The 72,089-nt window shown below is 42.5% G+C and overlaps 1 protein-coding gene across 1 annotated transcript; it reads left to right on the top strand.

Moving 5' to 3' along the window:
• The first annotated feature begins 21,713 nt into the window (after positions 1–21,713).
• LOC126432837 (uncharacterized) lies at positions 21,714–68,656 on the top strand. Its single transcript, XM_050090444.1, has 4 exons — positions 21,714–21,762; positions 28,766–28,904; positions 42,257–42,411; positions 68,486–68,656. The coding sequence occupies exons 2-4, from the start codon at positions 28,772–28,774 to the stop codon at positions 68,654–68,656; spliced, it is 459 nt and encodes a 152-aa protein (XP_049946401.1). The 5' UTR covers positions 21,714–21,762; positions 28,766–28,771.
• Positions 68,657–72,089: the final 3,433 nt, after the last annotated feature.

The raw sequence follows: 72,089 nt of genomic DNA, 5'->3' as shown, positions 1-72,089 counted from the left end.
ACGTGATTTGAGGACAGGTTCCTTAAACAAAAACAAGAAAAGTTGCTGGTAAAAATGGGCTCTAAAATACATAACCTAAGGAATGTGAAACTTGTTCATCTCCGATACTGTGAAATGAGTCTCGTCTACAGCAAGTTCTTTAATTTCCATGTTTTGGGAGGAGGTAGTACCGACCAAAGCTAGAACAAAATATCCAGTAAACATTGGCTCTAAAATGTATCCTTAAGAGAAATTAGGACTTGTTAAATAGAAGAGACGTGTGACACAGGAGCAGAGAAGAGCAAGTGCTGAAAGCTCTTAAAGTATGCGTTTTAGAACTCGTGTTTACTAGACTTTTTTCCTTTTTTGATGTAAGGAACGTTTCCTCAAAGTCTGTAAAGCGAATTTAGTTACACTACGTTTAGACAGGGTGTTAGGGATATAAGCGCAGGTATTTTTATTGGTGACTGAGACAGTGTGCTGAACAACATTATATCAGTACTCACTTCATTTGCAGACTAATAATTATATCTATTTGGAGTAGTATGATTTTATGTTGGTTAATACTTCCAAGTCCATGGCAAGAGCTCCTGGGTAACAGGCCACGTGTTGAACTGTGGACGCAAAACGGCTAGTCTCTACTGACAGGCGTAGTCAATGGTGCATAAATTTACGGGTAGTAAATTATGTGACTTGTTTTTGGGAAGACTGCTGGAGGCAGAGGAAAACACACGAGTATTAAGTAACCAATGATTGCGATACTTGCACTTGTAGCCTTAACACACAATGTACATAAAAACCCAGAAGTGATACTAATCTAAATCACCCAGCTTTTGAGAATGAGTATTAACGCCACGTGCTTACCACAAAAAAGTAACTGATCCAAGTAATTTGTTACTTTTTTATTTATATATGTTTATGTATTAGACGGCAGGATCAGAACAACCTATGTGCATAAGCCATATTCAGGTAGGACTTGACATACGGAAAAAAGTCCAGAAATGCAACGTACTTTACAAAAAAACGCGTTGGAGTGGGTTTGTTATCTTAGATATAAACACAGTCACCTTTTCCTTGTAACTGATCATTTCATTGCTTACGTCTTGCGCCATCCGACACCCCTTCCTAGCATAAATAATTACCTTTGCTTTAGTAATTAAATATCATTCTTGCTCTTGGCGAGTTTATGCATAATGTTTGTCCGACGCATGATTGTAGGCACTGATATGAGTTTTGACGCATGTCTCGTCTTTTACTGGCCCCAGTATCGGTGGGTTTTTGACATGCCTGAAGATCGATTTAATTATGTCTCTCCAAAATGCGGCGTACCCTACCCGATGTGTAGCCACAGAACGGCGGAAACGTCAGCTTATTTTCCTGTTCCTCGTCGATATGCGTACTACGTTTCTTACTTGAGATCACTCCGTTTGTTTGGTGGTCGTTGCAGTCATTGTCTCGGAAGAACTTGCGTGAGTGGATCAGTGCATGGGGCAGGTCTTTGGCGTCTGCGTTGGTTTGCTGTAACGGTGTGGCTAAGGCCTCTGTTTGTCTTTGGTGCAGACAAGGGCGTTGGATGTGGTTTCTAATGCTACTGATGTGTTCCAGGAACTCGTCATATTTTTCACGCCTGCAGTGCCACATAACGAACTTGTCATCACGTTGTCAACGACAGTCAATTTCGAATCCGACGGAAATTCTCTCTGTCCGCGATTGCGGACCTGTTTGAAGCAGGTTCCGAGTGAACATGAATCTAGAAAACATGAGCTCTAAAACGCGTGCTGTGGACGTTTGAAGTCGGCTATCTCTCAAAAGGCCATTGTCTTACAATTGTATTTAAATCTGCACGTCTTCAGTGGGTCAAACAAACCAGAAACGGAGCCGATTACAGGCGTGTTATGTGGTCCGCTGAGTCGTGGATATGCTTCTTTTCAAATGTTGCAAGGCATCGAGTGTAGCAGCGGTCAGCTTCAGCGGTAATCCGCGGAATTTGAGGGGCGTAGTTTAGACAGGAGGTTCTTTGATATTCTGGAGGTGTTTTTCGCACACTAATTTGGATCCGCTCATTCAAGTTATCGTAAACATCATTCCGGATGTATATTTCAACATTTTCAGTGACCAGAGACCAAGTGTTGCCCTTTCTTTTACGTCATCGCAATGCTGTACGCAGTGGCGGAATCCACCTCTTCAATAATACAACCGCCCTGCCTCCCCCTCCCCCTCCCCTCCCCCCCCCCCCCCCCGCTACAAAAATCTTGATATTCTGCACATACACACACACACACACAGTACCTCGCCTCTTGCGCTGCCAATTGCATCACGTTGGTCGCCAGTAGTCATGTGCAGTGGTGCTGGCACAGTGGCAAATTATGCGTTCGTTGCTGTTTAATGCACGTATACCTTGTAACATTTCCGATGCCGACTTGTTACAGTGAGCTCAAAAAAATGCCAGGGAGATGTTAGAACGTCGTTCCGGCGTGTACCAGCCGGAATTAAGCCCTCGCTGTAGTTACTCCCATTTTCCAAGATGACAACAGACGCTTTCACAGGGTTCCACGAATACTTTCCTGCTTTGGTCGCTAAATTACTCAGTCTTAAGTTCTTAGAAGATATTTGGGACTATCTGGAAGAGCGCATGAAACGTAGCTATTTGCATCCCCGCCGTCTTTTTACGTCTAAAGGATGTAATCACCAATTAGTTGCTTCAAGTGGTTGCAGCGTATCTGAAGAAAACATATGGACTCTCTTCCTCGCCGCACTGAGGCCATTATCAAGACTATAGCTGAGTCGGAGTAATTTCATCCCTGACGGATGCAGTGGGCTGAGAATGGCAGCTTCGGGGGGCCTACACCAATCGGTAACGCAACGCGATTTTGTAAATGTCTCTATGGCAACGGCCCAGTGTTTTCACTGCTCTGTAGACGGCTCTTATTTTTCGCCTCCAGCCGTTGGTGCTTCGCAATTGAAAGCTGTCAACAGCGCTGCCATCTCTGTAAGGGTTCGTCTTTCCTCCTACGATGTCGACTGTAAATGCGGTGTTTACACAACGATAGCATGATGTCTGCTGGCAGGGTTGGGGGGGTGCGGGAACTAATATTTGTCCTGCATGCTTAGTGTTGTTGCTAGAAATACCGTAAAAGAGGGAGCAACATGAAAAGATATTACGCTCTACAAGAAATTAACGATGTTGCCGTTAACAGGTAACGAAGAATCAAACAGAAAATATTATCACAAATCATAGCGATAGTGCTACGCATACGATATGTATTGCTGTGGATGAGGAGAAATCTAAAGACAAGATAATGAAATGACAAGAGACTTACGAAATAAATAAACAGCAGTTCTACAATATCTTTAACTGCAATCGTTCTGCTTGTATGTGAACTTAATCTAGACTTTCTACTTACCGTCTGAGTAACAGTTGCACAGAGTCTGAGAAGACAAGAAACCTTCGGGCAATTGATGTCAACCGTATTATGAGCCCAGACAATGGGGCATCGGTCTCTGAAGAGGTGTACTACGAGCATCTTAACATGTACAGTGATGGGTAGTCTATACTAATGCAGTACTATAAATGCTAAAGTAACTCCGTCTGTTACGCTTTCATGACTAAACCGCTGTACCTATTTTCATGAAATTTGGTATGGAGACTGCTTGAACACTGAGAGACAACATAGGCTACTTTAGGAAGCGTTTAGTAAACATATTTACTGATTTGAAGAGGATAACGCGAATTATTGAACAATAATTACTCTTTGAAAAAGGTATTTACGCTTTGACTTTTGATCTTTACCATATCCGTGAAAATGCTTTTATAGTTGGATATGTTCTACATAATACGATTCAGCATGGTGAATATAATGCTCATACAATCCTCTACGTGTTTAATCCATACCTTCATACTGTAGGCGCCCCGGTGCTCCCGGTCGCCTACGGTGGACTGGATGACCGAGCGGTGACCTCTCCAGTTCTCAGGATGCTAGGAAATGACTGTGGACGCATCAGAAACGCCAAAGAAACGTTATTAATTCATGACACCATTATTCCTGTCGAGTACAAGTGGCTTGATGATATCAACGACCTTCCCCGAGTCCTCACTGACTCGTAGCGATGACACCAGCTCCGGGCCGCACAGTCTTGCTAGCGCAGCGCCGCGTGTTGTGACGTAGCGAAGGAATGTCCTTACTTCGTACTTCGGCCGCGCGTGGCTGCGGGCGCCCGACTGGCCGGTCGGCTCAGCGGCGGACAGCAGGAGGCTCCGGGTTGGAGTCCCGGTGCTGTCGGCACGAGAGGTGTTCTCGTAGTGCGGAGTGTACTCTGTCCCACCCCGTCTTCTTCCCTGCTCCTCCTGGTGGCTCGTCTGCAGTGGACGGCCGGAACGGCCTGCAGTCCCCCAGTGACGCGGCTCACCCGGCTTACTGATGTGGTCAGCATTGGCGGCTAGTGAGTCTACCGCGATGTCTGCTAATCCTGGGTTGACGATTGACAGCGGCAGCAGAGATGACCAGAGCTGGTACTGTCCTCTCACGTCTGCTGCTGGATGGGCCGCCCTTACTGCAACATCTCCTTAATAAAGATTAACATGTCGATCACAGAACTGAGCGCTACGCACCAACCCAGTACACTTCTAACTGCAAGTCTAACTGCGAGTGCCTTGTTGCTATCAAAGCTGGCGTATTTGAAGGAAGCACGAGCGACGTCCTGACGTCATGCTCGTTTGTAATGAACGCATTCGTTCCACTTATCTATCTACATCTACATCTACATCTACATCCATACTCCGCAAGCCACCTGACGGTGTGTGGCGGAGGGTACATCGAGTACCTCTATCGGTTCTCCCTTCTATTCCAGTCTCGTATTGTTCGTGGAATGAAGGATTGTCGGTATGCCTCTGTGTGGGCTCTAATCTCTCTGATTTTATCCTCATGGTCTCTTCGCGAGATATATGTAGAAGGGAGCAATATACTGCTTGACTCCTCGGTGAAGGTATGTTCTCGAAACTTCAACAAAAGCCCGTACCGAGCTACTGAGTGTCTCTCTGGAAGTGTCTTCCACTGGAGTTAATCTTTCATCTCCGTAACGCTTTCGCGATTACTAAATGATCCTGTAACGAAGCGCGCTGCTCTCCGTTGGATCTTCTCTATCTCTTCTATCAATCCTATCTGGTACGGATCTCACACTGCTGAGCAGTATTCAAGCAGTGGGCGAACAAGTGTACTGTAACCTACGTCCTTTGTTTTCGGATTGCATTTCCTTAGGATTCTACCAATGAATCTCAGTCTGGCATCTGCCTTACCGACGATCAACTTTATATGATCATTCCATTTTAAATCACTCCTAATGCCTACACCCGGATAATTTTGTGGAATTAACTGCTTCCAGTTGCTGACCTGCTATATTGTAGCTAAATGATAAGGAATCTTTCTTTCTATGTATTCGCAGCACATTACACTTGTCTACATTGAGATTCAATTGCCATTCCCTGCACCATGCGTCAATTCGAAGCAGATCCTCCTGCATTTCAGTACAATTTTCCGTTGTTACAACCTCTCGATATACCACAGCATCATCCGCAAAAAGCCTCAGTGAACTTCCGATGTCATCCACAAGGTCATTTATGTATATTGTGAATAGCAACGGTCCTATGACACTCCCCTGTGGCACACCCGAAATCACTCTTGCTTCGGAAGACTTCTCTCCATTGAGAACGACATGCTGCGTTCTGTTATCTAGGAACTCTTCAATGCAATCACACAATTGGTCTGATAGTCCATATGCTCTTACTTTGCTCATTAAACGACTGTGGGGAACTGTATCGAACGCCTTGCGGAAGTCAAGAAACACAGTATCTACCTGGGAACCCGCGTCTATGGCCCTCTGAGTCTCGTGGACGAATAGCTCGAGCTGTGTTTCACACGACCGTCTTTTTCCAAACCCGTGCTGATTCCTACAGAGTAGATTTCTAGTCTCCAGAAAAGTCATTATACTCGAACATAATACGTGTTCCAAAATTCTACAACTGATAGACGTTAGAGATATAGGCCTATAGTTCTGCACATCTGTTCGATGTCCCTTCTTGAAAACGGGGATGACCTGTGCTCTTTTCCAATCCTTTGGAACGCTACGCTCTTCTAGAGGCCTATGGTACACCGCTGCAAGAAGGGGGGCAAGTTCCTTCGCGTACTCTGTGTAAAATCGAACTGGTATCCCATCAGGTCCAGCGGCCTTTCCTCTTTTGAGCGATTTTAATTGTTTCTCTATCCCTCTGTCGTCTGTTTCGATATCTACCATTTTGTTATCTGTGGGACAATCTAGAGAAGGAACTACAGTGCAGTCTTCCTCTAGGAAACAGCTTTGGAAAAAGACATTTAGTATTTCGGCCTTTAGTCTGTCATCCTCTGTTTCAGTACCACTTTGGTCACAGAGTGTCCGGACATTTTGTTTTGATCCACCTACTGCTTTGACGTAAGACCAAAAATTTCTTAGGGTCTTCTGCCAAGTCAGTACACAGAACTTTACTTTCGAATTCATTGAATGCCTCTCGCATAGCCCTCCTCACACTACATTTCGCTTCCCGTAATTTTTGTTTGTCTGCAAGGCTTTGGCTATGTTTATGTTTGCTGTGAAGTTCCCTTTGCTTCCGCAGCAGTTTTCTAACTCGGTTGTTGTACCACGGTGGCTCTTTTCCATCTCTTACGATCTTGCTTGGCACATACTCATCTAACACATATTGTACAATGGTTTTGAACTTTGTCCACTGATCCTCAACACTATCTTTACTGGAGACAAAACTTTTGTGTTGAGCCATCAGGTACTCTGAAATCTGCTTTTTGTCACTTTTGCTAAACAGAAAAATCTTCCTACTTTTTTTAATATTTCTATTTACGGCTGAAATCATCGATGCAGTAACCGGTTTATGATCGCTGATTCCCTGTTCTGCATTAACTGTTTCAAATTGTTCTGGTCTGTTTGTCAGCAGAAGGTCTAACATGTTATCGCCAAGAGTCGGTTCTCCGTTTAACTGCTCAAGGTAGTTTTCAGATAAAGCACTTAAAAAAATTTCACTGGATTCATTGTCCCTGCCACCCGTTGAGTCTCCCAGTTAATATCCGGCAAATTAAAATCTCCACCCAGAACGATAACATGGTGGGGAAATCTACTCGAAATATTTTCCAAATTATCCTTCAGGTGCTCAGCCACAACAGCTGCTGAGCCAGGGGGCCTATAGAGACATCCAATTACCATGTCTGAGCCTGCTTTAACCGTGACCTTCACCCAAATTATTTCATATTTCGGATCTCCGTCAATTTCCTTCGATACTATTGCTCTTCTTATCGTTATAAACACGCCTCCCCCTTCACTGTCCAGCCTGTCTCTGCGGTATACATTCCAATCTGAGTTTAGAATTTCATTACTGTTTACATCTGGTTTCAGCCAACTTTCTGTCCCTAGTACTATGTGGGCATTGTGACCGTTTATTAATGAGAACAGTTCTGGGAGCTTTCTATAGACGCTCCTGCAGTTTGCTATTAGCAGATTAATATTGTTATTCCCTGTTGCATGTTGCCTACTCCTATCTTGCCGCGTCTCAGGAGGCGTCTTGTCGGGCCTAGGGAGGGAATTCTCTAACCTAAAAAACCTACATGTGCACTCCACACGTACTCCGCTACCCTTGTAGCCGCTTCCTGCGTGTAGTGCACGCCTGACCTATTCAGGGGGACCCTACATTTCTCCATCTGATAGCGGAGATCGAGAAATTTGCACCCCAGATCTCCGCAGAATCGTCTGAGCCTCTGGTTTAAGCCTTCTACTCGGCTCCAAACCAGAGGACCGCGATCGGTTCTGGGAACGATACTACAAATAGTGAGCTCAGATTCCACCCTGCGAGCGAGGCTTTCCGCCTTCAGCAACTCTGCCAACCACCTGTACGAACTGAGGATGACCTCTGAACCCTGATGGCAGGAGTCATTGGTGTCGACATGAGCAACAATTTGCAGTCGGGTGCACCCAGTGCTCTCTATCGCCGCCGGCAGGGCCTCCTCCACATCTCGGATGAGACCCCCCGGCAAGCAGACAGAATGAACACTAGCCTTCTTCCCCGACATTTCCGCTATCTCCCTAAGGGGCTCCATCACCCGCCTAACGTTGGAGCTCCCAATCACTAATAAACCCCTCACCCCGTGTGCCTGCCCGGACCTTGCTGAAGGAGCAGCCACATATCCACTCACAGGCAGAGCGGGCGATGCCACTCGGCCAGCCTCCACACTGACCCCCGCCTCGTGCGCCGCGAACGCCGCTGAACCCGCCATTTCCCTTGGGGAGAGTGTGGCCCAACCGCGCCCGGTACCCGCGAAGATGTCTCGACAGCAGGGACAGTGGGTGAAGCATGTAACACTTGGGGTGTATCATGCGACGCACCAGACTCCCCACTGCCGCTACACTCCGAGGCAGCAGCCTGAAGACGGCTGTTCGCGGACAGTGGCCAGCTCCTCCTGCGTCCGTACACAGCAGTCACACATCCTATCCATTCTAAGAAATCAATTTACTGCAGAGAGTTAATCAACTTTTACCTAGACTGCTAATTCACTAAAGGCGTCTGCGGTTACTAGACACTTCTTGTAGAAAACAATGAAAATAGCACTACCTGTCTCCGGACTGTATTCAAAACAAACACTAGAACTACTGGCGCTGTGGCTGACTAAAGGGACTCTGTCTGCCTGTGTTCAAAACAAACACGAAATCTATGGAACACTATTACTAGCACTCGACAATTAAAGCTTCCTAAAAGCAAAAGCACACGGAAGAAGAAGTGACAAGTAAGAAAAATACAGTTAACACTTAAATTAACGTAGCTCGCTGCACAGCAGACGTGACACAGATTCAGTGTTGTTTCATCTGTCGCATTAGCCCCTTAGGTGTTCTTGCGACAGAGTTACGTGTTGTTACGGCAGACTTACGCGAAGTTGTGAAATGCAGTACAGCTGACGCTATACCTCTGTCTTGCACTCTACGGAAGTCTCCGTCCAACACAAACCCGCGTGCTAAGCAATTCTCTCTCGCCTGTTGTGTGTAACCAGGCCATTGCCCCTGCGTGACGACACATTCCGCTACATGATGTGCAATCCTCTTACCTCTTGGCTAACCTACTGCCTCTGGCTCTCGGTTTAGGCAACGAAACTTTGACAATATTCCACGTTTCCAACTCTTTACTATTCGGCGACACCACAATATTAATAGCAGACAGAGGCCCGCCGCATTTTAACACTTTCAGAAATAAATTTTTTCTGGAGGGAGGAAAATTATTCTATGTGCTGTAATGCTCTTACGTGGTTTTCAACTGGTATTATCTATAAAAGTATTCATACCCGTTTGCAATACATACCTCGAAAATTTAGAGTCTATTTATGGACAAAAACAAATAATTTTTAAAGATTTACAGTTGTAATAAATAGTCTGATAATCGAATAATTACCATGCAAAATAACAATAATAATATTCTGATATACAGTGGAATATAGCTAACCAACATCTTCCGCGAAATCTGTCGGTCACAAGCTGCCACACACTGCTACATTCACTTGTTGATATATTTACAGTGAGGCTCAACAGGTGGAAGTACCTGTGCATGATAAAAACATTGAATATTCGCAGATGTGTGCATGAGTTTCAATTGGGGAAAAATATTCCGTTGCAGCTAATACACATCTAATATTAATGTACACAATTGTAACCAGAGGATCTGAAAGGCTTAACCACTCAGCGTCACGCGTCACTTAACTCTAGCTTATCAGGTGCGTACTGATTTGCATTAACGGTTCGTATTGGTCATCAGGTTAACGTTGCTGACTCTGATCGATGCCATCGCGTATCCCAAACCTGCTCAAGTTGGAATTTTCTCTCTTTGTGGCTGCGCGTGTGTGTTTTACACATCATCATTTTATCATCTACTCGCAGCTCACCGAAGTGGTATCAATTAAAAAAAAACCTTGTACCAAGCGCCCCAACATTCTACGTCTACGTCTACACAGAAACTCCGCAAGCCACAGTGCGGCGCGTGGCGGAGGGTACCCTGTACCACTACTTGTCATTTCCTTTCCTGTTCCACTCGCAAATAGAGCGAGGGAGAAACGACTGTCCATGTGCCTCCGTATGAGCTCTAATTTCTCGTATCTTATCTTTGTGGGCCTTACGTGCAATATACCTTGACGACAGCAGAATAGTTTGGCAGTCAGCATGAAATGCCGATTCTCTAAATTTTCTCGAAAACAGCGTCGCCTTCCCTCCAGGGATTCCCATTTGAGTTCACGTAGCACCTGCATAACACTTGACGTGTTGTTCGAATCTACAGGTAACGAATCTAGCTACCCGCCTTTGAATTGCTTCCATGTCTTCCTTCAACCCCACCTTCTATGGATCCAAAATACTCGAGCAGTACTCAAGAAAAAGTCGCATCAGCGTCCTGTATGCGATTTCCTTTACAGATGAAGAACTCTTTCCTAAAATTTTCCTAATAAACCGCGGTCGACTATTCGTTTACCACAATCCTCACACGATCGTTCCATTTCATACCGCTGTGGAACATTACGTCCAAATATTTAAACAACTTGACTGTGTCAAGCAGGAGATTGGTAATACTGGAGCCGAACATTACAGGTTTGATCTTCCTACTCATCCTCATTAACTTAAAAATGGTTCAGATGGCTCTGAGCACTATTGGACTTAACATCTGAGGTCATCAGTCCCCTAGACTTGGAACTACTTAAACATAACTAACCTAAGGACATCACACACATCCATGCCGGAGGCAGGATTTGAACGTGCGACCGTAACAGCAGCGCGGTTGCGGACTGAAGAGCCTAGAACCGCTCGGCAACAGCGGCCGGCAGCGTTGACTTAAATTTTTCCAAATTTAGGGCTAGCTCCCAGTTATCACACCGTCGGGAAATTTTGTCAAAGTAGTCTTGTATCTTCCTTCAGTTACTCAACTTCGGTATGTTACTGTAAATCATGGCATCTTCCGCAAACAAACGCAGTTTGCTGCCCACCCTGTGCTCCAAATCATTTATGTATATAGAGAACGGTCCTCTCATACTTCCTTGGGGCTCTCTTGACGATTCCCCTGTCTGTGAGAACAATAGTTGTCGAGAACAACATACTGAGTTCTATTATTAAAGAAGTTTTTGAGCCAATCACATTCTGAGCGGAGTGTGGAGGCCGATAAAGCCGTACGCGTATTTCATTTCATTTTACTGATAAGCAAGAGCAGCCGCGGGTAACAGGTAGTAAGTCCATATAGAGCAGTCGACAACTCACCAATTCTAGATGGGGTTTCACTAGGCATGGCTTGCACCTACGCAGAACTGGGAGGGGAAGATTGGCACAGCTGATTTATGAAATTATAGGTGGTGCATTTCAACCCATGCTTGTACAAACACTTGTTATCATATATAGTCCGCAGCTCGTGGTCTCGTAGAAGGGTTCTCGCTTCCTGAGCATGGGGTCCCCGGTTCGATTTCCGGTGGGGTCAGGGATTTACACCTGCCTCGAGGTGACTGGATGTTGTTGTGTGGTCTTCATCCTCACCATTCATCCCCATTACGGTCGGAGGAAGGCAATGACAAACCACCTCCACTAGGACCTTGCCTAGTACGGCAGTGCGGGTCTCCCGCATTGTTCCCCTACGCTCTGTCACGGAGTATGGGACTTCATCATCATATAATAAATGGGAGAAGTAGGTGTTTTTAGGACAAATCCAGAGAACGTGTTCTCCTGCTTTAAGAGAACCTTCAGCAGTTAAAAAATTCTGCAGTAAGATAGATTTTAAACACCAAATGGCACACATACTGTGTGACTCAGCATTGGCGTGTTGTTTCCTGCGAGGACCAAATTTTTTGCCCAGTGTGATTATCTTTGCAGTGAACAGTCACAAAGCCGTTTATAAGCGCGACCAAAACGCAAGGAAGTGTCGCCCTGAGGCTGCGGCTGCAGCAGCGCAGTCGCGCTGGCGACGCTCCACCTGGCCGGCCGCGACCTTCGGACCGCGGCGCCGATAGCCGTGACAGCCGCCGTGATGGATCGGCCCCGCGGACCGCACCGCTCGCCGCCCGTCCCCTTCCAGGAAGCTCGACTCACTTCGCAACCGCGTCCCCCCCACCCCCCGCAGGGGCGTTGCGAAAATGAAATTCCTGAAAGCGTTGCCAACACGTACTTACACTTATGTTGCGAAAACTTCACTTCAGACGTGTTGCGAACTTTACATCTAAAAATACGTTACAAACTTGAAGATACGAATTATTCCTTCTCTCAAATTTAAAACATTCAGAACTACAATTAAACGTTGATGGCCCATCAATATCGTACGCTTCCTAGGTCAGTGAACATAGGGCTCGCCTGCTGTATGAGATCCATCCCGACTGTGCCAAAATACACTGGAATAAGATGAAAGAACTGAAATTACAGTTCACACTAAAAATAATACATGGAAACCTGTATTTCTGAGCATCATAGTCTGCCCGGCTGAAACGGGGAAAGAGTATTACAGACAGAACAATACAGGATTTCATACATTTTTGCAAGCGTTAATCATGGACCGAAAATTTTCTGGTTTTCTCAGGGACCAATAATATTCCTTTGCCAATATTTAGGCGACTGAGCCAGTCGTTTCGCTGCGTATGGCGGTCTCGAGGTTTGTTTGAAGACGCAGCATCGAGCATACGTAAAAGCATCGCTCGCAACGCATTCCGAAGACAGCTAATTCAGTCATCGAAATACTGTGCACAAAATCATCAACCCTCCTGGACAGCCGAAAATGTACCGGTTAGATACACCAGCTACTTAGCACAACAGACAGCTGAAGGATAAAGGAAGCCAAGGCAGAAGCAACAAAGAAGACCGGAAAGGATTGTAACGCGTTATTGATAATACAAGAACCGAAATATTGTCTAATGAATTACGGAATAAAATAGAAATTTATAGCAAACAGTTTGAGAGCAAAATCTGTCCTTATTACAGTGTAAAGCATACTGGTGGCTAATGTACAAATGACTATTACTCAGGAAATATGGCAACACACGAGCCCACCACGTAAAAGGTTAAGCCTTATATTTTGAGAGTAAACATTCCAAGTCAAATCAAGAAGTTGCAGTTGACGTAGGACACATCAAACGTAGTGGTCATCAGAACAGAATAAAAAAAGTTCAGGCTTGAAGCGTAACGATAGCATTGGTACGTTAAGCACCCTACACCAGATGCCGTGCGGCGGCTTGTCGGGTACAGGCGAAGATGTAAGATGGGATACTCAAAATGGTTCAAATGGGTCAGAGCACTATGGGCCTTAACATCTAAGGTCATCAGTCCCCTAGAACTTAGAACTACTTGAACGTAACTGGCCTAAAGACATCACACACATCCATGCCCGAGGCAGGCTTCAAACCTGCGACCGTAGCGGTCGCGCGGTTCCAGACTGAAGCGCCTAGAACCACTCAGCCACACCGGCCGGCGACGGGAGACGGTTTTAGTTCCATTGTACAACTTCTGATATATACTCTTCCTGTACATCCTCAGCCTAAACATCTGTTAGTAACCTCTTGGATTTATATCTGTTTGTTTCTGTGTTTCAAATGCCTGTGAGTCGTGTAACAGAGGCGGAACGTGGGGACCAGCCCAGTGTTCACGTAGCGGTATGTGGAAAACTGCCTAAATACAGCATCCAGGCTGGCCAGCATACCGGCCATCGTCTTTAATCCGTCGGGCGCATTCGATCTTGGGCTGGCGCCCCTACCCGAGTCCAGGAAGCAGCGAATTAGCGATCTCGGCTACCCTGGCGGGTTAGTTTCAGAATTTATTATGTTCCTTAAAAGATAGAATGTTTTTGTATGTTTCAGATTTTCTTTAGTTGTCTAACAATGTGTAATTTCTTAATATTGTAAGTTACAGTTAAATTTTGCCTGGAGTTTGTACTTCAACATGTCCTTCCTATTACATAATATTTCGGGTTTTGTTATAACTTCTTCCTCTGAATTATGTTAAAAACCATTTCCAGGTAAATTTAAAGATTCATGTTGAAAAGTTCAAGGTGATATTTGTAAGTTGGACGTAGTTTTAGTAGACTCTGTCTTCCCAGGAAAAAAAGGAAAAGTCTTGCTAGTCCCTTGAAACGTTACAGTTACGTCATATGTCTTATATTTAATGTTAACCGATTATTAAGACCTTTGTCTTATTTCCTATATAAATAATTTTTGCTAACTCTACGTAGGTTCTAACGTAAATGTAGTTCCACAGTTGCAAATCGTGGATTAACTGTAATACCTTTTTGGTATAGTACTGACTCTGTGTGGTTCCAGTTCACATTTCGTTTGTCTGTAATACCAAATGTCTGTTATTTATTCTATATGTATTCCTGCAAAGCATGGTAGTAAAAAACAACTGAAACTTCTTATTAATAGATTACGTTCTGGCAAAACAACTGAGATAATGTTAGCATCCTATTCGTAGAGTCTAACTCGACTCATCTTACAGGATTTCGTCATTATTAATACAATGCGTAGGAGCTATGTTCGCCCGTTTTTAATGTTACTGTTTAAAATTTTTCCTCATTTTTTTATATATACAAGCATTACATTTTTATTGTAACACCAGAAGTTTAAAAGTCACTGGACAACATTCTATCATCTATTTGGAAGAATCTGACGACGACGATCTAACACGAGATGTGGTTCGAAATTTCAACGAACCGATTAGAACTTTCACAATGATATCTTTTTCAACATTGAATATGCAACACGGCCTACATCACTTATGAAAGAAGAGTGATGTTAGAAATATGGTGTTATTGGCCTTAAGAAGCTGTGATACCCTTGGATATTACGTCCACTGCTTTCGAATAATCAAGGAAACTCTTGAATGCGTGGTCACAAGTTCAGTCTTTAGTAAGACACATTTCAAAGTGTTGTGTTAACAATTACAAGAAAAATATTAGCTACTATTTCTCACCATATTCATCAGGAGGATGACAAAAAGGAGTATCCCTGAGGTGCACGCATCAACCTTCTGTGGGATGTATGTATAACGCTTCACAATATGGACATCGGCGACATTCAAGCAAGGCTCAAAACAAACCACTGACTTGCACCATGAACACCGAATGAAAAACGACGCGCCGCAGTGGCCATAAAGGTACGTTCCATCAAGATCGAAGGCTAACCCCTTGGGAGGATGTTCAACTATGTATCCGCTCTTAAGGAATTCATATAGAATCGTATTAGGGTAACGAGATAGTGAGAACTGATGGAGTGTGATGGCGTGCAACCGAATGCGAAACAGTCTGCCGTCGAGCTTATCATGAAATTGGCTGTCCTTTAAAGCATAGCTGCAGACAGTGCGATAGCATGTTTTATAGGCACGGGAAAAAACAAACATCAAGAGGCTGAATTTGCCCAATGGTTCCAGGTGGGATGAATTACGTCACACACTTTTCAGGAGGGGTAGTCTGCTCTAAAGGAGTATGATTTTTATATGCAGACCAGAAATTAAGCAAAATCAAGTTATTTTGACCAGCTATTGGACAAAAGCAGTGCTCATACCGTAGTTATAATTCTCTCATTCTCATTTTTCCACTGCTGCTTGCTGTTACGTAAGTATTGCTTACTGCCCTCGCAATATCACACTCACAAGAAAGAATCGTAGGGGGCAGAACACCTCTAACTCCTCGCAACACAATAAATAACTTCCCAGCCAATTTACAATTCAGATTAACAGTCGACATAGAGTTAAGGCACTGATGTTAGTTGATCGTGATATAACTCTCTTGCTATCTTTAATTTCCAGGTTTCCTTTTACATGCATTTCCTCTTCACATCCCGATTGGTTGGAGTCGAATAAAAAATCCCTTGTGGAACGAAGGGGTAAGTTTGTTCATCTTATATACAAACGTTCGGGCATATTCTGCAGCTTGCTGCGCAGCTTCAAGCCGACGCTTTGTTTGAAAATTCATTATCTTACGTCTTCCAATTTTGTAGCACTGTCTGAAGTTACGCAACCATTCACTGCTTCCCTTTAAATCACTTTAATGAACGTCGCGCGCAATTTGCTGTGCATAATGTAGTAGATCACTATGAAGCATATCCTGTAAATTGTATGGAGCCTCCTTGAAACGCGCAAACGCCAGTTTTTGTAACAAATGTGCCTTCTCCTGTCTTGAATATCCGTAGTTTTTCTTGCTCACTACACGGTCATATTGCTGCAGACTATTTCGAAATGATTTCATAACTGATTTTTTACTATGGTATGGATTACGTTTAGTACCCGCTTCTTGGACAACGATCGTCCTAAACTACGCTTCACTGGAGATGATATTTATGGCTCCCTGTCCAACAAAGGTGATGAACTACATGGCTCGACAACTGTTTCAATATCATTTTCACTAGTTAAACAAGTATCAACATCGTTGTACTCCTCATGAACATTGTCCGCACATTCGAGCATATACGACACCTCACATTCCGCTGACTCATCTTGCAGAATCGCTTGTCACTTTTTTCTCACGTTGCGAAATTCCTAGGGTTCCTTTCTGACGAATTGTCAACATCGCCAACTGTTGCTGTAGCTATAATGCAAAGTCTGCTTTGTCGTTACGACTGCTCTGCTTAGTATCAACACCATTAGCAATGTAGCGCTGTTGTGAGTTACTCGTCGACTACTGTACGTAGCCTCATGCTGTGCTCATCTCCAGTCTGGCACCCTGTTGCCACTGGCATTCAATATTGTGGTTGTATTTTAGACAATATGTGGGGCATCGAATGCCGCAAACATTATTGGCTTTTTGCGGCCGTGCACTCAAGGGGTTCCTTGTTAGAGTCCTATGCTGACATTCATGGCCCACGGAGATGGGAAAATATTTGGCGGCATCGTTGGGCTACCTAAAAATAAATATTGTATCACATAACACAGCTTCGACAGATAGTGTAAGAAGCATATTCCACAGCTGACACTGGGTATTTCCCATCCTTATCATTTGCCTTTCAAGTTTTGTGACAACTGACACATAAATTAAGTTCCTCTCTTTTCTCAAGAACCACCCAGAATAGCTCGACGCGCAGGCACTAACTTATTGTACTGGGAGGCAAGCCACACCAGATCAAATCCACACGCTAGATCAACCTTCAACAGGGTGGTACACCCGCCGGACTGGGAGTCGTGTCTAGTAGGTTTCTCACACTCATCTTGGCTAGCTAGTTCTTTATTCCATAATTCACATAAATCAGCTCGGGTGCTTGTGTCCTAAGCTGTCATGCGCCCTAAAGCAAAGAAGTGTAAAACGCGTAAATACAGTGAACAGAGTTTACGCAATTCAAGACAAGTGGGGTGTATGATTTCCTGCCCATCTTTGACTAAATACTCATAAAGTGGTACGTAGTGCAATTTAAGGAAAGGAATAGGTCCACTACTTCTTCAGAAATTGCTTGAGGCCTTGCTGGTGATGCTGCCGCACACGTTTACGATACAAATATTCACCATCTTGTCTGGTTTTGACTAACACAGTGGTTCCTTCGCATGTCCTCAGAAGAATCTAGATACAGCGATTCTGGTCACTAGCCAGCGAGGCGAGAAAAAGAAACGTGTGCCATGTATAAATGAACACCATAATGTGACTTTTCGGAGGATGTAAAGCTACTGTTTGCGTGTATATAACGGTAAACGCAAGAACCCCGCTACATATACTGGTGGGCAAAACTTAACGACGAAAGTAACTTTCGTGTGATTTGTCACTGACAAATAACATAGCTCAATGAAAATGGACCATAGATGAAACAGAAATGACGATTTCATTCAAAGACGATAATTACACTGAAGTCATCGCGATTCATGATGGTTCACTGGACATTACTAAGGGAGGTATAGGCTGTGTGATCACCACAGACGCCAGTACATGCTCTGCAATGTGCCCCTGCGCTGACCTAAAGGCTCCACTTCTCCACTTCTCCACCAGCGCGGTTCACAAATGCTGGATGGTCGTTGGTGCATGTGGACATGCTACTACACATCTCCCCACGCATCCCCTACGTGGTCGATTGCATGTGGGAACTGGGCAGGTCGGTCCATTCGCTGAACATTCTCTCGTTCCAAGAGATCCTCCACTTGTGCAATTCGATGTTGTCACATATTGTCATCAATAAAAATGAAACCAGGGCCTACTGCACCCTTAAAACACACACATGGGGAAGGAGTACAGAATCACAACAACGTTGACCGGTGACTGTACCGTGTTCAAAGATTTGGAGGTCAGTGCCCCCACGCAACATTATGCCTCCCCACATCATAATACCTGGACTATCGTTCGACAATTCCTACTACTTCAATCGCTCTACAGTGTAAAATTGAATGAAGTCTTAGCAAGCCTTCACGGGTCAAATTCAAACTTATTCTTGAGTTCAACACGTTTGCAAGCCAAGGGCCTGTTCTTGTGGGAATCTGGGACGGGTGTCGGGCAGGTGTACGAGTAATGGCGTCATTTTTATAGTGTGCAAGGTGTCTGAACTGACCAATTCCGTAGCTTGTTAAGAAAGATTGAAAACCAATGACAAATCTGCTGCCACGACAAGGAAACGGTATAATTTCCCGTGAGTCACTTGGTAACCATACAATGTAATATTTACTAAACCCACTTTATTACCCTTCGCGTGCATTTGAGCACAATCAGAAATAATCCTTTCTAGAAATAAGCGAGAATCTTGAAATTAATAAAAGTCTACCATAGATTCCAGGAGGAGGCAAGTGTCGCTCTTGTTTCCCTCGAAGACGCCTGTGGTTAACGTCCATTATTCATCCACATAATACTCGAGAGAAATAGTGGGTTAGGGTTAAGCTTTCCGTCACCAGCTGTCGGCCCAAATAGTTTAACGTTTCGTCCTCAGCAGATCAACACCATGGATGTGCTCGGAATCGTTAAGTCCTGCTATCAAGTGCTCCAGCTTTGAAGTGTTTGGATTTACTGTCAAAGGTTGGTTACTCTATTATATGGCAAAGTTAGCACTTTGTCAAAGTTTCATCAATCCTGAGTGTTTTACAGCTACCCTGACGGCATTGATAGCCCAGGTTGTAGAATTATTGATTTATGTCAGTAGTTCGGCTATCTGTTCCTAAACTGAATTATTAACACCTATCGACATTACCCATAAGTGTCCTACATTTAATGCTTGTTTTTTAAATTTTTTTTCTTGAAGCATCATTATTTTAAAAGCTATCACACAATACAGAAATCTGCATAATGTTTCTGAGCAGATACCTTTTTCAGAAATGTTATACTGTCCGTATCTACTTTAGCATCGACAAGTCCTTCCTCTGTAATTCCCCTTCGTCTTGCCCCTATCATATCACATGCTGTTTTAATACATTACCTATGACAAGATCTTATAAGCAGCAATATGTTAGCTGAAAATTAGAGCATAGAATAATCGGATGGTGTAAATCATAAAGACTTTCTGTTTGAGTGTCTTGAGTGGAAATACTCCGAGCAGCCTTTTAAGAGAAAATGTATCCAAGAGATATATTGTAAATAGTATGGTATTGTGTAAACAGAACTGGGCACAGCTGGAAAGCAGAGAACGCTTCAGGAAGAGCTGTGGATCGTCAGACACTTCGCATTATCGGTCAGTAGTCCTGAGACGGCCTGCGTGATATCATTACATTACGCAGGACAGCTTTTGGTCTTCACAGCGGTCCTAATATCACCCTTCATTGGTCGTCAGCAAGGATTATTCCCTTGCAGCTTCTTTGATGTTTATTTAAAACCACTGCGTGAAAAACAGAGTGTAAGATCAGCGCTGAAAACACGTCCTATGTGAACACGGATTACTATCCACTTCCAAGAGTGATTGGCCTAAAAAAATGTTTATTGAAATTTGCCACGCCGTCAGAGCAGATAGGTGTTAACATGTAAAATATCATTAGGTACTATATCCAGTCGTCTTTGAATGTGCCTGATGACTTAGACTGCGCAGAGGTAAAAAATGTTCAAATGTGTGTGAAATCTTATGGGACTGAAGTGCTAAGGTCATCAGTCCCTAAGTTTACACACTACTTAACCTAAATTATCCTAAGGACAAACACACACACCCATGCCCGAGGGAGGATTCGAACCTCCGTGGGGACTAGCCGCACAGCCCACGACTCCAGCGAGTGAGACCGCTCGGCTAAGCCCGCGCGGCGCAGAGGTAATCATTCTTGCTTGGACAGAAAGGTACCCATCTCCACAGACAATCTTTTTGATCGAGTACGAAAGTATCTTCAGCCAGATGTTACACAATGTTTTGAGTAACAATTGTAATATCTAAGTCTAAGTCTTCATGGAAGACATCAGGTTCTTTGTACAAACGCTCTAGAAGCTACATCTTATAATGATGTCAGCCAATCGTTATCTGCTTTCTAACAGTCGCTGTTGAAAAGCTATAATATAAAGGATATTTCTACATTTATATGCTAAGTCTGTCTCGTTCAAGCCTCTGAAACAGTTGTTTCATGTTGTGGCATCTTCCCCAAATGTATTTGACTGACAAATCTCTTAATAAATTTCTAGGATCAATCAGAATTTTGTCTCCTTCCTTAAGCACTTTCACTTACACACATACACACATTCTAGCTTTGAGTGTGTGAAGCTATCTAGGAATGAAATTTCTTACACGTCTCCTGCCAAAACATTGCCTCGAGTACACGCAGGACGACTGCAGTTCTAGGTTAGCGTCACAGAAAGATATATAGTTAGAAACTCAACTAAAGAGAATGTCATCACTGTTCTGATGTAGAATTCGAATTCTAATAACCTTTAGGGAAATATTCGATGGAAGGTAGTACTTACTGAGATTCTGAATAGAAAGCACAGACTGCATATGTGATCTTTCGATCACCAAACGACAACATACAACAACTAAAGTGAGGCAAGAAATCAGTTCTCTGAAACGTGGCCAGTCGGCTGAGGATCAAATAATTCGATGACAGAAAATAATGTTGATCATTTTTCAGAGAGGGACGGGAATACACAATGGGGTGGGAGAAATATACGAGACTAATAAAATAAAATTCAAACGAACAGTAAAGAATTCTGTAAAAAAAAATCATTCACGTATGAGAAGAAAGAAAGACCTGTAAGATCTCAAAATAGAACAAGTGAGAACAATATGTTCAGCTGCTAACACGCTCTCTCCCTCTCTCTTTCCCTCTGGAACCTTATTCTGTGAATCAATACACAACACTACCTCCCTAATCTACCGCCACTAACGAAGTGCCTAACCCTGTTTTTGAGTTTATCGGCGCCACTGAGAAATGCATGGCCTGCCTCTTCTTTACTGTTGCAGGCCACCGCCCCGTCTCGAAACAATTACACACATTCTGATTCAAGGTGCGAAACAGCAATTTCATAAGCGCTATCTTCTACTCGGATAACAAACTGCACTCTTTACACGAAGAAAGTGTTGCAGCTAAACGTCCTCAGTTTGGACGATGAACCCGACGAAGACCTGTCAGTAGTTTCATTGGAAACACGTCAAAGAGCTACCGCGCAATCGCATATCTGCTGCCACTGGTCATCCCCACCACAGCTGAAGGTTAGCGAAGCAACTTAATAGTGGTTAACTCGCTGATTAGAGTTAGACGATGGTATAAATAGCGGAGAGATATTAGTGCTGTGGCTAAAGTAGCCGAGAGCAGACACGGAACTAGCATTGCTGCTACCTCGAGAGAGGCGACCTTCAACAGCGTTGCATCAGGATTCTTAAATCAGTTTTCCTGAAACAGGTACGTGCTGTGAAACTGTTACACGAATTTCCACCTGCTACTATTGACAGCTGCCATGTTTGAAACTTACTCTTCCAGAACTTGTTTGTACTTACTCTTCCAAAAGGTAGCAGTATGTAGAATTTCTCGGAACGATACGAAAGTTCTGTTGAAATTTTATAAGCGGTCCCTCAATACGTAGCGGGATTTTTTCGTAGAGTAGGCGTTTTGTCCGCCATCTGCGGCTCATGAAACCACGTAATGAAGTTCGTACGATTGTTTAACATGACAGCGCGAAGGTACTACCAGAAAATGCTACTACGGGCTCTACAATTGTCGAAACTATCCATCGCTTCCCGTAAATCAAGTTTGGAATTCACCTTATGATGCTGGTTGTTAAGACTTGAAAGTATATGACGAACACGAAACTTAGCTGCACACCACGAAAATGCTATTCTTCGTGCGTTCTTATCATAAATTTTTGTAAATTGCATGTTATGGACATAAATGGAGCTGAGAATGGCGTTATACTAAATTAAGTGTGAAACGGCCTGGCGACCAAACTATTAATCCAGAATACCAATTGTTAATTGAGAAGAAGATGGGAGAGAGGATAAATATCTGTATTACAAGGAATTTGGTTGCCCTTTATACAATACGAGAAGCAAACTCAATAGAGTTGCTATACAGTGTGTTTCACAATTATTAATATAGTCTTCTATGGATTGTGAAAGGAATTTAGTATAAAGTTCTGACAGGGAAATCATGTCCGGAAATGTACCGTATCGATCTAAGTTTGAAGGTCGGATCACTTTATAATCTCCCGCTTCACGGTACGCACACAGCGGATACAATGAACTCTGAACTGTATGCTCTACAGTAGCCCATGGCTTGGATTGGATTGTTTGGGGGAAGAGACCAAACAGCGAGATCATTGGTCTCATCGGATTAGGGAAGGATGGGGAAGGAAGTCGGCCGTGCCCTTTCAAAGGAACCATCCCAGCATTTGCCTGAAGTGATTTAGGGAAATCACGGAAAACCTAAAACAGGATGGCCGGACGCGGGATTGAACCGTCGTCCTCCCGAATGCGAGTCCAGTGTGCCACCACTGCGCCACCTCGCTCGGTCCCATGGCCTCGACAATGTTGCAAGTACTCGTATTCAGATTCTCTACTATGCAACTATGAAAGTTCTCTTCAAAGTCGATAATGTGGCTCGTCGCTGGAGCACCACAGTCAACCCTAGTTAACTACTAACATAGCAGTTTCTCGCAGCTGTTGTTGTAATAGGACGAACAGTGTACGAGTATGTGACGTCATAATTACAAAAGAGTCTGGCGACGGCGCTCTCTTTTCAGTTTCAGTGTGCACAGTGCAGCGTGAGATTTGGAAGTGATCGGATTTGCAAACTTGTTTAATTATATACTCTCTGTGCATTTCCGGAAATGGGTTCCTCACCAAAACTTCATCCAGTGGATCCCCCCTAAAAAATGAAGCTTTATTTTCAGTTTAGGATATTTATCGAGTATGTTGATGTTCTGTCATTCTGCGGTGGATGGTATGCTGTTGTGAACTTTCCTGAGAAACTAAACTTGTGTGGCGGATTGGGACTCCAGCGGGCAATGCTCTTACCGAGTGAGGCAATCAGGCACGAAACGCGACCAGCCTCACGGCATTCGTACGTCTTCGATCTGTACGAAAATCTCGAAATCTCTCCACAGAAACAGTGACAGTTTACTAATTATACAGTATTTTCTTCTGGTGTCAACGACCAGACCAAGAGGTACGACCAAACGTGGGAGAAAGAATCAGCTGTTGCCTCTTCGGAAGAAATATGTCGGTTTTTGCCAGAAGCGATCCAATAAACTGCAGGAAACCTAAACTGAGCTGGACGTGTCAGCAGTTCATCACACCACCCGCCTGGACGTTTCTGTAGTTGTAGACGACAGCGACTCTCTCCGTTTGTACTGTAAGAAAAAGGTGAACTTATAAGTTCTCCTTTTTGTTAAAGTCGTTTTTGTGCTCCCTCTGTTTTAATAGCAGTAAACTGGAAATCATTAAAAATATTGAATGGAAACGCCCTGTACTGGTCTGAAATCAGAGAAGACAACATTTTAATATGACTAGTTATATGACGAAATGTTACGCCTTCTTTTCCAGTCAAGACTATAGCACTTTCTACCTTCTGCGTCTTTCATCTCGTATCCATCTGGGTAGGGTTGGCCGATTCAAGACTGTCGATTCTTTTCATCCAAATCTCAATATCGCATTGAGTTGGGAAATACGCAAAGGGCTTGCGATTTTTGAGAGGATAACCATTTCTAGCATTTACATGATAACTGAGAAATCACCATAAAACAGTGGTAAGGAAAGGGGTATCTACACCACCAAATGGATGAAATTGTCACCCACCACAGCTGCAGGCCGTCTGTCTAGCGGTTTCCAGGGACCATAAAAATTTCATTTTCAGTAGTTCGTATAATCACTGACCGAATTTAAAAAACTGAAATGCTCTCATAATTTACTCTATAAGGGGTATAAACTTACATCGACAGTTTAACACAAGCATTAAATATTGTTGATATCTGCAACCATTTTCCTCAGTTCCTAATAGTAACTTCAACTATGTTTTATCATAAAGATAAGAAAACTGTCGTGTTTTGCAACTGCAGTTTATTCTTGAATACCACATATGTTCGGTTATTCTCGTTAGGCATTTTCAGAAGTAATACATATTTAAATAATTAGTTAATAATTTATATAATTATTTAATTATACGTATTTTGATGTGAGACTTGTAGTGATTCTTTGGTAGTTTGTTTAGACCTAGCTATTTCTATTTACAACTATATATTTGTGATTTTTAGCAGTAGTAGCTTGTAAGGGACTCTGAAGTTCCCGTGCCGATCTCACATGATTCCTCCAGATGCTCCTGCCTTGTGCTGCCTCTTCCCATTTATTTACTCCCTAATATTTCGCATATGTAATCAATTTCATTGCGCCAAGTACTCCTGGGTCTCCCCCTTGCTCTTTTGCCATATGGCTTCTCCCTGAATATTCTTAACGTAATTTGATTTTCTTTCATTCTCATCAGATGTCCAGCCCATTGCAGTCTTCTAGCATTTATTATGTTTACTATCGTTGGTTGTTGTGATAGCTCATGGACTTCTATGTTGTGTCTTCACTTCCACCATTGTAATTCATTGTCATAATATGGCCCAAAGATTTTTCTGTAAACTTTATTCTCAAACACTTGTAAATGGTAGTGTTCTGTTTTCGTTAGGCTCCATGTTTCTGTCCGAAAGATTAGAACTGATCTGATGATTGTATTATACAACTTTATTTTAGTTTTCCTAGTCAGCAGTTGGCGCCCTAAGAGATTTTGTATTGCATAATAGGCTCGATTAACATTTTGCAGTTTCGCTTTTATTTCTACCTGTCTCTGATTTTTTTCACCTATCACTGATCCCAGAAATTTGAACTGTTCAACACGCTCGAATTTGTGTTCATCAAGTATTATATGTGATTGGTTATCCCGTTGATCTATACATCTTTGACCTATCATGTATTTCGTTTTCTCGTCATCTACTTTCAGGCCAAGTCTTCATGCTTCTGTTGCAAGCTCCACAAATAATTGCCTAATCTCTATTTCACTGTTTTCAATGAGCACTATGTCACCTGCGTATGCTAACACGTTAATTTTGCTTTCTTGGAGGATCCCAGCAGGTACCAGTTTGAGTATTCTCACAACTCTTTCTAAAGCTATATTGAAGAGAATTGGGGACAAAGCATCACCTTGTCTTAACCCAGCTTTATTTTGAAAATGGTCAGGCTTTAATCCATTTAGTAATACCCTGCTTGTATTTTCATCCATGCAATCTTTGCAATGATTTATCAGTTTAATTGGGAAACCAAAATCAGTCAATACATTCCACAAGCTTTGTCTTTTTGTGACCTGTTCATTCAGCCATTTTTTGTTCTGTTTATGCTAAATGCACATGGTATAGTGTAATTGAAAAACGAAACAGCTAGATCTAGACAAACTGTCATGCCAAAGGATCACCACAAATCTCATATCAAAATATGTATAATTAAATAATTTTGTATGTATCAGACCACTGAAGATGCTTAACATGAATAGGCGAAACATGTCAGCTACTCAAGAAAAAGTTTAAGTTCCAAAAGGCGAAGATATTCTTATCTTTAGGATAAAACATAATTGAAGTTACGAGTATTAAAGTTAGAAGCTGCATTTGTCTTTTCAACCAGTGTTTGCGAATGAGAGCACTTAGCGACTTCCAACAAACTTGACACATAACTTCAAACTTTTTCTCGCTGACATTTCTTACAAAATAATAAGTTAAACAAAAAAGTTGATTGTTTACTACATTTTTGCTGTTCATGCAGTAAAACGCGAACGTCAGGAGTCATCCGAAACTAGTAGAACCAACGAAATTAGGATTTTGCAAAAAACATTTGTAAGTTTGTGGTATGATCTTATGGGACGAGGTCATCGGTTCCTAAGCTTACACACTACTCATCCCACACTGCTAGGATTTTCAATCTTCAGCCGTAAAGGCTACTAATGAATGTCAATACTTAAGACATTAGCTCCTCTGTAAAAAAAAAAATCAGATTTTTGAAGCTTTTTCTTTTCATGGGAGTGCGATTCTTTGAGGGATCGGGGTGTTCCTTGGAGGAAATATAGTAGACGTAATCGTTTAAATTTGTTACGTATTGCATGCCAGAGACAAGTGCTGATATAAGTAAAGTAAAGGGATGGCCTGATTTAGAAAATCTATGTAAATGTAAGAACAAACTTTTCCAAGGTGTTAATCCATTTTATATTGGTTTGGAAATCGCTGGTGATGAACCTGCAAAGAATGATGTTGTACACAGTGAGGTTAAATATGTTACATTTGTAGTTAGCAACAGAGTGTATATGACGTTTTGTAAAAGGAAAGGTACAGTCACTTTCTAAATAAAGTTTATTATTTACAGCTAATGTCTGCGTTGGAATTTTTTTATGGAAACTGGGACCATATCAGGAACTATCCAGATGACCTTCGCCTCGCCTTCCTTGTTCCTACTTCGCAGCAAAGAATCGACGATTTGGCATTAACATTTTATGGAAATAAATGGTTGAATCTAGTCTACATTTTTCAAATGGTTCAAATGGCTCTGAGCACTATGGGACTCAACTGCTGAGGTCATTAGTCCCCTAGAACTTAGAACTAGTTAAACCTAACTAACCTAAGGACATTACAAACATCCATGCCCAAGGCAGGATTCGAACCTGCGACCGTAGCGGTCTTGCGGTTCCAGACTGCAGCGCCTTTAACCGCACGGCCACTTCGGCCGGCCTACATTTTTCGCTAGAACAGTATAGTCCAAGACTACCGTGGTATTACTGTGTCCCACAACAGTGGCTGGCTGTTCATTCGCCATGCGTTGCAGGTAAACTGCAATAAGAGCAGCCTAATGAGTATTTGCTCTCAGTTCCTCTGTATAACCCCACAGAGAGTCGTCCGCGCAAACAAACACTTTTTGTATCCTATGCAGGGTGATTTACAGTTCCTACTACAGGCTTCTAAGGGTTTTAAGGGGGATCCAGTAGATGAAGTTTTGGTAAGGAGTCTGTTTCCGGAAATGTACAGATTGGATATAATAAAATAAGTTTGCATATCGTAACATTTGCAAATCTCACACTGAAACTGAAAGGAGTGCTCCGTCGTCAGTCTCTGTTGTAATTATGACGTCACATACTCGTACACTGCTCGTCCTACTGCAACAACGACCGAGCGAGGTGGCGCAGTGGTTAGCACACTGGACTCGCGTTCGGGAGGACGACGGTTCAATCCCGTCTCCGGCCATCCTGATTTAGGTTTTCCGTGATTTCCCTAAATCGTTTCAGGCAATTGCCGGGACGGTTCCTTTGAAAGGGCACGGCCGATTTCCTTCCCAATCCTTCCCTAACCCGAGCTTGCGCTCCGTTTCTAATGACCTCATTGTCGACGGGACGTTAAACACTAACCACCACCATCACCACTGCAACAACGGCTGCGAGAAACTGATACGTTGGTAGTTACGAGGGTTGACTGTGGTGCTCCAACGGTGCTCCGCACGCTCCTATAGACACACAGGTCATAGTTCATTGTGTCCGCTGTATGCCTACCGTGAAGCTGGAGATTTTAAAACGATCCGACCTTCAAATTTATTTTACATCGATACGGTACATTTCCGGATATGTTTTCCTTATCAGAACTTTATCTAGTGATTCCTCTTCGCAACTCATAGAAGATTGTAATAATAAATGTGAAACATCCCGTATGTCAGCTGTGTTGAGTTTGCTTTGTTGTTCACATTCCCTAGAATATAGGAGTGGGAGGTAGGCCTAGTAGCTGCCATGTTCTCGCTTTTCAGCCTTTGAACGACATGAACTGAAAAGAATAACAATGTTTTGTATGCTTGATGAGGTGGTGACGTGTGTCCCTTGAGACATTAAGAATGATGGTGCTGGGGCCTGCTGGTAATATTTCACAAGGGGCTGGAAAGAATACAGTATGAGTACTGGTAAGGGGCAAGAGACAGGATACGGGAGACAAGAGACAGGAATTGTGTAGGGAAGGCTGTTTTAGGACCAACATTTGGAATGGAAAAGATAGGGAAGTTTGTACTAGATAGGATGGGTATATTTCGGAAAAAAATTCGTGGTCTTGGAAGGGAAGGAGGTCGAAATTACCCTTGAAAAGGACATTGCATGGAGAGGTGAAGAAGGCATCCCTGCAAGCCAAAGCTCTCAATAATAGCAGATGCTGTAGGGAGTCCGGAGACCACATGACGTTTGAGGAGGTGTGCAATATATACAGGTGAGGCAGATCAAAACGGGAACTGAACTGAAGACGGAGTAGGGAATGATGAAACTTGGGACTGCTGGAGATAGATGCAGAATTGGCATTTGGAAATATAAATCAGTACTGCAGTATGTTAGAGCGGCGTTCTGGAAAATCAGCTGTTTTTTGCAGGATCGCATGATGTACGGCCACGTGCTGGTGCTGGTGATGCTGTTGGCTGCTGCCAAGGCTGCGCCTCCGCAGGCAGTGACGGCCAGTACGTCGACGACGGCCAGCGCGCAAGAGGTGTACGACTCGCTGCCCGAGGAAGGTGAGCAGTGAGCATGGAGAAACGCGGGCTGCTGCCTCTTTGCTAGTGAGCTCACCACTGGCGCTGTCTCATTCTTCCGTAATGCGTAGAGATGCTAACGAGCAATACGTGAGTGTTTACGGACATCTGCCAAGCTAGAACTTGAATCTAGGGTCTAGAGTGCGACTGAATCCTTCATCTTAGTTTACAATTCTTGCTTTATTTACCATCGACCTCAGTAGCGCAATGCACCATAGTCAGGCCCCACTATGAAATACCATGTGGTCTTGTGCGCCTGAAGAAGGTGCAATGTAGCACCAAAATCGATAACAAATAACACCAAACCTTCAAATACATGTTAAGGATTCATTCATACTCAAACAAAATTTTAGGAACATCTGAGTTCAGCTGTCGATCTGAAGAAGGATATATGAAATTAGGAGCTATCGTGTCTGGACGACCTCATGATCACACTGTGAATGAAATTGTGGAGACTGTCGGTGTATGTACTCGGACCGTTCACAAAATTGTGGGGACTTTCGGTATATGTATTCGGACCGTTCGACGTGTTGACAAACAATGACGTACCACTCGCAGCCATGATGATGATGTCGTGTGACTAGGGCCTCCCGTTGGGTAGACCTTTCGCCGCGTGCAAGTCTTTCAATTTGACGCCACTTCGGCGACTTGTGCGTCGATTGGGATGAAATGATGATGATTAGGACAACACAACACGCAGTCCCTGAGCGGAGAAAATCTCCCACCCTGCGGGCAATCGAACCCGGGCCCTTAGTATTGACATTCTGTCGCGCTGACCACTCAGCTACCGGGGGCGGACACTCGCAGCCATGTAACACAGCGTAAGAACAGAGGTCACAAAAAGACCCTAACCGTCAGGGATGGGAGACGAATGTTATGCCTTCTCAATCACAGACGGTTTCAAATCCGAGATGAATTGCTGCCAGTGAATGCAGCTCCATCTCAACCATTTGGAGTCGGGTATCTCGTTAAAGGTCATTGTGGATAGCGGCACATAACCGTAAACACCGTCAACCACCAAACAACGGAGAAACCGGAACATAGTTGACTGGAGGCGTGTAATGTGGTCCAGCGAATCGAGACGTTGCCTATTTTTAAATGATGCAAGGGTCGAGTGCACAGACTGCCCAACGGAGCATTTTACCCACAGTCTGCAGAGGGTGCATGCGAGGCCAGAGGTTGTTTTGTGATGTTTTTTTGGTGCTTTAGGACCAGGACTTGAGCCACTCACTCCAGTTACGTGTACCTGAACCAAGACTTGACCATTTTCGGTGTCCAGTTGTCACCCTTTCTTGTACATCTTCGTGATACGTACGCTGTGCAGACTCCCGTTTTGCAAGCTGATAACAGCCGTGTTCACACAAACGGTTGTGGTGTTACGAACACTCAGGCACCCTACCACAACTCGACACTCACTCTAAATCATCCAATCTTAGATCCAAAGAAAATATCTGTAGCTTCTTGGAACAGCGAATGAAACTTTGCAGTCAACATTCCCACAATTGGGATCTAATCAGCAACGAGTGGCTTCAGGTGAAGAAACTGGTCGACTGTCTTCCTCGTTAGATGGAGGGCACTTTTAACGCTAGAGTCTGTGTTACACAGTATTAGCGTGATATTGTCTGGGGATCACTATTTGTGCGGTGTACTTATTATTTCATTGGTAATGTTCTCCCCATACTTACGGCCGAATTACTCCAAACCAGAGAGCTGACTACGAAAGTAATACACAATGTGTTCCAGTTCCGTTTGAACTGTGTTATGAAAAATAAAAGTCATGGATTATTTTCACAGAATCACAGTATTTATTCAATATAGTCTCCCACTGAAACAAAACACACAACATAGTTGAAATCGTTTGAAAAGTGTTTTGAAAGTCATTCTTTGTAACTGCATTTAGTGCGGCAGTATAATTTTCTTGGATGTTCTTAATTGCGCCACAACGGTGTCTATTTCCAACTTCTATTTGGGGACAACCGGAAGATGACTGGGACCAAATCCGGCGAATACCGTGGATGATTCAGGACTGTGATCCATTTGCTGTCCAAAAATTCTAGCACAGTTCTCGATAATTTTTTTTTATCTGTTTCACCACTTTGATGATATCCACAGCCGGCCGCGGTGGTCTAGCGGTTCTAGGCGCTCAGTCCGGAACCGCGCGACTGCTACGGTCTCAGGTTCGAATCCTGCCTCGGGCATGGATTTATGTAATGTCCTTAGATTAGTTAGGTTTAAGTAGTTCTAAGTTCTAGGGGACTGATGACCACGTATGTTGAGTCCCATAGTGCTCAGAGCCATTGGAACCATTTGGTATCCACAAAAGTCCTCTTGATGCTGACGGTTAAGGAAAGAAACTGAATGGATTTCCTTAAATATATTTTTTTAACATTGCAGAATGGTAAAACAACCTTTGATTTTCTTCCTATCCTAAATAAACGAATTAATTGTCTTACTTGACATCTTAAAACTAAAGCATTATAATTTTTGCGTCGTAAATATTATTTTTGTAGATTTATTACAGAGGAATACAATTGCGTATTTTTCGTTTAGTGTGATAAATGTTGAAAATACTTTGCGTCTTGACTCAACCAATGCATGCCTCATTTTCACGGAGTTACCGCGATGTGACGTGGCTTTGCAGGTGGCAGCGATTAGAATTCTCCAGAATTCGACCTTCATTTCATCTCTGCAAATACACTATTTTGTTCATGCGTCCCTTTTATCTTAATCAAGACGAGCCTCGATCCACCGACCAGGAAATTTATTATTCGAACTCCCCCTGGCTGTCAACGAAACATTAGCCGAGTCTAGTGTGACCTAACCGCGCAAATACATCTTATTGTAATCATTTCGAAACAAAAACTTTTTGCCGTTTTAGTTAAACTAGGGTATTTATGTAAAAGGCGAAGTGAACATATACGGTAGACACTACAGTTTTTAAACACATCAATAATCCTAAACAAACTTATGTTTGACTTCTTAAGCGCTTTAGAATTTGTCAGTGGCAGGAAGATTACGCCGATTAGATGATCGAAACAGAGTAACATATGAAAATCATAAGGCTAATGTCATACCTCGGTATCCATTCCCGAGTATTCCAAACTGAGAAGCGGTTTGCCCGACTTCCATCTCAACGTGCTTTGGGTTGTAAGATCCTTCAATAATGCAGCATCTCGTAATCCGCACTTGGTTAGGAATGAAGTGCTCTTAACAATAATATACCTGTTAATAAATGTATTGTTTATTTTTTGTAACTATTTTCATAACATTTTCAGGATAAATATTAAAGACTGCAAAGGCAATTATTTCAAAACTCAAACGAAAATGGCGTTCTTTCACAATTCTACCTACATTATTTAATGATACTGAGTTAATGATAGGAACTATAGTGAGGAAAAGAGCGGGTAATTAAGGACCTCAATAATTTGTGTATCACTTGGAGACTGTCCTTGCCATATGCTTTTTCGTACGCCTTAGACCAAAATAACGTAAATAAATTGTTTTTTTTTTAATAAGGGCAGACTTTTGTCTTCACGAGTGACAGCTATGTTAATGAATTATAAATCTTTATTTTTCCCAGTCAGTCTCACGAGGAGATGTAAAAGATAACGACTCATTTCGGTTGTTAGAGGCCACCTTCAGATATCGACTGCTTGATTACAACATAACACGTCATATTCTTCACCGTCAATGTCATCGCTGACCATTAAAATTTTCATATTAACCGCACTTTAAAGATGTATTTACACGATCTAAATCAGTCATTAAGACTAGTATGTTCTCGCATCGGTGCCAAGTAAATAATCAGTTATGAATTTCTTTCTTAACCATATATCTGTTCAAATTTGAAATGATGATGATGATTCAGCTATTTGTGTAACTTTAAAATGGAACCTGAACATTATGTCCCTTTGCTGGAAACACCTTGGGTACCGTAAATTTGTGGTTCAGTACTAGGAGCTAAAATAAAAATAAAAAATACTTTAATCTGTCCTCATGAATCCGAAGGTTTTGCATACCTCAGTGGCGTTCTAGCCTATGTGTGTGTATGTGTTGATTTTTCGCTCATTGTTTCTGCATTCTTAATAGTTCCTCTAAAAACTAAATGAAAATCACTTGGTAAAGTATTCATGGCTGTTGGTACGAACTTGAAAGCTTTCCCACACCTGGAAAATTATATCTCTTCCACGCTAAACAACATGCAATATTCTAAAAATATTTATGCATCGATGGTAAAATACGTGGACATTGCACCTTATGATAATGATAATGATTATGATTATGATAATTAGTGAATTTATTGAAAAATCTGGTTGACTTCTCACAGTTGAGCAAATCAAATCAGGTTTTGATGGCAATAACCTATCATAAGCTTCTCTGCTTTTGTGATATTTGGTACACTATAAGGTATCTTCATTAAATACAAAAACTTGAACTTCTGTGTATGTTGAGCGGCACGAAGTAATCCTGTGAACGCATCGGATGTCGCAAATGGATATTGAAAATTTTCCAAAAACATGCTCTGGGTACTCATTTGTCATATACACCGTGTGTTGTGCCCGAGAAAACATCCACTGACAGAAGGCAGATTACTTATCGCGAACGTGATTTATCGATGTTAACTGACAGGAATGTCACATGAGAACGCTCTCAAAAGAAATCTCTAGTGAAGAACAGTTACCGATGAAACCTCAGTTCAGCAACAGCGTTTATTATTGTTTAAGCCTAAATAAACAAACCGGAACAAACTACCGAAAAAGTGTGATACGTATAAACCGATGCACTTGACTTAGTTAACTAGTTTCCAGAGATTGTTCTCTAGCAATGGTCTCAAACAACTTCTCCATCGAAAAATAATTCACAGAGAAAGTTCACTCTGGCAGCAGAACACATTACGGACCATTACTAAACAAACAAGTTAGAATGATACACGTAAAATGTTGCACTTCACTTAAATGATTGTAATTTAAAATGTTCATTGGCCTCTATTCTTAAATATACAATAAATTGGGAAAAATTGTGTTCCTGGATTCGACGGACACTGTTATAGTGGAAATGTGCTAGAAAGTACAAGCAGAAGCAGCCAAATTCCTTCCCATATCACTGGAATGGCCTGCATAAATGTGGATCTGACTATAAAAAAACGTACGATCGAGGAAACTTACTGACATTGATGGAAATTTTCCGATGAGGAACTGTTGAATGAAGTTGTAGCGATTATTTCACTTCTCAATAATTAGTAGGGAACTCGTCCTAAGTACCATATACCATACCTATAATATTTATAGCTCCCAATCGGTATTGTTCAAAGGAAATAAAGTTTCGTATGTCAAAGTAATAGGGCAAGCACAAGCACACTAAACTAAAGAATATATTCGCTTGTAAACTACCACTTAAGTTAACCAAATTTTTACTAGTAGTAATAGTAGTAGCAGCAGTAGTTTTCGGGACTCCCGAGTTCGAGTCTCGGTCGGGCACACAGTTTTAATCTGCCAGGAAGTTTCATCAGCGCACACTCCGCTGCAGAGTGAAAATCTCATTCTGGAAACATCCCCCAGGCTGTGGCTAAGCCATGTCTCCGCTGTATCCTTTCTTTCAGGAGTGCTAGTTCTGCAAGGTTCGCAGGAGAGCTTCTGTAAAGTTTGGAAGATAGGGGACGAGATACTGGCAGAACTAAAGCTGTGAGTACCGGCCGTGAGTCGTGCTTCGGTAGCTCAGATGGTAGAGCACTTGCCCGCGAAAGGCAAAGGTCCCGAGTTCGAGTCTCGGTCGGGCACACAGTTTTAATCTGCCAGGAAGTTTCAGCAGTAGTTTTATTCATCCACAGATTATTGTTACGATGATATTTGTCATGACGTTGTATTACAATTTTGGAACAAACAAACAACATATTTCATATACAATATTTTGACTTGCCTACAGACGGAAACAAAGGAAAACCTGTATAACTTGAATTTATTTCTGTAAATATTTGAGCCTTCGAGTTTTATTTACACGACTCTGAAAACTTTTCTTCACAAGAAACTAATTTCAGCTGTTATCGTTTATCGTTAGTCTCGTTCACGTTTCATACCATTATTATTTTTTCTCGATATATTTCTTAACGTCGACTGAAATATGCTCTCTTTACTGACATATTCGAGTTTTTTCGGCTTCTTTATATGTTGGAAAGAGTATCCCTGGGATGAAGAGGTGCATGTCTCGTTTCACAGATTTTTAATTCTGAGTGGAGAGCGACCTCGCCGCTTCTGCTGCGAAAGCGTCCAGAGCGTCCGCTGGATACCGGATCTTAACGTCATTTGTGTGACGCTTGATGTAGGAAAATGCCGCGAGGGAGCACCTTTGACCTTTTTGTTGTGCGCATTTGCACACGTTCACATCTTACTCTGTGTTGAAACCTCGCTTTGAAGATTGTGTCAATCACTGCCACGATATCGGCGCGCGAGATACGCCGATCCTCGCCAGGTGAGTGACAGACTGTCAGTTGGCAGCCTAGCAGGTGACACACCAGCCTTCGACTGGCAGTCGCTCCTGTTCAGTGGCTTTAGTCAAGCAATTTCAGGCTCTTCCTCAAAGATTACTGTCACTTCATCTTCACTCACGTAGTTCTCCTTCTTTATTAACGAAAGCATAGTTTCCAGTCACCAGCTGTTTCTACTGTAATCTTCATCTCGTAACCTACCATTACTGTCTGTCTCAATGGGAGCAGTGGCGAATAGGCGAAGGAATCTCTATCAGATTACGTGCCGAATTTTCAGCTGAATAAGCCCCTCTTTTATCGTAATATACCTCAGAATCCTCGAAAGAAAAAGTTTGCCCAGTAGCTGGAAGATATCGCAGGTCATACCCGTGATCCATAAAACTAGAACTCTGAGCTCAAATATAATGAGATATCTCGAACATAAAGACATCCACAATGTCAACCAGCATAGATTCAGAAAACATCGATTATGTGAAATCCAATTCACACTTCTTTCACATGACATCCTGAAAAACTTGAGTCAGAGCAATCAGGTAGATGCATTATTTCTTCCAAACAGAATTTGGCTCACTACCACATATAGGCTTATCATAGAAATTGCGATATTGTAGGATAACAAGCGAAGTTTGTGACTGGGCCGGCTGTTGCGGCCGAGCGGTTCTAGGCGCTTCAGTCTAGAGGACTGATGACCTCAGATGTTAAGTCCCATAGTGCTCAGAGTCATTTGAACCATTTTTTGTGACTGGACTGAGAATTTCTTGGTAGGGAGGACCCCGTTATCTTAGATGGAGCGTCACTGACAAATGTAGAAATTACTTCAGGAGTGTCTCTGAGAAATGTATTGCGACCCTCGTTGTTCACGTTGCATATTAATAACGTTGTAGACCATATTAATAGCAATCTCAAACGTTTTTCAGGTTGTGTTATTTATCTAAGATCTAGAATCTGCAAAAAGCTGCACAAATATTATAATGTCTTAATACGATTTCAAAGTGGTACAAAGATAAGCAACTTGCCTTAAACGGCCATAATGCAAAACTGTGGACGTCACAAAACGAAAATAACGTAGTATTCTATGACTATAATATCAATCGGTAACACATGGAATCGGCCACCTCATACAAATACCTGGGTTTAACGATTTTCAAGGACGTGAACTGGAACGATCATAAAGGCTCAGTCGTAGATAAAGCAGATGATAGACTTTAGTTCAGTGGTAGCATACTCTGAAAATACAAACAGTCTACATTGAAGATTGTTTACAAAACACTCTGTGACACGTCTTAACATAGTTCTCAGTTGTGACGGACCAATACCAAAGAGGACTGACTGTGCATATTGAACGTATACATTGAAGCGCAGCACGATTGGTCACATGTTTGTTTGACCCAAGGAAGGACGTCACGGAGGTGCTGAAACTGAACTCGCAGACTCATGGAAATACACTACTGGCCATTGAAATTGCTACACCACGAAGATGACGTGCTACAGACGCAAAATTTAACCGACAGGAGGAAGATGCTGTGATATGCAAATGATTAGCTTTTCAGAACATTCACACAAGGCTGGCGCCGCTGGCGACACCTACAACGTGCTGACATGAGGAAAGTTTCCAACCGATTTCTCATACACAAACAGCAGTTGACCGGCATTGCCTCATGAAACGTTGTTGTGATGCCTCGTGTAAGGAGGAGAAATGCGTACCGTCACGTTTCCGAATTTGATAAAGGTCGAATTGTAGCCTATCGCGATTGCGGTATATCGTATCGCGACATTGCTGCTCGCGTTGGCCGAGATCCAATGACTGTTAGCAGAATATGGAATCGGTGAGTTCAGGAGGGTAATAGGGAACGCCGTGCTGGATCCCAACGGCCTCGTATCACTAGCAGTCGAGATGACAGGCATCTTATCCTCGTAGCTGTAACGGATCGTGCAGCAACGTCTCGATCCCTGAGTCAACAGATGGGGACGTTTGCAAGATAACAACCATCTACACGAACAGTTCGACGACGTTTGCAGTAACATGGACTATCAGCTGGGAGACCATGGCTGCGGTTACCCTTGACGCTGCATCACAGACAGTAGCGGGTGCGATGGTGTACTCAACGGCGAACCTGGGTGCACGAATGGCGAAACGTCATTTTTTTCGGATGAATCCAGGTTCTGTTTACAGCATCATGATGGTCGCATCCGTGTTTGGCGACATCGCAGTGAACGCACATTGGAAGCGTGTATTCGTCATCGCCATACTGGTTTATCACCCGGTGTGATGGTATGGGGTGCCGTTGGTTACACGTCTCGGTCACCTCTTGTTCGCATTGACGGCACTTTGAACCGTGGACGTTACATTTCAGATGTGTTACGACACGTGGCTCTACCCTTCATTCGATCCCTGCGAAACCCTACATTTCAGCAGGATAATGCACGACCACATGTTGCAGGTCCTGTACGGGACTTTCTGGATACAGAAAATGTTCGACTGCTGTCCTGGCCAGCACATTCTCCAGATCTCTCACCAATTGAAAACGTCTGGTCAATGGTTGCCGAGCAACTAGCTCGTCACAACACGCCAGTCACTACTCTTGATGAACTGTGGTATCGTGTTGAACCTGCATGGGCAGCTGTACCTATAGACGCCATCCAAGCTCTGTTTGACTCAATGCCCAGGCATATCAAGGCCGTTATTACGGCCGGAGGTGGGTGTTCTGTGTACTGATTTCTCAGGAACTATGCACCCAAATTGCGTGAAAATGTAGTCACATGTCAGTTCTAGTATAATATATCTGTCCAATGAATACCCGTTTATCATCTGCATTTCTTCTTGGTGTAGCAGTTTTAATGGCCAGGAGTGTAGATTGAGTCTATCCCATGAGTACCTGGTGAGAAGGTTTCTAAAACAACTAACTTTAACGCCCTACGTATCGATCCCGTAGACTCGCGAAGGCAGACTTAGACTGGCTAAAGCACGCACGCAGGCGTTTAATGAATCATTCAGGCGGCGCTCCAAATGCGAATGGACTGGGAAGAGGTGCTAATAAATGGTACAATGTTCATTTGGGAATTATGCTCTGCTATGCAATTCACAGTGGTTTGCAGACTATGAATGTAGATGTAGATGTAGATGTAGACGTGACGCCGAGAAGGCTCTTAAGTGATTAACACCTGCAAACTATCACACTTTTTCTTAATTCTTTATTGATCAGTTTTACGTAGTTTTTCTTTTGCAATGTGTCATATTTCCCTGCCACAACGAGAAGCAGTCATGCCCTTCATTTTTAATCCGAAATCGATGACAGTTTAATGACAACAGCCGACAAAAATTAAAATGCTGCGACACTAATTTTAAATTGGTAAACGTGCGCTTCAGTATGAATATACCTCATTTAGTGAAGGTGAGAATGTTTCTTATTTCTTGGTTAATATGCAAGTAACTTTCTTTCAAACTGTTTTTCAAGATGAAATACTGATTGCTGGCATACAGTTGTCAGGTATACAGAATATATTATGGTACCTATACTGCCTAATTTGTAATTCAGGTCTCTCTAGACGCAAATCGTTATCAATAAAGAAAGAAAGTGTAAAATCAAGTCATTGAATGTGTAACACTTGATATGTTTGGCCGAGTATGGATGCGGAAACTGATCGTTGTTTTTCTATAAGGCACTATCACGACAGTTCCATCACCTAATTTTGGGATGCTTCGACTGCGCTTCAAGAGTACGAGCGAGTTACACCACTCCGCCAGCTCCTTGGGTATCATTATCCGACTTGAAAGTACAGTGACGGAAATGGAATGAAGCGATAGCCCGATATTTATCGAACTTTGTGGACATGTTAACCGTATAACCGCTATTAAAGCATTCTTTCCATTCGGAACTGATGTCCCTCATCGACATCAGTGTGAGGTATGATCCCCACGAGAACGAAAACACTCCGATATTCTTTGTATATTGGAAGCAGAAACACATATAGTGTCACTGAAGGAGATTACTGACTGGGCGCTCGTACGAAAGTATATGTCTTTATGACGCTACCAGCCTTTATTACAAGCTGATGGCGCCATATTGATCCCTTTCCCCTCACGTTTAACGAGCGTGACTGCATTCACTATTTTTTATTGTGACTCTTCTTATTTAGTGCGGGACATGAGTAGGATTTATTTTCTTTGAATTTAAAGTCAGTTTTAAAATTGATGCACTCTCAATATTTTCGACACGAAGCTCGTAGCAGCTTAGGACATACATCAGTAATCATCGTCATTTGATTCCACGCTGAAACCAATAACTTCCACGAACAGACTCGTAATATCCGCGCTGAAGACCTTGCTGTCGTGCGCCCACAAACCCCTCTACTATTACCTCGTAATATCCTTTACCATAAGCCGCCACAGCTCTCTCTCCAGCTACGTGCAGGACTGTCAACCCACACACTGTAGTATTATTGGTAGAGTTTCGTTCTACCAAACACGCAGTTTTGGTAGAGTTTCATTCAACGAAAACTGCGTTTCGGTAGCTGTGGAACAGTTGTAAGTGACGTAGTAAATGATAGTCACCGAAGTATTGGTACCACTGGTAGGAAAGAAACATAAGTGAATGTATGAGAAAGAAACTGGAAGCCGACGACTTCTATTCGTTTTCTGGTTGTTTGTTTTTCACATAAATATTACCGTACGTCGCTCAACGTTAGTCCAGTGTCTATTTTAAATTCTTACAAAATATATGTTGCATTTTATAAGTAACAGAACTTAAGTGACCACGTAACTTCTGCGCTCTTATGGAACTAGAGCAATTACTTTTGATGTAAGTGCAATTTGAATGCACTAACATCAAAAAATCTATATAGTTATTATTGTTCTTCTTTTTTACTCAGTAGAAAGCTTTTTCATCATGATCGAAGGCAGGAATTTCCTGCAGTACTGATAAGTGAGGGAGTTGTTTATCAATGACAGAAATATGTTTTATATAAGCTCGACGAAGCACTGAAATGTTTGATATGTTTTTTGTTTGCGCTTTTATTTTTTTTTTTATTTTACCTGTTTTCGAGGAAATCGCGTTTCCTAGAGCTATCTGATAAATCTATATGTTTTTTATTTTTTACTACAACACACCTCTTTTTCACATTAAAAACTAACTGTTTTAAACTAAGACCTGAATTAAACATTGACAATTTCAGTTTTGCTATAAATAATATTTTTAACTAAGGAACTGGAGGGTAACTATGTAGAACAAAGAAGATCCGTAGGTTAAAGCACTCCATCTTAAGGCCACAAGTGGGCCACCGGGACCATCCGACCGCCGTGTCATACGTCATACTCAGCTGAAGATGTGGATAGGAGGGGCGTGTGGTCAGCACATCGCTCTCCCAGTCGTTATGATGTTTTTATTTGACCGGAGCCGCTACTAGTCGGTCGAGTAGCTCCTCAATTGACATCACGAAGCTGAGTGCACCCCGAAAAATGGCAACAGCGCATGGCGGCCCGGATGGTCACCCATCCAAGTGCCGGCCACTCCCGATAGCGCTTAAGTTCAGTAATCTAACGGGAACCATTGAATCCACTGCGGCAAGGCCGTTACCATCCGTACGTTAAGCGGCGCTTTATATACCATCCCTCAGTTTCTATACGTTCAAAACTTCCGGTTTCTAAGCGAATCTAGTAAGATACTGGTCGCATATGCAAACAAAGCAACCGAAATGAGTTTAAGCCAGTTAGGTACGCAACACATCTAACTTACAGGTAACGCAGTTCCGATTGTAACTGAACAAAGCTAATAGAGAAACTGTCGTAGTCTACTCTTATTTACCATTATCTACGGCAGCCTACGGAAGTTTTACAACTCCAATTGTTAGACATCTGTCGAATACGACACGCCATTCACTGAAGATGCAAATAAACGAAAAATTAAACAAAAAATATCCAAACTCGTATAAGGCGACGTGTGACAATATAGGATCCTCACAAACTAGACAAGCCAGTCAAGAATACGCACAGTCCTCAAAGCATTCGTAGTATGAACTGCAGTGCAGGCTCTCGCATTATGCTGCTAGTACATGCAATTTGGAACACTGATATGATGAGTATGATAACAGGACCTTTCTGCAGTTGTGCTGAAATGCTAATCATTTACATATCAGCGTGTACACTTGGCGCCAGTTCGACGTTTGTTTCGTGTTCAGTTTATGAATTCCTGTGGAGTAGGACCGGCATCTGACAATATATCTAGTGGGAGTGAAATACCATAGCCACGTTTTCAAGGTATTTATTATTCAGACGACTAATTTGGTTCAAATGGCTCTGAGCACTATGGGACTTAACTTCTGAGGTCATCAGTCCCCTAGAATTAGAACTACTTAAACCTAACTAACCTAAGGACATCGCACACATCCATGCCCGAGGCAGGATTCGAACCTGCGACCGTAGCGGTTGCGCGGTTCCAGACTGAATCGCCTAGAACCGCTCGGCACCTCCGGCCGGCAGACGACTAGTTTCAACGCTACATTCGCCTCATCTGCAGGTCCTACTACAACCCAAATAAATATTTCCAGTTATCGGTTCATGTATCATGGATTTTTGTCTGGGTCGTATGAGCCAATGACTGGAAGTTCTTATTTGGTTTATAACAGGACCTGAAATGTAACATTGAAACTAGTCGTCTGAATACTAAATGTTTTGAAAACACAACCGTGTTTCCACTTCCATCACTTTTGTTGCTTGTCGTTTTCACGGTGTAAATTTAATGGTCAGCAGTTTGGTATAGTTTGAACTGCTTGGCCGACTGTCGGCTCCTCCCCGGCTGCCTCAGTGACCAGTGGAGAGACAGAAACTTGCTGAGGCAACGAGTGCTGCGTGTTGCAGAGCGCGAGCCATTCCTGGCGTACGAACTGGCGCTGGGCCTGGACCAGGTGGCGAGGCGGGGTGCGCTGGCCAACATCGGCGATGACTCCCGCTCACTGGCCGACCAGCTGCACGACGCCTACGGCATCCCCTACAACCTTCGCCTCAAGTTCAAGGTGGGTAGTTCCGCCTTTCTTTTTACGCTGCTAACAACGGACACACTACGCTTCTTATTAGTACATAGTATCCACACTATTTGGTCAGTTGTATCTGGTGACCAAAACTATCCAGACACCTACTAGTGTAAATAAAGATGGTGTGTGTCCAGCCTTCGCCTCTATGGCGGCTTGAATTCTGATGGGAACACTTTCAATGTTGTTCTTGTTGTTGTTGTGGTCTTCAGTCCTGAGACTGGTTTGATGCAGCTCTCCATGCTATCCTATCCTGTGCAAGCTTCTTCATCTTCCAGTACTTATTGCAACCTACATCCTTCTCAATCTGCTTAGTGTATTCATCTCTTGGTCTCCTTCTACGATTTTTGCTCTCCACGCTGCCCTCCAATGACAATTTTGTGACCCCTTGGTGCCTCAAAACATGTCCTACTAACCGGTCCCTTCTTTTTGTCAAGTTGTGCCACAAACTCCTCTTATCCCCAATTCTCTTCAATACTTCATCATTAGCTATGTGATCTACCCACCTAATCTTCAGCATTCTTCTGTAGCACCACATTTCGAAAGCTTCTATTCTCTTCTTGTCCAAACTATTTATCGTCCATGCTTCACTTCCATACGTGGCTACACTCCATACAAATACTTTCAGAAACGACTTCCTGACAAATCTATACTCGATGTTAACAAATTTCTCTTCTGCAGAAATGCTTTCCTTGCAATTGTCAGCCTACATTTTATATCTTCTCTACATCGACCATCATCAGTTATTTTGCTCCCCAAATAGCAAAACTCCTTTACTACTTTAAGTGTCTCATTTCCCAATCTAATTCCCTCAGCGTCACCCGACTTAATTCGACTACGTTCCATTATCCTCGTTTTGCTTCTGTTGATGTTCATCTTATATCCTCCTTTCAAGACACTGTCCATACCGTTCAACTGCCCTTCCAAGTCCTTTGCTGTCTCTGACACAATTACAATGTCATCGGTGAACCTCAAAGTTTTTATTTCTTCTCCATGGATTTTAATACCTACTCTGAATTTTTCGTTTGTTTCCTTTACTGCTTGCTCAATATACAAATTGAATAACATCGGGGAGAGGCTACAACCCTGTCTCACTCCCTTCCCAACCCCTGCTTCCCTTTCATGCCCCTCGACTCTTATAACTGCCATCTGGTTTCTGTACAAATTGTAAATAGCCTTTCGCTCCCTGTATTTTACCCCTGCCTCCATTAGAATTTGAAAGAGAGTATTCCAGTCAACATTGTCAAAAGCTTTCTTTAAGTCTACAGATGCTAGAAACGTAGGTTTGCCTTTCCTTAATCTTTCTTCTAAGATAAGTCGTAAGGTCAGTATTGCCTCATGTGTTCCAATATTTCCACGGAAACCAAACTGATCTTCCCCGAGTTCGGCTTCTAGCAGTTTTTCCATTCGTCTGTAAAGAATTCGTGTTAGTATTTTGCAGCTGTGACTTATTAAACTGATAGTTCGGTAATTTTCACATCTGTCAACACCTGCTTTCTTTGGGATTGGAATTATTATATTCTTCTTGAAGTCTGAGGGTATTTCACCTGTCTCATACATCTTGCTCACCAGATGGTAGAGTTTTGTCAGGACTGGCTCTCCCAAGGCCGTCAGGAGTTGTAATGGAATGTTGTCTACTCCCGGGCGTTGTTTCCACTCAGGTCTTCCAGTGCTCTGTCAAATTCTTCACGGAGTATCGTATCTCCCATTTCATCTTCATCTACATCCTCTTCCATTTCCATAATATTGTCCTCAAGTACATCGCCCTTGTATAGCCCTCTATGTACTCCTTCCAACTTTCTGCTTTCAAATGGTTCAAATGGCTCTGAGCACTATGGGACTTAACATCTGAGGTCATCAGTCCCCTAGAACTTAGAACTACTTAAACCTAACTAACCTAAGGACATCACACACATCCATGCCCGAGGCAGGATTCGAACCTGCGACCGTAGCAGTCGCCCGGTTCCAAACCTTTTGCTTTCCCTTCTTTGCTTAGAACTGGGTTTCCATCTGAGCTCTTGATATTGACGCAAGTGGTTCTTTTTCTCCAAAGGTTTCTTTAACTTTCCTTTAGGCAGTATCTATCTTACCCCTAGTGAGATAAGCCTATAGATCCCTACATTTGTCCTCTAGCCATCTCTGTTTAGTCATTTTGCACTTCCTGTCGATCTCATTTGTGAGGTGTTTGTATTCCTTTTTGCCTGCTTCATTTACTGCATTTTTATATTTTCTCCTTTCATCAATTAAATTCAATATTTCTTCTGTTACCCAAGGATTTCTACTAGCCCTCGTCTTTTTACCTACTTGATCGTCTGCTGCCTTCACTACTTCATCCCTCAGAGCTACCCATTCTTCATCGACTGTACTTCTTTCCCCAATTCCTGTCAATTGTTCCCTTATACTCTCCCTGAAACTCTGTACAACCTCTGGTTTCGTCAGTTTATCCAGATCCCATCACCTTAAAACCCATCTTCTTGCAGTTTCTTCAGTTTTAATCTACAGTTCATAACCAGTAGATTGTGGTCAGAGTCCACATCTGCCCCTGGCAATGTCTTACAATTTAAAACCTGGTTCCTAAATCTCTGTCTTACCATTATATAATCTATCTGATACCTTCTGGTATCTCCAGGATTCTTCCATGTATACAACCCTTCTTTCATCATTCTTGAACCAAGTGTTAGCTATGATTAAGTTATGCTCTGTGCAAAACTCTCTTTCATTTCTTACCCCCAATCCATATTCACCTACTATGTTTCCTTCTCTCTCTTTTCCTACTCTCGAATTCCAGTCACCCATGACTATTAAATTTTCGTCTCCCTTCACTACCTGAATAATTTCTTTTATCTCATCATACAGTTCATCAATTTCTTCATCATCTGCGGAACTAGTTGGCATATGAACTTGTGCTACTGTAGTAGGCGTGGGCTTCGTGTCTATCTTGGCCACAATAATGCGTTCACTGTGTTGTTTGTAGTAGCTTACCTGCACTCATATTTTTTATTCATTATTAAACCCACTCCTGCATTTCCCCTATTTGATTTTGTATTTATAACCCTGTATTCACGTGACCAAAAGTCTTGCTCCTCCTGCCACCGAACATCACTAATTCCCACTCTATCTAACTTTAAACTATCCATTTCCCTTTTTAAATTTTCTAACCTACCTGCCCGATTAAGGGATCTGACATTCCACGCTCCGATCCGTAGAATCCGTTTGAATATCTGTGGAGGAATACCAGCCCATTCTTCCTCAACAGCCCAAACCAGAAAAGTTAGGGATGTTCGACGTTAAGGTCTGAAATGAAGTCAGTAATGTAAGTTAACTCGAAAAGTGTTCCATTGGGTTCAAGTCGGGACTCTGGACAGACCAGTCCCAATCATTGCTTCACAGATGCTGCTTTACGAGGTGTGCGAGAAAAATAATGAGACTGACAACACAGCGACCGATCTGGCAACGCTGTGTTGTTCTACGTGTGTAGACCAGTGTGTTCATCCCTTCCAGATTCTCAGTCAGAGCTTCAGCTCCATAGAGCCGTCACGTGATTTTTGACAGCGCTATAAGTGAAGCTTCGTTTTTGCTGTGTTTTATAAAACGAAACAGCGGATTTTAGGGCATCTTTACACAATCAAGTTTTGTGTTAAACTTTGCTAATCAGCAAATGTGACCTTCTCTGGCACAAATCATTTTTGGAAGGCGAGTATAAGTTGAAAACGAACCTCGCTCAGGGAGACCTTCAGCTTCAAAAACTGACGAAAATGTCGATCACGTGCGTGATCTTGTAAGCTCAGACCACCGTTTAACAGCAAGGATAATGGGTGATCTGGTTAACTTAATCACTTTCACTGTACATCTGCTTTAGGCCGAAGATGTGCACATTGCACACAAATGGATGGCCGGCCGGTGTGGCCGAGCGGTTCGAGACGCTACAGTCTGTAACCGCGCGACCACTACGGTCGCAGGTTCGAATCCTGCCTCGGGCATGGATGTTTGTGATGTCCTTAAGTTAGTTAGGTTTAAGTAGTTCTAAGTCTAGAGGACTGATGACCTCATGTTAAGTCCCATAGTGCTCAGAGCCAGTTTTGAACAAATGGATGCGGCATCATGACAAAGCTCCGTGGCACCCGGCCACTTCCAACACGGAATTTTTACCTGAAGAGTCCTGTTGCTCCATAGCCCTTCTATTCACCTGATCTGAGTCCTTGTGATTTTTTTTATTTTCCCGAGCTTGCGATATGTCTTAAAAGGACGCCATTTTGGGATTCTGTAGAACGAGAAAAAGAATGTAAGCGACATGTCAAAGATCCTACCAACTGAATCTTTTCAATGTTGCTATTAAGGACGGTAACGCACTAGGCAGCCAGGCTGCGGCAGCCAGTAAAACAATGACAGTCGATTGATGGCCGCCCACTGGTCAGCCAGGACTTTGTGGCCGCGGCAGCCAACAGAACACGGGCGACTGCACGCAAGCCAGTGGCGAGCTGCGGGTCCCGCAAGGAGCATGTGTGGCGGCCTCAGTCTCCGCGCACTTGTCCGAGCAGCCAGGGGAGAAACCGATGATAATTCAATAATTTTTCACACAAATTTGGCGTTTTACTGGTTCGAAGTTTTTTAATTGTACATTTTCTAATACGAGCGACCATTATTAGTCAGCGACGTAAATCTTTGTTGTTGATAGTTGCTGCAGAATTTGGAAAGGGCAAAACTATTTTTTCTCTAAAAAGAAATAAGTAAATTGTGACTTATCGTTTTAACCCCTACACAATTATTATCAAATATTATTAAAAATGAACTATCATATTTGTTTTTGAACTCACCTCAAAGTAATCAACAATTTTTCTTCCGGAGTTAGACAAGCTCGCATACTAGTATCAGTACCCGTTATGGAATTTCTTATATTTTCCAGAAGGTTATCAAAAGATTCCTCTGACATTCTCGTATAGTTAAAAAACGATCTGGATAGTTTCGAAGATTGTTCAAGTAATTTTTAAATAAACCCTTTGTGTGTCGCTCCAGCAGTAGAGCATGAATCCAGTATCTCCGTGTGGCTCTGCATTTCTCCTGAGACAATAATCGCGTCTTCCACGTCCATCTCGCTCGGTCAATTCGTCACGACTGGACGTCAGCTGGCTGCTTATGCTGGCTGCTCAAAATTGCGACTGCCGCAGCCTGGCTGCCTAGTGTGTTACCGGCCTAAGACAGGGAACAACGACTCCGACCGTGTGTAGCTGACGAAGGGAACTACTTTGAAGAGGACAGTATCTTTGATTGAAAACAATAAAAACCTTGGTAGATAAAAAATCAGTCTTATTACTTTTCTCACGCTCCTCGTATGACAAGGTGCGTTGTCATGCTGATACAAACAATCTTCATATACGAACTGTTCCTCTGCTGTAAGCACAACACGATGCTATACACTGCGTTTGCATCCTTCCGCATTAGCGTTTTCGTAAGTGCAATAAGGGGACCACAACCTAACTTCGGAAAACACCCCCCAAGCTATAACACTACCTCCTCCGTATTTCATTCTTGGCACCATACATAGAAACTAATGCTCGCCAGGCATTTGTCAAACCCAAAGCCATTCGTCGGATTGCCACAGGATAAAAATTCGTCACTCGTTGCCAGCTATCCTCCGTTCCCTGAAGGGCTCTTCACACAACCTGAAACGTCGCTTAGCACTGGCTTCAGAAATGTACGATTTATAAGGAGCTGCTCGACCGTTGTTTCCCATTGTTTTTAAATCCTTACGCACAGTCATCGTGCTAGCTGTACTTTTGGTAGTACTTTGGAACTCACGAGTGCTTCCTTTCGCTGACTGCATGCGATTTTTTACGACCACTCTCCGCAATGTTCGACGATCCTTGTCCTGTGTGTATGAGATTTGTCTGGTCTTGGTTCAGCTGTTCTTCTTCCTTCGCATTTTCACTTCACAACTACGTCACCAACAGTCGACTTGGACAACATTAGAAATACTGAAATGTCCCTGATGGATTTGTTTCTCAGGTGATATCCAGTGACAACTCTGTATCTTGATCGACCCATTCAGCTCTTACTACCAGGTTGTTACAATTAAACTTTTTTCTATTTAACATGTTATAACACGGAAACTAATTACCGCATAAGTACCAAACTTGATAGCATGGATGTCCAGGGTATGGACTGCATAATTTCCATGCGTACAGCGCCACCATCCAGTTCCATCTATGGCCACCATGTACCGTGATCACTCATCGTGATTCATAGTCTCACACATAACTAGTCGCTATGCACTTGTTGACGTGTCAACATGAGCTTGGACAAAAGGGCCAGGGTATTTTTGGTGAATATCTATTATCAAATGGTTCAAATGGCTCTGAGCACTATGGGACTTAACATCTGTGGTCATCAGTCCCCTAGAACTTAGAACTACTTAAACCTAACTAACCTAAGGACATCACACACATCCATGCCCGAGGCAGGATTCGAACCTGCGACCGTAGCAGTCGCGCGGTTCCGGACTGAGCGCCTAGAACCGCAAGACCACCGCGGCAGGCTATCTATTATCAAAACGTCAATTATGCTGCAGCTTCACTTAGAGAATGTCGTCAGCTGAAAGGATTACGTAAGGGTTCTCTTTCTCCACCTCCTGTGCGGAGCATGATGAAGACTTTCGAATCAACTGGAGAACTGGGCGCCGCTCCCGAAAGAGGCCGATGACCGTTTGCACTACGGGTGATTGACGAAATCGCTGTCGCTAATACAAACAAAGCTGCACGCAGTTCCCGATCGTCAGGCAGTGCACTTGCTGTGCCACAACAGTTGAACATCCCGTGGTCCATTGTACGGAAGGTGCTTCGAACCATTCTCAAACGGTATCAGTACAAGATCCGTATCGCACAGCGGCTTGCACTACAGCACGCACAACGACGTGTTGACTTCGCTCTCCACTTTGTCGCAAGGATTGAAGCTGACGAACGCTGGCCCTGAACCATCCAATGGACACACGGAAGCTCATTTTTCTCTGACGGGTGAGGCGAATACATAGAACTGCCGAGTGTGCGGATCCAGTCACTGTGCATGAAGTTCCTCTGAATGAACGTGTCACCGTATGGTGTGGCTTCACGGCTACGTTCATCATTGCCTATATGCCTCGTACAGAGGCATATAGGCGGTCATTTTTCCCTCGTTCTGTTTGGGAATGGAACAGGGAGAAAAGATGCTAGTTGTGGTACGAGGTGCCCTCCGCCACGCACCGTATGGTGGATTGCGGAGTATGTATGTAGATGTAGATCATTGGCCCACTCTTTTTTGACGGGTTGGCGCTCAAGGACCAAAGACGTGCAGTGTGACAGGTCAACCGTACTGCGATACGCTTCGCCTGCATGTCATACCAGCCCTAAGACGCATTGAACTCGAACAGTTTTCGTGCAAGATGGGGCCCCACGCACATCGCTCGTGAAGTTCACCTGCTTCTCCGAAACACATTTGGAAACGGTCAATAATCGTTTCCAAACGCTTGGCCGGCACGATCACCTCATCTCACCCCCTGTGATATCTGGTTGTGGGGCTACCTGAAGGACAGGGTTTACCAGAGGAACATTCACACATGTGCTGATCTGAAAAGCAGCATATCAAGAGAGATAGCCAGCATACCTACAGATATGCTCCGTTCTACCGTGCAGAATGCAGTCCTGTGCTTCCAGACTCTTATGGACACTGATGGGAAGTAGGTTACAGTACGCTTGTTCGCCCACTGCTTGAATACTGCTCAGCAGTATGGGATCCGTACCAGATAGGGTTGATAGAAGAGATAGAGAAGATCCAACGGAGAGCAGCGCGCTTCGTTACAGGATCATTTAGTAATCGCGAAAGCGTTACGGAGATGATAGATAAACTCCAGCGGAAGACTCTGCAGGAGAGACGCTCAGTAGCTCGGTGCGGGCTTTTGTTGAAGTCTCGAGAACACACCTTCACCGAAGAGTCAAGCAGTATATTGCTCGCTCCTACGTATATCTCGCGAAGAGACCATGAGGATAAAATCAGAGAGATCAGAGCCCACACAGAAGCATACCGACAATCCTTCTTTCCACGAACAATACGAGACTGGAATGGAAGGGAGAACCGATAGACGTACTCAAGGTACCCTCCGCCACACACCGTCAGGTGGCTTGCGGAATATGGATGTAGATGTAGATACTGAGCCCTTTTAGTAGCAGTAATGGTATATAATGATATGATGTTCCGCACCAGCAAATCAAAAGTGTTTCAATTGAACTGATTCTGCAATATTTCTCTTTCCCATGTCCTTGACGTTAATTCTATTAAGTTCGTTACCCGTACGGTAATTAGTTTCCGTGTTATAACGTGTTAAACAGGGAAAGTTTAATGAGAACCACCCAGTACTTCTCCACAGACAACACAATACTGCCCGGCTCCTTTTATACTGCCTTGACGTCTAGGCGTCAATTCCGTGTTACGTAAGGATCTCCGGAGACTTTTGATTAGATAGTGCATTCTGTAAACTACCTAACAATGCGAACATTGAAAACTGTCACAAAATATTTTACACCACCTGCATCTATGTGTGTGGTCATAGACTCAGAGGGAGAAGGAAATGAAAAGATAAGCCAAGTGTGAAATAAAATCAAAATAATGACCTTAAAGGACACTTTGATTTTCGACCTTGGCTGTAATGTGACCATAGTTATTTATTTCACACGATCAGCTGATTTCAGCTTACATCACATGCGTCAACCATTCAGAGTATGAGTACGCAGCATCGCCGAAATTAGATGATAGCGTGAAAACATTGTGATAATATTACAGCCAAGATGGAAAATCTAGATGTCTTGTAATAAATTTGTGGCTGTGGCCCAGATATGAATAAACTTATTAAAATAGTAACCAAAATAAGAGCAGGGTCTTGGCACATCTGTAAAATCAAAATGTGCTGGGGAGTAGCATAAATACCTCTGATGTTTCTGGAGTACTCTTGTGAAGCATTTTGAAGAGGAAGCTGAGAAATTATTAACAGTTGCGCCAACTACTTTTTTGGAGGTATGTAGAGGACAAATTAATCGGCTTTCGTATCATCTCACCTCCATTCGTAAAAACATCCACATTCCATGGAAACAGAGGAAGATGGTTATATATCGTTCTTGGATGTTTTGGTTAGACGGAAGAATGATGACTCTGTGGGTCATTTAACTCACCGTAAGCCCACTCACACGGATTTGTATTTGCAGTATTCCACAAATGCAGTCTTCAGGGCAAATGAATTCTGCGCTCAGAAAATCAATAAGGCATCATCTGTTAAAGTAAAATAAAAATTAAAAAGAAAGAAACCTAGTCTCCTTCCGTTTGTTGATAACATATCATAGAAGACATGCGAGACCTTCCAGAAATTTCAACGTAAAGAGGTTTCCCGTCCATCATAAAGACCGCAGAGCTTCTTGGATCGATAAAGTATGATTTACCAATGCGGAAGGCTAGAGTTTGTAAAATGCGTTGCCAAAGTAGCATGGTTCATACACGCTACCTGATCAGAACTATGCGGAAACTTCTTTGTAATGCAGTACAGACCATCAGATGTCACTAGAGGAGGAACAGCCAGTACAAATGGCGGCAAGGAGTATTGTGCTGTCAGTAGAAAAGAATCGGTCGATCAGAAGAGTTAAGTGGTTTAGAACATGCCACCTTTGTAATAAGTGCCTCAGGGACATTTTAACCCTACTAAAGTTGCCCGAGTCGATTGTTGGTGATGTGACTGTGAACTGAAAACGCGAAGAACAGCAACAGCTAAACCAAAACAAGACAGACCTCATGAACTGACAGACAGGGGCCGTCGGGCATTGCGGAGGGTGGCTGTAAAAAATCGCTTGAAACCAGCGAAAGGAATCACTCGCGAGTTCCAAAGTGCTACCAACAGTCCATCTAGCACAATGATTGTGCGACGGAGTTAAAAATAATGGGGTACATTTCTGCAGTCAGTGCAAAGTGACGATTGAGGTGTTGTAAAGAGCGACATCACTGGACATTTGGTTTTATTTTTATTTATCGTATCCAAGACATCACCATTTTACAAAAAAAAAAAAAAAAAAAAAAAAAAAAATTATATTACAATGCAAGAGAAGCAGTTATAATACAATAATACATGTTATAAGGTAAATTAACTACAATAATATAGAAAAGTATGTAACATATAATGATAAGCGCTAGGGATGCGAAACAGAGCGATTTTCATATCCCACGTGAAGCCCAATACTCTGCAGCTTGAATAGCCTTGTCATTTGCTTCAAATAGGTCTTGAATCGAACACGGGTTGTTTAGTTTCCTGCAGACCAGTAGGTGTTGTGGGTCTTGCTGTTCTCCACACTCGCAGGGCTCGTCTGCACTGATGTAGCCCCATTTTTCCAAGTTTGCTCTGCATCTTGATACGCCTGTTCGTAGTCTATTCAGGGCTTTCCAGGTCGTATATGAGAGTTCAGAGCCAACTGTGGGTTCTTCCCTGGGGCTATTCCCTGGTCTTCCTGGGTCCACATTGTACCACAGCTCTTCTCGTCGTGCTCTAGGCGATAAAAGAGTTGCTTCAGTTGTTCGTAGGAAACTCTTCCTTGATTTAAGTCGGCGAGGTTGAAGATTGTATCCGAACATTGGATGCCTTGGATCTGTCTCCTGTTTATGTTTCTCGATTTCTGCGGCAGTCCTTCTTCTGATGTCTGGCGGGGCTATGCCCATGAGGTGGTACAGCTGCTTTGTGGGAGTTGGGCGGAGGCATCCTGTCACGATGCGTCCAGTCTCATTCAATGCTATATTTACTTGTTCAGCGTAGGTGGAATTTTGCCAGACGGGTGCCGAGTACTCCGCAGTGGAGAAACATAAAGCTAAAGCTGACGTATGGAGAACTGTAGGTTGCGCTCCCCATCTGCTATTTGTTAGCTTGCGGATGATGTTGTTCCTGGCACTCACTTTCATCTTTGTGGCCAAACAGTGTTCCTTGTAGGTGAGAGCACGGTCAAGTTTAATCCCAAGATGTTTTGGCGTGTCGCAGTGAGATAGATGTTGTCCCTTCCAGCTTATGTTGAGTTTCCTCCTTGCTTCCTTATTACGTAGGTGAAAAGCACAGACCTGGGTTTTTGCTGGGTTTGGCTTGAGGTGGTTATTATCATAATAGTCACCCAGCTTTTAAATCGCTAAAGTTAATTTACTTTCTACCTCTTCAAAGGTTTTTCCCTGGGTGGCAACGACTGTATCGTCTGCATAGATGAAGGAGCGAGCGTCCATGCTGATCGGTTGGTCATTGGTATAAATATTATACAGCAATGGGGCGAGGACGCTACCTTGAGGTAGGCCGTTTTTCTGGGTCCGCCATCGGCTCTTCTTCGACTGCAGCGTGACAAAATACCGTCTATTCTGCAACAGGCACTGGATGAATTGCGCCAGTCGGTAGTCTTTTGTGGTGTTATATATTTTTGATATTAACTTACTGTGGTTTATGGTGTCGTAAGCTGCTGTAAGGTCGATAAAGGCTGCACCTGTAATTTCTTTCCGCTCGTATCCATCTTCTATGTACTGTGTAAGGTTGAGGATTTGTCCACAGCGTGACCTTCCTGGGCGGAATCCTGCTTACTCTTTAATTATATTCTTGTCTACATGTTCTGAGATGCGGTTAAGGATCATTCTTTCTAAGACTTTATAGAACTGGTAAAGCAGGGAGATAGGCCGAAAATTTTTAGGGTCTGTGGGTTTTTTCCAGGTTTTGGTATAGCTACTATATTTGCCTTCCGCCAAGTCTTGGGGATTTTCATTTCAAGAACCCATTTGTTCATCATATCTAGTAACCACCGTCTGGTAACAGGTCCGAACATTTTTATTTGTTCTGGGCGTAGATCATCTAGGCCAGCGGCTTTATTAATTTTCATTATGGAGATGGAATCTTCTAATTCTTTCAGAGTAAAGGGGGTGCCTAGGTGGTATTTTTCTTGAGTGCCTCTCTGTAGTTTCTTTCTTGGGTGCTTCCTGTTGGTTTTACCATTAAGTAGAAGTTGATTTGCTATTTGATTTGGTGTGACCTTATACAAATTTTGTGTATTAGATGAGGGGTCATTATTGATGTTTTTAAGAAGTTGCCAGGCCTTTCGGCTATTCTGTTTCATGTCTAGGTTTGTGATTAGATTACACCATTTCATTGTTCTTGAGGCTGATATGGCCTGGAGGAGTTCTTCTCCCGCCATAGTTGTTTCCTCTGAAAAAGGGTTTTCCTCGAAGAGCTGTTGGTAATGTTCCAGAAGAACCTTTGAGTTTCCGTCAAGTCCAGGGGTATAACTAGTTCTGCAGCCTCGGGGGATATTTCTTCGGGAGACAGTTTTAACTAATTCAATGAAAGTGTCATATTTTTCCGGGCTAGCATCAAGGTTCTGCACCTCTTTGTCAAGTTCTTCAGAGAATTTGTCCCATAGGGCACGTTTAAAATTAAAACGTCTTTGGAAATGGGTGGTTGCTGGTTTAACAACTGCTTCAACCAGACCTCGGTGCTGTGTATGTGGGAGGGATTCTCCCACATCCTTCCTGGTTTGATGTGCTACGTTTTCGCTGACAAAGATGTTTTCTGGGTTGTATCCACGGTTCCAATTTCTGCTGTGGAAGGAATATGGAAGTTTGGGGTCGTGTATTAATTTAAGGCCAGTTGAGTCTGACCAGGTTTCCAGGTCGTCCCCACTTTTGTCTGTGTGCCTGTACCCCCAGGCTGATCCATGACAGTTGAAATCGCCCATTACTATTTTCGTTGGTTGTGAGTTGAAGTTGGTTGGCTCACTGAATCTGAACTCCCTGCTCGGTGGCTTATATATAGACGTCACAGTGCAGGACTGTAACTCTACAGTCAAGATTTCGATGTCTTCTTGAGATGTCAGTTCTGCAGATATAATACCTAAGCCCATTTTGGCGAATATTGCCCTGCCATATTGCTCGTGTGGTCTTTCAATTACTAATTTCATTCCGTGGATCTTTGGTCTTCTATTTGTGGGGCCAATGTGGGTCTCTTGGATTAGTAAGAGATCACAGTTGTGAGTTTTACATGCTACAGCAAGTAGCACTTCCTTCTCATGAGAGAGCCCTTCAATGTTTATGGACATTATATTTAGCGCTGGCTTTGATAAAAGCCTTTTTGTGGTGTCTTGGTGTTGAAAGGATTGGCCGTTAGGCACAGGCCTAACGTTGCCCAGGGTACGCCCGATCGTTGTCATGATCTTCGGGGAGGCTCCTTTCGTGTACCCCGGACATTTGGTGACCGGAAACGAGTGATGAATGACGCCACATCCTGTGACAGTCCGATGAATGGCTTTGGGTTTTGCCGAATGCCTGTTGAACGTTAGTTGCCATCATGTACAGTGGGTGCTACCACATAGGGGTGTTTTTCGTGGCTAGGATGTGATCCTTTTACTGTACCAAATGAAATGCTAAATGCGGAAGGATATGAACATATTTTACACCGTCGTGTAGTGCGTACAGTAGAGGAACAGTTCGGAGATGATGACAGTGTCAGCATGACAATGTAGCCTGTCATAAAGCAGCATCTGTGAAACCACAGTTTCCCGATAGAAACATTCCAGAAATTGACTGCCTGGCCATAGTTCCGACCTGAGCACAATGGAACCTCTTTAGGATGAGTTAGAACACCCACTTCTCTCCATACCCCAGCATCCGACATCACTACCTCCTCGTAATTTTGTACTGAGGTAGAATCGTCTAGCATTCCTCCACAGACATTCAAACACCTCACTGAAAGTGTTCCCAGCAGAGTTCAGTCCGTCATAAAGACGAAGTGTGGACACTCCCCGCATTAATGTCCACTAACAGGTGACGGGATACTTTTAATCAGATAATGCAGGTCAGACAACACACGCAGTGGAAAGACGTTACCGCTCAAGATAGTAAAATGTTTTGGTGGTGGCAATGTGCGAGTTTCAACTAGTTGTATGTGTGCTCAGGCATATTTATGTCAGATGACACCTCAGGTCATTCCTTTTGGCCGATTACTGCCTCCTGGAAGGGAACTCGCTGTGCTCCCCCATCATCATCTTGAAAGACGAACCCATTGCCGAAATGTTGACTGCAGGACTGGACAATAATCTGAAGAATTTGTCTCAGTTTGACACAGTTCTCAAATCACTTTCTATAGCGAAAAGAGGCGCCCGCTACCTATTCATCACACTGGCCCAGAACGTGAGCGACCCACCTTTCTGTATTAAGGGAGTGCATATCTGAACCGTGCATTGGCACCTAGCTTCCGCCACACTTTTCTACGACGATCGTCAGGCCTCAGACAAATCTGCAGTAACCGGTAAAGAGAACCCGATGACACTGATCCAGGTCTCATTCCTAGTATTCTTTTGCCCACCTTCTTCGTAGACCACGATGCTGAGGTATTTGTGATGTTGTAGCCGAAGGAGGCCAAATTGATTGAATGGAAACGGTTGCGTACTGCGTGGATCGACACAGACTTCTTAGTTTCCACCAAAAAGGCAGCGATCAACCTGTTGAATACTCCTCGGAATGCCTACGAACTACAATTAGCAGGTAGCATTCATCAGCTGCCGCTGTTGAGCACAGAGCGCTATTACGCTGTGGCTCTTCAGTGTTTTGTGTCTCAGCATAACGACTGAATGATCGAATGTCGTCGCTGTGATGCTTGCAATTCAACAGGTGATTTCGATCTTCTTCTTCTTCCTCTTCTTCTACACTTCAAAGCTTAGACGCTTGTGCCTGTTCCGTTTCACTGCTGCCTTATTCTGGGTCTTCCTAGGTCGCTTCTTTCTCTTGGCTGATACAACACGGTCAGAAGTGTGATATTTCCATAATGTTTTTTCTTCATTTTTTTCATAAATATTATAAATATTTAGTTCATTCCTAATTTCTCATGCGGTCTTCTCTAGTAACATCTCCCAGTTTCTTAAGGAGTCTCACTTCTGGTGCTTATCGCTTTTTTTAGGGATCCATGACTCACTTCCAAATAACAAAACAGACGTACCCATGGTTTTATAAAATTTTGATTTTGTTTCCTTCCGTATTATGTTCCGGAATGTTTTGCTTATCATTATGAATATTAATTAAAATTTGTGAATTTTATTTTCTATGTCCTTGTTCATGTCACAGCTCACTTTGCATCCTAAAAAATTGATGTTGGAAATCTGCTCAAGTGGTGCATTATATATTATTATTTTTGAGTGTGTGAAAAATTTCCAATAATGTGTCATGATTTTAGTTCTCTCTGTTAATATTCGAAGGTTCTATTCTCTTTTGCCTAGCTGATACAATTTATAGACCGCTTTTTGTAGCTCATCTTCACTTTCATCAAAAAATGGCTCTGAGCACTATGGGACTCAACTGCTGAGGTCATTAGTCCCCTAGAACTCAGAACTAGTTAAACCTAACTAACCTAAGGACATCACAAACATCCATGCCTGAGGCAGGATTCGAACCTGCGACCGTAGCGGTCTTGCGGTTCCAGAGGGCAGCGCCTTTAACCGCTCGGCCACTTCGCCGGCTCTTCACTTTCATCCACCATGGTAACATCGTCTGTATACGTAAGGATATTAATATATTTATTTCTATCAATTTGTATACCTGGATCTACGTCCGGACTCCAATTTTAATCAAATCTTTACAGAAAAACAATTTTATTTGACAATCAGTTCTGTAATATATATTTATTCGACCAGTTTCGGTGGAAGAAAAGTTTATAATTTCACATGCATCCTGACGGTTAACAGAACATACCTAATTTATTGTCAGAATCTGATTATGTGACATTTTACGTCTTGCTATTGGTGCATTTGGTATAGGAAGGTGTCTTCTAAGAGAAATATGCATTTTTTAACCAATTATTATAATTGCTTATTCCAGTTGATGATCGTTGAAACAACCAAAACGGTCGAATAACTATAATTCATACAGCTGATTGGCAAATAAAAATAGTTTTCTATAAATATCTTACGGCTGTAGCCAGTTACCTAAATAAATTTTTAATCTAATCATATATAGAGGTTAAATATGGTTGGTGATTGGCTACAGCCTTGCTAAAGCCCCTTATTGGTAGTGATTTGTTATTATTTATTTTATTAATATTTATTTATAATTACCGACTTTTATTATTATTTTTGCGTCCGTGTATAAACTTTTTATAGCATCAGTAATATGTCTAGGACATCCAGCTTTAATCATTATGTCTCACAGTTTCTTTCTGTCCACACTGTAAAAACTTTTTCGAAGTCAATAAAAGCTATATGCGTCACTAAACTAAATGCTCGTCGTTTCTCTAAATTACTTTTTATGGTAAATATGTATCACTGCATGAACGTCCTTTCCGTAATCGACATTGTTCTTCTAATGGGAGAAACTCTGTTATGGTTCTTAAACGATTATTGATTATTTTTGCAAATGTTACAGACTGAGTTTAGGAAGCTAATTGCTCTATAACTTTCACAATTGTCTATTTGACCTTTTTTAAAAATTGATACCACTTCTGACATTTTAGGAGAGTTTGGCATTTTGCACCTGTCTCAACATTCATTAAATAAATGTACTAATTATAGACGTTATTGCAGGAAGGTGACAATGCGCGTACGGTCCAAGCTTGAAACGGCCTTTCGAAGCGCACTGATAGAATGAATAGTGGATACAAGCAGCATTGACCCGTTCACGATTGGTGACGTAGCGGGTTCTGTTGAAAACAAAGAAGAATAAACGATACACCTTCCACACACAGCTGAATTTACGTTCCTATATTGAGAAAATAGGTTTCCTCGCCGTGAGGATGGTATAAGGCTTTCTTGATCAGTTTATTTCACGATTTACAGTTACAAACAAGAACCACCTTGGGCTCGTCAATTAGTCAGCTACTCAAGTTAATCGACAGCTTGGGAGCGGGCGGGCCAGTTACCAGTAAGTCTGCACTGCCTGAGGCAGTCACGGCCATACTTTGCACCTTTGCAAAGATTACGGAGAGCTGGCAATTCTGTTTCCTAATTACTTGTACAAGTGTAATATCAAACAAATTGGGAAAAAATGGATAAAAGAAAAACAAAGAGAAATCTTAATCTCCTAGATCACTTACGGTCTACTGTTGGTAAGACATGGACCCAGCTCCGAGTCTCTTCACATAACATTGAGGGTTTGGACAAACGTATGGCGACACCAAAAACACATTACTATTCCTAATACTGTACAGGAAACCCATAGCGAATCAAAAGAGCTTCCAGTCGTCTCGGAATGAATAAATACAGGTCTCGTGCGGTTTTCAAGCGAATATTACACCATTCTTCCTGCAAAACAGGGGGGAGTTTAGGTAACGATGATGGAAGTGAACAGCGATCACTCACCCCTCCCCAAAGTAGAACAAAAAGGCTCACTAATATTGGGATCTGGTAACCGTGGTGACCAAGGAGATGTGACAAGTCATCCTCGTGCTCACAAAACTGATCCTGGACGATGCGAATTGTATCAACAGGGGCCATTGTAGTCTTGGAATATGGCATCGCCATTGGAGCACAAACATTATGCCTTGGGATGAACCTAATGAGTTAAAATTGTTCTGTAATCCTTATCAGTGATCCTACCTTGCATAGTAATTAAGGAGCTCATGGAATACCAAGATATGGCTATTCAAAGTATCATCGAACCCACGCATTGTTTCACTCTTTGCTCGTGAACTCGGAAATATGAGTCAGTGTGAAACAAGCCTCATCCAACCAAATTACTTTCTTCCACTGCTCCATAGTCGAGGTTTTCCTGTTACGGAGCTCCCTTCTTGTTTTCGTGCGGTTCTAGGTCGCAGGTTCGAATCCTGCCTCGGGCATGGATGTGTGTTATGTCCTTAGGTTAGTTAGGTTTAATTAGTTCTAAGTTCTAGGTGACTGATGACCTCAGAAGTTAAGTCGCATAGTGCTCAGAGCCATTTTGAACCTTCTTGTTTTATTGGTGCTGACAGGCTTCGCGAGTGCGACATTCTGTCCTGCAGACACTTTCGGAGCTAAAATAATTACATCAAGCCCTTAAGCTGTCGACAGACGTTGATATACATCAACGGGCACAGTTGAAAATATGTGTCCCGAGCGGAACTCGGACCCGGGATCTCCTACTTATATGGCAGACGCTCTATCCATCTGAGCCACCGAGGGCACGGAGCATAGTGCGACTGCAGGGATTTATCCCTTGCACGCTCCCCGTGAGACCCACATTCCCAACTTAATGTCCACACACTACATTCGTAGTGTCCTTGCCCATTACATTCATTACTCGCTGCAGACCATCTTGCCGAGTCCCGTAGGAGTTCGGGCAATAAGTGTGCATCCAGCACAGAAGAAGGTCAATGGCCGCTTAGTCTTAACAGCTTTTGCAGCTGTCGTTCTCACACTGTGAGTCACAATCCTCTTCAATGACCACCTGTCACTATCACTCAACACACGCCATTGTGACTTAGCGGGTGATGTTTTTTTCTCTTCTGATGTATGCAATATAAATCTTCAGTATTATACGTCTTGAAACACCAAACACTTCGGCTCGCTTGGGTACGGAAGCTCCCATCATATGACCACAGGCAATTTGCCCACTTTGAATTCACAACTACACTTGACACTGTTCTGACCACGACTAACACTTGCAACGTATTGAGGACATTGCAATGTGTCATTCGGGGTGAAGTACAACGGCGCCAGTTGCGGGATTGGCTATCATCTGCATTTACATACAAGCATGCATTTCACGCGGTGTTCCCGTACTTTTGCCTAACCTCTGTACGATCTAATGCCAGTAAGACTAGGATCCGGTTCGAGTCCCTGTGCATCTCATAGTGTTACTTCGTCAGGAAGAACACTCCTCTGCATTATTCCAATGCCAAACCGACAAACCTTGCTGGACGAAAGGTCACACACACATAAATGTTCATATTTCTTAAGAGAGGCATCCTTTTAGACTCGTCATTAGAGGTTTACGCTCATGAATGACGCATTACAGTCAGGGCACAAACCGCAAAGTAACCAGCTCGTAAATTGATGCTCTCTGTTTCTAATGCTTTAGTACTCTTCACCAATTGTTCCTTCTGCATGTAGAGTGAAGCACCAGCTATTGAGCTTCATAACATGATAGAGTTACGATGAGATGAGGGGAAATGTTTGAGAGGCTAGTCATACACTACTGGCCATTAAAATTGCTACACCACGAAGATGACGTGCTACAGACGCGAAATTTAAGCGACAGGAAGAAGATGCTGTGATATGCAAATGATTAGCTTTTCAGAGAATTCACTCAACGTTGGCGCCGGTGGCGACACCTACAACGTGCTGACATGAGGAAAGTTTCCAACCGATTTCTCATACACAAACAGCAGTTGACCGACGTTGCCTGGAGAAACGTTGTTGTGATGCCTCGTGTAAGGAGGAGAAATGCGTACCATCACAATTGCGACTTTGATAAAGGTCGGATTGTAGCCTATCACGATTGCGGTTTATCGTATCGCGACATTGCTACTCGCGTTGGTTGAGATCCAGTGACTGTTAGCAGAATATGGAATCGGTGGGTTCAGGAGGGTAATACGGAACGCCGTGCTGGATCCCAACGGCCTCGTATCACCAGCAGTCGAGAAGATAGCCATCTTATCCGCATGGCTGTAACGGATCGTGCAGCCACGTCTCGATCTCTGAGTCAACAGATGGGGACGTTTGCAAGACAACAACCATCTGCACGAAGAGTTCGACGACGTTTGCAGCAGCATGGACTATCAGCTCGGAGACCGTGGCTGCGGTTACCCTTGACGCTGCATCACAGACAGGAGCGCCTGCGGTGGTGTACTCAACGACGAACCTGTGTGCACGAATGGCAAAACGTCATTTTTTCTGATGAATCCAGGTTCTGTTTACAGCATCATGATGGTCGCATCCGTGTTTGGTGACATCGCAGTGAACGCACATTGGAAATGTGTATTCGTCATCGCCATACTGGTGTATCACCCAGCGTGATGATATGGGCTGCCATTGGTTACACGTCTCGGTCGCCTCTTGTTGGCATTGACGGCACTTTGAATAGTGGACCTTACGTTCCAGTTGTGTTACGACCTGTGGTTCTACCCTTCATTCGATCCCTGCGAAACCCTACATTTCAGCAGGATAATTCACGATCGCATGTTGCAGGTCCTGTACGGGCCTTTCTGGATACAGAAAATGTTCGACTGCTGCCCTGGCTAGCACATTCTCCAGATCTCTCACCAATTGAAAACGTCTGGTCAATGGTGGCCGAGAAACTGCCCCGTCACAATACGCCAGTCACTACACTTGATGAACTGTGGTATCGTGTTGACGCTGCATGGGCAGCTGCAGCTGCGCTGCACCTGTACACGCCATCCAAGGTCTGTTTGGCTCATTGCCTAGGCGTATCAAGGCCGTTATTACCGCCAGAGGTGGTTGTTCTGGGTACTGATCTCTCAGGATCTATTCACCCAAATTGCGTGAAAATTTAATCACATATCAGTTCTAGTATAATACATTTGTCCAATGAATACCCGTTTATCATCTGCATTTCTTCTTGGTGTTGCAATTTTAATGGCCAGTAGTGTATTTACGAACATCTGTTCCCAAACAGTAGCCATCCACAACTCAGTATCTTTTGTGCGGTTTGTCGAGACCTTCTAGAAACATGAAATAATTATCCTAAGAATGTTGACAATAGAAGGTGTGATGTGTGGAAGCCGTATTTTGAGGATACCGAGACAGAAGGGTTCAGTAAATTACCTTCAAGCAGCACTCGTGCCATGAGACGTGTTGAGGACACAGGTCAGATAACCTTTTGAACGTGAAGGAATACAACCTTTGGGTACATAATCTTCAGAAGCAGGCACTAATAACGATCGATATCGCATCTTGTAAGGATTGAGGCCAGTGGTTTGTTCATCAAAATGCTACTGCTAATGACATACAGTTTCAATTGGTATGCTCTGAACGAATCTCCGTACGTGAAGTTCGAAGACAAAACTCTCACGTGGATAGGCTAAGCAAGAAGTTCAATTCAGCCGGCCGTGCAATAGAAAATCCCTTTCGATGGGCTGGTCTGCAACTGAGATTGCTAAAGTACTTTGCATGCTTTCACTCGACACTACCCTATGGCATAATCTTTTGAGGCAATGGAACTAAATTCAAACAAGCATTTATTCTATAGCACCGTGCAGTAAGAACGTTGTGTAAAATCGATGACCTAACATCCAGCAGAATGGATTCTTACACTCACGTGCCAGCAAATTTACGTCCTAATGTACCGGGTGATCAAAAAGTCAGTATAAATTTGAAAACTTAATAAACCACGTAATAATGTAGATAGAGATGTAATAATTGACACACATGCTTGGAATGACATGGGGTTTTATTAGAACTATAAAGCAGGATGGCACTCCACCCCATATTGCTAGACGCGTGAAAGATATCTTGCGCGCGTCGTTTGGTGATGATCGTGTGCTCAGCCGCCACTTTCGTCATGCTTGGCCTCCCAGGTCCCCAGACCTCAGTCCGTACGATTATTGGCTTTGGGGTTCCCTGAAGTCGCAAGTGTATCGTGATCGACCGACATCTCTAGGGAGGTTGAAAGACAACATCCGACGCCAATGCCTCACCATAACTCCAGATAAGCTTTACAGTGCTGTTCACAACATTATTCCTGGACTACAACTATTGTTGAGGAATGATGGTGGACATATTGAGCATTTCCTGTAAAGAACATCGTCTTTGCTTTGTCTTACTTTGTTATGCTAACTATTGCTGTTCTGATCAAATGAAGCGCCATCTGTCGGACATTTTTTGAACCTTTGTATTTTTTTGGTTCTAATAAAACCCCATGTCATTCCAAGCATGTGTGTCAATTTGTACCTCTCTATCTTCATTATTCCGTGATTTATTCAGTTTTCAAATTTATACTGACTTTTTGATCACCCGGTATTTTATGTGTAATAAGAGTGAATTTCCGATGAACGGTTAAAATTGCGATCATAATACTGTAAGTAAAAATAATTTCCATGTAAGCCATGTTTCCCTGTTTTGGGTTCCGAATGGACTTTTATATTTTATTGCAAAAGTCATTAGCTGAAAGTCCTCTCATGTTAAAAAAATAAGTAATAAATATAAAAAGGAACAGTTTAGAAGAGTGCTTTATTAGCCGCTCTTTCTACAATTTGTGCACATTACGGGTAACACTAACATTCGTATCAATCAGATTCATTGTACTGACATCTGATATGACCTCTGAAACCAGTAAAGTTACGTAAATGTTTAAGATAAAAACAGCAGCTGAATAACAAGAAGTAGTGCACCGTCTGTTTTCAAAATGGGAGGGCGTGGTAAAAAGTAATGCCTCCAAATTTTTATATGAAAACTCTTAAAGCTTTTCAGATAAAACAAACGTTATTAACATTCTACATCTTTGTTCCTGACTTCTACATGTTTATTTCTCAACATAGTCACCGCGAAGACGAACACATTTCTCCCAGCGAGAGACCAGTTGGTTGATACCCTCACCGAGAATGCCTGCCACAACGTCACCTCTGCTTGCACCGTTTCATCACTACCAAAGTGAAGTCCTCCAAGGTGCTGTTTAAGTTCTGGAATCAGATGAAAATCGGATTGTCTGGAGGATGATCGATGACAGTGAATCCAAAGTGTCGTGCTGTGGCAGGTAACGCAGCGCTCGAATCTGACACAGTCATGTTGAAGGAGACTGTGCTCCACGTGTGGACGAACTCCTCAAATTCGAAACTCGATTACTGCACGTTGTTTCTCATGCATCTACATAGTTACGTTACACACCGCCATGTTACATGCTACAGTTCGGAGCCCTCTATCTGCAGAGGGCTGCAAATATGTATACATGAAGAATAAAAATGTAGAATGTTTATAACGCTTGTTTTATTTAAAAATCGTCAAGAGTTTTCATATAAAATTAATGTTCAACACGCCATCGTAGTTGCCTAATCATTAATAATTGTTTTAATAATTCCTGTGATAAAAGATGTGTATTGATTAGCACTAGTTGTAACTGGCTGTTAGCATACTTCACAGAAGCAGACTACAATGGCTGCTAATGGACGTTAATTTTATAAGTTCACTCGCTTCAAGTATCTGAAATCGATGTGTGAGATGAATGGATGGTACTGCCTCCCATACACACACCTGTTTTTAGCGTGCAGGTTGTTTTAGCAGTCTGAAGAGTAACGTTGAAACTTTGAACACCCACATGTGCTTGCTGTTGGATCGCGTCAACAAACATTTTCTTTTGAGCTGCAAACGTTGGTAGTGAACTTGTTGGACACGAACTTCTCCCACAAGCATAATTACAGCAGCACAGTATCATTTACTGCAAACCAAAATTATGAAACTCATGGACGCAGTACTGTTCTTTGCGTACTGCAAACGCATTGTTCCACAGTGGTAAACTAACAGCACATTTCATTGTTACACGAGCACTGCCATCTACAGGCTTTGGTGAAAATTTGAAAGGCCGAGCAAGACCTTTCGCATAGTCTTCACCTTCGTCATTCGATGCTTTTATCTGCAACAGCGTGGCACATATTATGCCAGAATGAGCGCAATGCTCGAATCAGTTATGTCTTTTCGACATGGAACAGAATTCTGCTATGCTCGATAGAGCTGCAAAATAATTGGTAGGAATATATCCAACATGGAATGAAACTTGAGGGAGGCTAAACACCTGTTGTAAATTTGATACGATAGCGCAGTCGCTTGCGTTGATAAGAAAAACGACATAATGTTCCTTCGGAAATGCAAGCACGTCCGCAGGAACAGGCACTGCGGTGACTACAGCTGTTATGAAACACATGGAATTAGTTCACAGTTGCGAATACGAACAACCATCAGCTGTATAAGGGAATGACGACAGTGAAAATTTGTGCTGGAGACCGGGATCCGAACCCGGATTTCACGCCTTACGTGAGTGGCCGCCTTAAGAGGTTCAGGTTGAAAAAAATCGATTTTTGGTTTTCATCATATTTAGATAGATGAATGTTTTATTTAAGTACTCCGAAAACGATTTTGCTGAAAAAAATTTAAAGAGCATTTTCCTACCACGTTTGTTTATGTGCCACGCCCACTTTTCTGTCACCCACTTTTCTGCATATATTTTAGATCTTTATATCCCCTACATTGCACGTTAGGGATTTTTTTTTTACTCCCGAGCGTGTTGGCTATCCTTAGAATGCCTCGGTCGGTATTCTCTTGTTTCTGCTGTTTGTAAACAACACGCTTTCAAACATGCGTTTAGTTTTGTTCAAGTGTGATTGCGAGTAGTTGTTATAGAAAACTTGCAGGTATACTGTGGGCAGGCAATTAGGAGAAATAAAGAAAATCTGGAGGCAATGAAGAGAGATGTTTGGACCATATTCTTCCATAGATCCTCTACTGATGATAAGCCATGTCATGGATTGTGTCCATCAGGAGAAAATTCGTGGTACAAACACAATAGGGCTCAGGCAACTGGAGAATCTTATTATCACTAGCATTCTCTTCCTGCTGCTGTTATTACAGCAATTAAACCTAGTTTCAGAGACTTGGCTCATCCTGACCTTCTAAGGAAATGTCTGCATGGGCAGACAAAGAACCCAAATGAATGTTTCAACAGCATAATTTGGAACCGCCTTCCTAAAACTGTATTTGTAGGCATGCATATAATGAAACTAGGAGTTCATGATGCTGTTATTACACTCAATTGTGGTAATATTGGAAAGTGTTAGGTACTGAAAAAGCTGGGAGTTAGTCCTGTTGAAAATATGATCACTGGTCTACAACATTGCGATAAAATGGCCAAGAAAGCAAGACAAACATCCAGGAAGGTGGAAAAGAAGCTGAAAGACCTGCTATAGGTCAAAGAAGGGCCATCATATGCAGCAGGACAGTTTTAATTAACTGTAAGTAAAAAATTTCAACAGTTTTTTCTTTAAAGTCAATTTCCCGCAAACTAAAATTTTCAGTACATATGCCTCATTATATAAGAAACTATCATAGATAAATGAATGAAATTTTCAGAGACTCTGCATAACATAAAAAGCCACCTCTGGTACTACATTCATTAATATTCCCCCATTAGGAAGTTCACAAAAATATTTTCTGAAGAAAAAACTTTTTTGTTAATGAATTTAAAAAAGGATTTCTTAAAAACTATTAAATGGATAAAGTAGGTTTTTAGTACAGTTGACTCTATTAACATCATGTAACATACAGTAAAAATATTAAGGTCCTGCATCAAAGAGTTTTTTCAGAAATGGGTCAAATACTTGCCTAAATTAACGTGGTTAGACAGGCAGGGTGTGGTCCCCTTAACCACTTTGGCTATCCGTGGACGACTTACGGCAGCACTCAAACTTCCATATGTCATTGTTCCTGCTTTACAAGCTGGACTCGTACACACATTACGTAATTTCGAGTTCGAGACCCGATCCGGCACAAATTTTCGCTGTCGCCATTCCTTTACACAACTGTGAATACATTTTAGGTATTTCATAATGGACAAGCAACGTTGCGTCGTCGTTCTTAACAACACAGGCAGTGCAGTATCGTATTTATCCGCCGATACCAGGCAGCTACCTTCAACTAAAATGTCCTCCCCTGCGCGGTACTGACATAATGTGTGCACGAGTACAGGTTGTGAACCAGGAACAACGACATATGGAAGTCTGGGTCTGGTCGTCAGTGTGCACGGATACCCAAAGAGCTTTAGACGACCGCTCGCGTGAAACAGGAGATCCCTATTCGAGTCCCGGCCCGACAATTTTCGTTGTTCGCCATTCCCTTACACGACTGACTGGTGTTCGTATTCGGAACTGCAAATACACTTCTTTGTACTAAAACGTACATGTTTTACTACGTGACTTCCAAATGTATGAAAGTGTATGCTTTGTCTTCGCTAAAACCACATTCGTTGCACTTTACACCATTGCCCCAGTTAAGGCTACTGTTCAATTGTTGTTACACAATTTCCGTCCGATATGTACAGTAACACGCCTCTAATCACCTGGATGCTGTTTTTTTTCCTGCAGAAGCTGCCGGCCCCCACTGACTTCGACATCAAAATGTATGGCTGGGTGAAAAAGTCAACGGATCCAACCTTCCAGCAGATGATGCAGCTGGCGGCTAGTGGTCGCTACTGCGTCGGCAGCGACACGTGCTTCACGCTTCAAGAACCCTTCGGCAACTGTTGCCCCTTCTGATAGCCAGTGGCTTTCTTTCCTCATTACGAACTCACCATTAACTCTCACTACCCTAAACACCATTTCTGAGGATTCTGCGTGAAAAACGAAGTTGACACTGCAGCATCATTCGTCAAAGTACACGCGAAAGAATTCCACGATCTCCTTAAATCTTATTTACGTGTTTCTCACTTTAGACTGATACAGCTCTCGTCGCAAACGGCCGCAAACAAGATGAGAACCTGTGTCCCTCGCAATTAGTGATATGCAACATGCATCTAAACGCCAACCAAACTCGTACCTAATGTATCACATCTACTGCAACAGTTTTGCTATGCGTGTCTTCTGCAGTGACTTGCGAACAGAAACCTCATATTAAAAAATAACACTGCTACTATCCGAGGAATCAGGTCAACAACTGTTTCCATAAACAACGTGTCTCCTCCAGTCCTGTGAACAAGACACGGATGAAAATCTCCCGCACACTTCTACCGAAATGTATTAGGTAGAATGAAGAGGGAGGAGGGATGGTGGAGGAAGTGGCCGACCTTCTAGATGTGAAATTCAATATTCATCAACTGTTATTGTTCAGTTACAGCATCAATGAGTTTTGAAACACAAGCTTAAACGAAGCACCAATGACTGCCACTTCCAAAGTTAAATGGTTTGCCTCACGAAATATTATCAAGCAGAACTTTGCTGGTGAATAAGTCATTACTGTCGGTGTCGGCCATGCCTTCGTATGAAATACTTCATTAAGTTTTGGTTTGTGGTTTTTCATGTGGGTAGCCCAAGTATTTCTTAGAGATAGTCATTTGTAAACCAATGAAGTTAAATCTCTCAAATGCTTCCTCAAAATAGGTTCAGAATAGTTGACATTCAGAGCATTTTTTATTTAGTGTAAATGTACTTAATTTCACTATATATTTTATATTTCACTGTGTTCCTTTTTATGTAAAAGAGCTTACTTTATTATTCCTCAAAAACTATGTTGATAATTCTCTTTAGCATTGCAATTGTCTATGCACAATTTTGGGTTTCATTATAAATATAAGTGTTCTTTTACTGAATAACTATGTAACATTATTATTTCTTGGATAAAAATATTCAATTTGTAACAAAGCATTCTCAGACAAAATAACTGTACCATACATCTAAGCAAAACATACAAAGCAAAAAACTAATCTTTGTTTAAAAAAACGTGTATATAGTTAATCTATATCTTGTATCTAAAAAATAAAGATATAAGACAACTACCGGCTGTCATCTACAGAATATTTAGATAATAATTTGCGCAGTTGGAAATCAAAAAGCTGCATCGCCTGGAGTTCTCAGCTAGTGTACCCATACTGATAATCAGGGCACACAATATATGAACCATTGTTCCAGACACCCACTTAAATAGGATGTGTATGAGATCAAGCTACGCATCTGATGGTGTTAACGCAATGTTTAACATACTCAATTGGGGGAATACGAGTTACACCATATTCTTATCCAGAAGTAGCTGCAGGAGGATTTCGTTTTTCTCAGGCCATATAAATTTGTTGCAATGTCTCTGTTCTGCCAGTCACACTAGAGTTTGATGGAAAACTATTTTGATTTCACCTTTATAATAATCATGACACTTTTCACATAATATTTACAGATCTTTCTTTAGGGTTGCGTCACAATCCAGAATTCAGCGGACAAAATAAGAAATTTTTCTCATACTTATCCACATTGATGGTTACTTTCCTTGATCCTCTATCAGCTGGTATTTCGATATAAAACAAATCACTATTTAGCGGAACAAAACCGTTAACATAAACGTCTAATCACAGGAAACTCACAAACGTTTGGTCTGAGTCTCGTTACAGAAACTCTGAGGAAGTCCCCATGGCTTTTTATAAGATAGATGTACTAAATCATGTCGCAAGGAAAGTACTGTTGGTAATTACGCCCAAGCTGCTACACAAATGTACTGGATTCGTTACAGAGTCAACATTTTTTGTGAGGTAAAAGTCAAAAATGTTCCTGTTCTGTACATTTACTTTGAATGCATCTAAAGCAATATCCTTAAACACGAAACTAATTGTAGAAGTGCCTATGTGGTAAAGTCAATTAATTGTGAATTCAAGCCTTAGGCCTACATCAACTGAATCTGGCTTAGTGGCTGCAGTTACTTGGCTAATCATACATTTCATAGATCATTATGGTTCCACTTAAATTATATGGACCAAGCCCCTGTACATACTATGTTCATATGACCTGCATGTATGGCTGCATGATGATTATCTACAGAATACTAAATAATACAGAGGTTTTAATTTCTTAAGACTGAAAAATTTACTGCACATTTACATCTTTTCAACACTTCGTATCACCCACTGAAACACATATCTAACAAAAAAATAAGGATTTCTTCCATTAAGTTATGTAACATATGCCACAATTGTACAATTATATATTTATCCATAGAACAAAGAGAGACAGCCAGAAGAAATGATTTCATATTAGATTTCTTTTTCATATCCCAGGTATTCTATATTATTAAGCAAATGTTCAAAGATTTCTGTTAATACTTATGAACTCTACTCTGAGCTGCTCACAGTAAGAAGTAAAGAATGTGGTGTTTTCTCCCAGTTTATAGCCGAAGACAGTATTATTCTTTTGTAATCGTGTGGACCGTTTACGATTAATTTCATTAGTAAATTTATGCATAGGGAATGTTCAGCCTCTTGAAGCGAGACCTACACCTACATGATATCTATGGGTGAACATTACATATTATTTGCATTGTTCACTGTTGTGCTGTTCTTCCTACACCAGAAACTATATCACAAAACATTAAAGAGAGTCAACGTGCAAACTGTATTAATACGTGGGGTAGTTGATTCCCCAAACTAGCACTTACATGCCAAGCAGAAGTTGCTGAACTAGAGAGGCTCAATTGCAAGTTTCATTCATTCAGTTCTTTATCTGTATATTCACCCAAAATTATGAAGTTTTCCTTCACATCCACAGACTTATACTCATAATCCACAGACTTTTATTCATGTGGTATATTCATTGTTGGTGTTACTCTGTTTGTTGTACAGAACTGAATATACTGTGCTTCTTTTTGAAAGTTAAGGGGGAGTCCATTTGCAGAGATGCAGTTATGAATCGTGGCACTATTTGTGATTGATTTCCTGTACCTTAAAGTTCTTACCGTTCTACAATAATAAATAACAATTTTTGTATTCCTTTTTCACAAACAAATTGTTTATAATGCTATTAAATCCATAAGACCTGAAACCATTACTTGATCTACACAACAAAATGGCACAGAAAGATCACAAAATGCAGTTATTTTATCATATAAACATTGCAAAATTTGATGAGAAAATGTACAAATGCCATTCTCAGTTGAGGAAACCTTCAAGGACCAAAATAGCAATATACGAATTTAACTATTTTTACTTAAGTATGA

The sequence above is a fragment of the Schistocerca serialis genome, chromosome 1 (assembly GCF_023864345.2).
Source record: "Schistocerca serialis cubense isolate TAMUIC-IGC-003099 chromosome 1, iqSchSeri2.2, whole genome shotgun sequence".
Taxonomy (NCBI): Eukaryota; Metazoa; Arthropoda; class Insecta; order Orthoptera; family Acrididae; genus Schistocerca; species Schistocerca serialis.
This window is presented reverse-complemented; position numbering and strand designations above follow the sequence as displayed.

Excerpts from the sequence above, each read along its gene's own strand:
- LOC126432837 (XM_050090444.1), top strand. The coding sequence starts at position 28,772 with ATGATGTACGGCCACGTGCTGGTGCTGGTGATGCTGTTGGCTGCTGCC. Across the intron at positions 28,905-42,256 it reads CGACTCGCTGCCCGAGGAAG|AGCGCGAGCCATTCCTGGCG; the intron begins GTGAGCAGTGAG and ends TGCGTGTTGCAG. Across the intron at positions 42,412-68,485 it reads ACCTTCGCCTCAAGTTCAAG|AAGCTGCCGGCCCCCACTGA; the intron begins GTGGGTAGTTCC and ends TTTTTCCTGCAG.